The 70,425-nt window shown below is 45.4% G+C and overlaps 3 protein-coding genes and 4 long non-coding RNA genes across 9 annotated transcripts; 3 read left to right on the top strand and 4 right to left on the bottom strand.

Annotated features, from left to right (window-relative positions):
• The first annotated feature begins 3,949 nt into the window (after nt 1-3,949).
• Nucleotides 3,950-5,652, top strand: LOC148160991 (uncharacterized). 2 transcript variants are annotated; one of them, XR_015762412.1, is made up of 3 exons: nt 3,950-4,255; nt 4,602-4,714; nt 5,354-5,652. It is a non-coding gene; the product is annotated as an uncharacterized LOC148160991 (long non-coding RNA). The 2 variants fall into 2 exon arrangements; XR_015762411.1 differs by lacking the exon at nt 3,950-4,255 and having other exon boundaries at nt 4,266-4,714.
• Nucleotides 5,653-8,840: 3,188 nt separating this feature from the next.
• On the bottom strand, nt 8,841-23,095 carry LOC106910959 (actin-related protein 3-B). Its single transcript, XM_014977693.2, has 12 exons — nt 22,912-23,095; nt 20,036-20,091; nt 19,777-19,901; nt 19,243-19,353; nt 19,069-19,164; nt 18,886-18,993; nt 18,179-18,322; nt 17,742-17,915; nt 17,555-17,647; nt 17,352-17,477; nt 17,150-17,233; nt 8,841-9,421 (listed from the first exon to the last, which is right to left on the bottom strand). The coding sequence occupies exons 1-12, from the start codon at nt 22,953-22,955 to the stop codon at nt 9,326-9,328; spliced, it is 1,257 nt and encodes a 418-aa protein (XP_014833179.1). The 5' UTR covers nt 22,956-23,095; the 3' UTR covers nt 8,841-9,325.
• Nucleotides 23,096-29,930: 6,835 nt separating this feature from the next.
• On the bottom strand, nt 29,931-31,148 carry LOC106903682 (uncharacterized). Its single transcript, XR_001414718.2, has 2 exons — nt 30,721-31,148; nt 29,931-30,455 (listed from the first exon to the last, which is right to left on the bottom strand). It is a non-coding gene; the product is annotated as an uncharacterized LOC106903682 (long non-coding RNA).
• Nucleotides 31,149-31,927: 779 nt separating this feature from the next.
• Nucleotides 31,928-36,728, top strand: ddx18 (DEAD (Asp-Glu-Ala-Asp) box polypeptide 18). 2 transcript variants are annotated; one of them, XM_014967648.2, is made up of 14 exons: nt 31,928-32,097; nt 33,261-33,422; nt 33,491-33,592; nt 33,716-33,851; nt 33,943-34,043; nt 34,122-34,321; nt 34,438-34,552; nt 34,634-34,773; nt 34,841-35,002; nt 35,074-35,226; nt 35,304-35,417; nt 35,496-35,552; nt 35,624-35,801; nt 36,514-36,728. In XM_014967648.2, the coding sequence occupies exons 1-14, from the start codon at nt 31,992-31,994 to the stop codon at nt 36,657-36,659; spliced, it is 1,872 nt and encodes a 623-aa protein (XP_014823134.2). In that variant the 5' UTR covers nt 31,928-31,991; the 3' UTR covers nt 36,660-36,728. The 2 variants fall into 2 exon arrangements, with proteins under 2 accessions (XP_014823134.2, XP_087859796.1); XM_088003670.1 differs by having other exon boundaries at nt 33,497-33,592.
• LOC148160992 (uncharacterized) lies at nt 36,726-44,011 on the bottom strand. Its single transcript, XR_015762324.1, has 2 exons — nt 43,407-44,011; nt 36,726-37,258 (listed from the first exon to the last, which is right to left on the bottom strand). It is a non-coding gene; the product is annotated as an uncharacterized LOC148160992 (long non-coding RNA).
• LOC148160993 (uncharacterized) lies at nt 41,473-44,099 on the top strand. The gene is made up of 3 exons (XR_015762325.1): nt 41,473-41,873; nt 43,851-43,913; nt 44,007-44,099. It is a non-coding gene; the product is annotated as an uncharacterized LOC148160993 (long non-coding RNA).
• Nucleotides 44,100-47,506: 3,407 nt separating this feature from the next.
• Nucleotides 47,507-69,323, bottom strand: LOC106909487 (glycerol kinase-like). Its single transcript, XM_088003672.1, is given in 19 exon segments — nt 47,507-47,546; nt 47,548-47,578; nt 47,677-47,763; nt 49,604-49,747; nt 50,013-50,133; nt 50,208-50,292; nt 50,362-50,458; nt 50,549-50,627; nt 51,276-51,356; nt 51,442-51,552; nt 51,657-51,692; nt 54,199-54,265; nt 54,569-54,678; nt 54,754-54,891; nt 54,988-55,067; nt 56,172-56,249; nt 56,324-56,430; nt 56,921-56,994; nt 69,217-69,323. Coding segments are annotated over 19 exon segments (1,605 nt in total). The 5' UTR covers nt 69,271-69,323; the 3' UTR covers nt 47,507-47,521.
• Between the last annotated feature and the right edge of the window lie 1,102 nt (nt 69,324-70,425).

The raw sequence follows: 70,425 nt of genomic DNA on the forward strand, positions 1-70,425 counted from the left end.
TTCCTGTCTGACGTAAGCAAAAGAGCGTCCACTTCCTGCTAAAAACCGCTTCCTGTGAGAAGGCACCATCAATGAGTCAGCTGCTTTAAAAACTACAGACCAGTAAAACCAGTTCAACATTCTGGTGCTGAAGAAATATTTATTCCCATCACCTATGAGATGCTTCCCACAGCAAGATCGATCGATCAGTTTGAGCTTCACATCATGAAATCGTCTCAGATACAATCAGAATCACCACAGCATGATGCTGCCACCACCGGGACGGTGCGTCAGAGTTTGACAGAATGACGTCCAGAGGTCCGGTCCGGGTGGACCGAGCTTTGAATCGGAACCGGAAGGGACCGCTACACTCAGAGCATCAGCAGCTGAAATGTTGTGGTACCGGAACACTGAGCCGCTCCAGCCCGTCCAGAACCGAAAGTGATTCGGAACCGAACAGGTACCTGAAGTACACAGGTACGCAGGAACACACACACACACACACACACATGTCCGGAACCAGAACCCTCAGTGCCATCGGAACCTGCTCCAAGTTCTGCTCTGCGTACGGACTTTCTCTGATCGATCCGAGCGGGAGCCAAACCAACACAACCAGACCAGAGCCGAACCGAACCGAACCGGGACGTGACATGAACGAGAACTGTCCGCCTGCTGGTCCGTGGAACCCGCCGTGGCTCCACGCAGCGTGTTCCCCGGAGCCGCAACTTCAGGACGGACCCGGAGCTCCGGTTCCGCAGCGCGCCACGAGAACCGGACCAGAATGTGACCAGAAACTCAGCAGAACTTTCCTTCATGCCAGCACAGCCTGGTGGCGGGAAGCTTACCTTGATGCTCTTCGTGGACTGACATTTCACCTGGTGGGATACGGTGGCCGTTTGGTTCATGTTCCGGTCCAAAGCGTCCAGCGAACTGAGCCTGGAGGAGAACAGCCAGCCGGTCCGTTCAGCAGAACTGATATGATCCGAACAGCTCTCAGTCCGCTGCGCGGGGAAAGCTGCGTGCGCAACCAGCGGCCGTATCCAGGGGCGACCGCAGGAAATCCAGGGCATTGGGGGGCAGGTGGGGGGGCATTGGCACTGGGCATCCAGTGAAAACAGTAAAGTTTTCACTGGATGGTCTGTAATCTGCAGGGTTCTGGTTATGGTGACCATAGAACCAGAACAAGAACCAGAGGTCCCAGATAGCACATGATGTTAAATCAACGTTGAAAAATAGTTAGAATCGTTGATTTTTGGTTGAAGTCGACAAATGACGGTGGATCAACCATCAAACAACCATCCAATCAAACCGTTGAAACTGTGACATTGAATCAACGTTGTTTTGTGCTTGAAATCTGATCACTGAAATGCCAAAGTCTGATTAATGGTTGATTTTTGGTTGAAGACGACAAATGACGGTGGATCAACCATCAAACAACCATCCACCTCTAGCCAAGTAACCAATGTTGAAACTGTGTCATTGAATCAATGTTGTTTTGTGGTTGAAATCTAATGAATGAAATGCTGATGTCTGATCAACATCTGATCAATATTGAATCAATGTCAGCTGTATTGCCGCACCCCTTCCCCTCCTCTCCTCCTCATCAGCGCTCTGGGTCAGAGCATTTTATTACTGAGCGGGGGTTATCACATTTAAATTAACCACTGCAGAGGATAGTCGGTGCTGATTCCTTTCTGTACATTTTCTTACTTGTTCATAACAATTCTCACTGACTGTGTGTGTGATATATTGACACAAAAACATCTACAACTTACTACAAGGAGTGGAGCGGTCCACCCCCACCGTTTACATGAGTGGGATGTCCCAAACACACAGCCACTTCGCTGTTGGCTTGTTGGAAAATATGTTAATTCAATGTTGAATTATCATCACAAAGGTTGCATGTTTGGTTGAGGTCGACAACTGATGGTGGATCAACTATAAAACAACCATTCAATTCTAGCCAATTAACTAATGTTGAAACTGTGTCATTGAATCAATGTTGTTTTGTGGTTGACATCAAATAAATGAAATGCCAACGTCGAATCCAGTGTGTTTCAGCACTGGTCCTCCAGGCCCTACAAGTTTTAGGCATTTCCCTAATTCAACACACATGATATTAATTGACGTCTGATTAACGGGGTTTTGCTGAACTGAAAAAACGCAGGTCAGTTTGATTGACGTCAAGGTTTGGGGAAGAACTACCCAGATAGCACACGATGTTAATTTAATGTTGAATTATGATCACAAAGGCTGCATGTATGGTTCAGGTCAACGACAGAAGCTGGATCAACCATCAAACAACCATTCAATTCTAGCCAGTTAACATTCATTGATTGAAATGCCACATCGAATCCAGTGTTTTTCAGCACCGGCACCAGGCACACTGCCCTGCAAGTTTTAGCCATTTCCCTAATTCAGCACACATGATTTTAATTAACATTTGATTAACAAGGTTTTGCTGAACTGAAAGCATGCAGGTCAGTTTGCCTTGAGGATAAGGTTTGGGGAAAAACTAGTAATCAAAGTGTTCAGGTGTTTTTTGCACCCCTCACCACCGCCTGCCATTCAAACGCCCAACCCCCTTCCCTCCAAAAACACACACACACCTCTTTCCCCCCACCTGGGCCCATCTACCCCTCAATAGGGTGAAACAACTTTAATTTTAAGTGAGGGTTTTTCATTTTTCACATTTTATTTTTTAAAGGATTGTTTTGGCTAGTGGCCTTTATTTGATAGTTAATTGACAGGAAAGTGGGTAATGAGAGAAGGGGGGTAATGCAGCAAAGGTTGCCAAGGTCAGGAATTGAACCTGCGACAGCTGCATTGAGGACTGAGTCCTTGATTGTGGTTTGTGCTTAACCCCTGCGCCACCACAGCACAACCCCTTTTAGGTGAGGGTTAATCACGTTTTAACTTAAGCACTATGTGTTGACAACACTGAGTTGTGATTCCGTTCTGTACCCAGATTCACTAGCGGAACAAGTCAGCGTTGGGCCGGGGGGCGGGGCTAATTACCGGACCCCTAACGAATCACCAGGCCCCGTTTATCGCCTGCGCTACCAGAAACTGTTGAGCGAGGGGCGGGGAGGTTGGTCTGCGTTTTTTGGTTGATCTTTACCCAGGAAACACATCGGCTAAACCGTGAGTGAAACGGTCACTGGGACTGACTAGTATATATTCCATTGAGGGAAAGTAACTTTAACATTAAATAGACCTTTCTCAACAGGCGGCAGACTTTCTCAGTCTATAATCAGATATTTAAGCCCCCCCCCCCATAGCTCTGCGCCTGCCCAGATTGCACATGATGGCAATTCAACATTGAATTAACATCTTTTGCCAACAAGCCAAAAGCGAAGTGGCTGTGTGTTTGGGACATCCCACTCATGTAAATGGTGGGGGTGGACCGCTCCACTCCTTGTAGTAAGTTGTAGATGTTTTTGTGTCAATATATCACACTCAAATGGTCAGTAGGACTTTTTTATGAAAAAGAAAGAAAATGTACAGAAATGAATCTTCACCCACTATCCTTTACAGAGGTTAATTTAGAATGTAATACCCCCACTCACTAATAAAATGCTCTGATGAGGAGGAGAGGAGGGGAAGGGGTGTGGCAAAACAGCTGACATTGATTCAACATTGATCAGTCGTTGATCAGACATTAGCATTTCATTCATTAGATTTCAACCACAAAACAACATTGACTCAATGACACAGTTTCAACATCGGTTACTTGGCTGGAGGTGGATGGTTGTTTGATGGTTGATCAACCGTCAGTTGTTGACCTCAACCAAAAATCAACCATTCTGATTATAATTCAACGTTTATTTACCGTTGTGTGCAATCTGGGCAGTTTGTTGCAGCCCTCATCACCTCCTCATCTCCCCCTACTCCCTCCCAAACCTCCCCCACCCAGATGCTCCTCCCAACCTTCTCCTCTTTACCCCCACTCATCCCTTCTTCCCTCCCCCTCCTTGAGCTCTGGGTCAGAACATTTTATTACTAGGTGGGGGTTAATCATGTTTCAAATTAAGCACTACATGTTGAGAACAGTGGGTTGTGATTCCTTTCTGTACATTTTCTTACTTGTCTGTAAATATTATTACTGACTGTGCATAATGTGTTGACACAAAAACATCTACAAGTCTGTACTAGGAGTTGTACAGTCCACCTCCCCAATTTTACACTTGTGGTTTGTCCCAACCAAAAAGCCACTTTGCTGCTGGCTTGTTTGCTACCGGCTTCTGAATTGAATTCTCCGCTGAGCACTTTTATGGTAAGTTTTTCAATATTACTTTGATCTTAAATGTGTTTATTGAAAAATAAGGGCATTGTTTTGTGCCCATAGTAATCCTGGTTATCTTGGGGCAAAACGGATATTTTTAATAATTGAGGTCATGTCTCCTTTTGTATTATTTTCATCCTACCCACCACTCCAGGCCTAAGTATGAAATCCTGCGAGATTTTGTGGGATTTGAGTTTTTAAAATAGGGCGGGGCCTATTGTTTGGTCTGGGAGAGCATGTGGTGGACAAGGAAGTGTAAGGCTGGCTGGTCCAGGTGGGCTTTAAATTGTTGTGATAGTAATCACTTGTTTTTAACTTTTTATTATGATATGCTTAGGGACGTGCTTAAATGAGCCTCTGTACCAGAACAGCTGAGTTGGATGATTACATGACCGTCTGCAGCCATCAAGAAGTGCAGAAGGTTGTTAATCATCCACAGATTGAATCCAGGTGAGGCAGAAGGGAAACATTTAACATGTAAGGCAGGTGAAACACTGAACTAAACCTGCTAATGACTGATTCAGTCTGTTGATTCTTGGATTGGTAACTGGTTAAATTGAACTGGACTATTGTTACTTGTGTGGGATCTTTATTAGCATATAGACACTTTTTAAGGAATTTAATCAACTTATTTGGAAATATTTGTAGTTGATGGAAGATTAAACCAGCTATTTGATGGAAGTTTATTCTGTATAAATTATAATTTTTCCAACTACACTATAAATCACCTTTTGTTCGATTTATTTGTCTCTGGTGTGTTAAATAAACCTGATCCTCCCTGAGTTTTATTGTTAGGTTTTCTGATAAACAGCCCTTTATTTTAAATATTGATTTAATATCAATATCATAAATCCTACACTATACTACAGCTTGATGGGTAAATGCAGTTGTATATGTAAACATTAAGATAAATATTAATGAAAGATTAAGATATTAATTTAACAGTGAGTGTACATGGGGAACTATATGGTTTGTATTTGTTCTCAGACCTGTAACCAGTTCACTGTTTAATCTTTCATTGTGTTTCAGAACTTTTCAAATGTTTATCATATTTCTAACCGGCACCTTCCTCACTTTAATTTTTTTCAGCTGTTGCTCTGCAGTTTGACCGAAAGCTGACTCTTGAGGACTGCAGTGAAACTGTCAAGAAGTGGCTTCATTATGCGCCAGAATGAGAGGAAGACATCACAAGGAATCAAAGTGACACCAACCAGAGTCAAACTGGGGTTACCACAACTTGTACTGTTTCCCTACTTCATGCAGTACAAAGCTTAACTTCATGGACTCTGTTCTTCTGTGGACAACATACTGTTGTTTTGACAGTCAAAAAGGAATCAAATATGTTTAAAGATCTGTCCCTCTTTTCTTAAATAAAATGTTAAATCAAACCCATGTTGTCATTTTTAAACTTTTGTACACAGTTTACCCATCATCTGCCAATAATACAGTGTTTAACACCAGTGAAGAAACTTTTAGTGGCATGTTATGATGTAGACCTATCAGACGTAAAATGTACATAAATCCTTAGCTTTCATTCAATATAAAAACAACCCAAATCTGCATGTACATCCACAGTCAAATGAGTGTTGAATCAACATTGATTCAATGTAGAATCAACACAAATATGCATGCAGATCCACGTTCAGATGATGGTTGACTCAACATTGATATAATGTAGAATCAACATTGATTCATAACTGATTCAATGTACCATCAACACAAATATGCATACAAGTTGACATACAGATGATGGTTGAATCAACATTGATATAATGTCAGTTATGGTTGAAACCCTAACGTTGATTCAACATACAAGTCACCGACCACTTTCAATGTTGTTTCAATGTCAGCGTTCAACGTTGATTCAATGTTTCTGGCTGACATTGATTCAATGTTGTTTCAATCATTCTGTGCTATCTGGGGTGGTACCGGCCCTGAGAGGAGGGGAGAGGGGGAACTCTAGAGGAAATCCAGAACCAGGACCTACAAGGACCGGGTTCTGGCAGAACTTTCACACTTTATTTGAATAAACTTTCAAACTTTTTCTGCCTTTGTTGGTTTTATCAATCTTCATCATCATCGAGTCTTCATCTGTCATCTTCATAAATTTTGCAGATGAGGGAGAACAAACAAAATGGCTGATGTCAGTGAAGCTATTGAAGCCTATAATAGCATCTCAGTGCTAAACTTGTAGCAGTTAACACTAATGTTAGCATCCATAGTAGGAGCTAATGCTAATGTTCACATCCAGAGTAGCAGCTAATGCTAATGTTAACATCCACAGTAGCAGCTAATGCTAATGTTAACATCCACAGTAGCAGCTAACGCTAATGTTAACATCCACAGTAGCAGCTAATGCTAATGTTAACATCCACAGTAGCAGCTAACGCTAATGTTAACATCCACAGTAGCAGCTAATGCTAATGTTAACATCCACAGTAGCAGCTAACGCTAATGTTAACATCCACAGTAGCAGCTAACGCTAATGTTAACATCCACAGTAGCAGCTAATGCTAATGTTAACATCCACAGTAGCAGCTAACGCTAACGTTAGCATACACAGTTCAGATGCATAGAATGTCCATGAATGATTCCAAAAACTCTGGAAAGTTGACTGGATAGAAAAACTGTTTGCTCCAAACTGATGCAGAACCTGAAGATGAAACCTGTAAATATCTGATGTTCGGCTCTGATGGATGTTTATTCAGTAGCTTAGCAGTAAAATGGGTTTTAAATTGAAGATGCTGAAGATGTAAATAAATGTTAATAAATTACTGACCCTGAATGATCCATGTGGTGAAGTTTATAATTCACCAAATGCTCCAGTTGCAACGCTGCTGTTTTTTTAGATCCTCTATAGTTTTTGGGTTTTATCAGAGCTGTGATGAAGTAGAGCCAGTTTAGCGGATCCAGAGGACTTGTGATCCGACATGAAGCCGTCCAGCGATGAACTCTCCGGCTAATCCAAGTAATTAATCAGCAGCTTTTTTACCAACCGGTCAGAATCACCAGAGGCCGGCGGGATTTAATTACCTCCGTCTCCACCGGGACGGATCACAGCGGGACGTTCTCTCTGAAGCAGAAACTGCTTCATACGAGCCGATAGAGAGACTTTATTCTGGATCATCATCACTGATGATGCAGAAACGGGGAATAATAATAAAGCAGAAATATTATTATTCATACAGGCAGAGATTATTTAGGTACTAATGTTTCTCTGATTCTTGAAAAAAATCCACTAAGCATGAACTCCTTTTATCAACAGATTCATAAAACATGTAAAGTTTTACTTTCAGTGCAGATTTTCAGAACAGAAAAATCCTGTTTGAGTCAGGAGAGACTTTTAGGCATTCGGGTCAGAACCCAAAGAAACTAAAGTTCACCAAAAACCTGAGAAATTCAAAAGTCACGTCAAAATAAAAGTGACATCCTGTCAGTGTCACTTTGACCTTTGACCTGTCAGCAACCAGCCAAATGGTGAAGGAGTCAGCACATCGGACCGGCGCCGTTAGCATCTGTTAGCGGATCATCAGCAGGACAAGGGACTGGAAGAGGAACCATGAGCAACATGGAGCAACTCGGAGCAACATGGAGCAACTTGGAGCAACATGGAGCAACTTGGAGCAACATGGAGCAACTTGGAGCAACATGGGGCAACTCGGAGTCCAAACATTGCTGTGAGGCAGCAGCAGCTGCTGGTTGTTGGATCAATCTGCTTCTTGGCACTAACTGTTTGTGGAGGGAAACAGAGAGGCTTACTGCGGTCCACAGCTCTCTTCTTTCTCTCTTGGATGATAAACTGGTGCAGAAATAATTACTGCGGGACTCGAGGCGGCCATAAAAACCAGCAGAAGCAACACCAGCCCAGTTCATTTACTGGAGCCTGCAAACGGCGCAGCAGACGACCAGATTCACGTTTCAGCAGACAGGCAGGAAGCCGCTGCAGAACGGCTGGCAGGGACCCGGAGGACTCAGATCCGGGGCCATGAAATCTATAAACACGATTCTTCTGGCCTGGACGATTTTCCAGGGATTTATGATTTTAGCATAAATAATTTTAAATGTCACTTTTTGTCATTTGTTGCCTTTAAAGGTTTATTTTGTCCTGAAAGATGGCCGATTCCCTTCCTGTCAGAAACTGGAGAATCTGCTGGGGTGTGAATACTTTTGGTCTTTAATGAACATTATTATTAATGTTTTACAGTGTACTGAACATCTTTTAGAACCAGAACCTGAATTATTGATGTGTAACCGAGCCGCTCTTCATCGCCGTCATGCGGAGTAAAGCCGAGCCGTCAGCGGCGCTGCCCATCCTCTTCCTCCTGATGAAGAGTTTCAATAAGCGTAGCTTTCAGCGGATCCATCTAGAAACACACATCCATCGCTACGGCAACCATCCTGCCGCTGCCGCCTCTCATCAGCCGATTAATGGACCTGATCCCCGACTGGGTCTCTGGTGTCCTTTGGTCCAGTCAGAACCAGTCAGAGTTCTGGTTCCTCGCTCTGCACATCAGGCGGCTCATTAATAACAAACAACATCCAGAACACCTGAGATGAAGAATTTCCAGACAGAAGCTCTTAGAACGGGTCGGCTTTATTGGAACGTTGCATTCATACAAACTGATCAGAACTTTACGTCTGAATTTATTAAAAGCTGCTGCAGGTTCTGCTTGGTACTGATACTGGCATCAATTCATGGACTGAAACATAGAAAACTTTAAGAAGCAAAACCAGAGTCTAAGCGGGTCAACAGAACCGGTTAGAACTGAGCTGGAGCAGAAAGAAGAAGCTGGGCAAAAACTCAACAATCTGTTGTACCTGTAGGGGAACGGAGCCTGAAGTCCAGATTATTATAAATATTGTTCCCAAAGGTCCAAAGAACCAGGAATACTCTCGGCTTACAAACGCTTTTCCCATTTCAGAAGAAAATACAAAAGAAACAGAAGAAAAATTCTGGATAAATTTCCCGGCTGATCCGTTTGGTCTCGTCTGAAAATCATGGAACCGGGCCTGACGGCGCCGCTCAGACCCTCACTGTCAGAACGCAGCGGGTCCAGCAGGTTAGGACATGACCCCAAACACGGGATTATGGCGGCAGATGCTCGGCCCGATCTCCTCGTAGTCCTTCTTGGTGTGGCAGACCTGGTAGAACTCGGGCTGAAGAGCAGAAGAAGAAGAAGTCAGCTGACCAGAAACTGTTACAGCTAACCCTAATGTTAGCACCCACGGTAGCAGCTAATGTTAAGTTGTAAGTAGCACACTGTGAGGTAACGGGAGGCGGGATGAGAACCGTTCATTCTGTTGTGAGAGGAGCGCATGTTGTTAGCTATGCTAATGGCCACCATTAAAGTGTGGATGCTAACATCAGTAGTGTGATTATTCAGTCAACATTGGTAGCAGAGGATGGCCTCTGCTGGAAATGACCAAGTTCCCCCACCGTTCGATGAGAAGACGTCTTACAAAAGTTGGAAAAATGAGATTGAAACCTGGAGGCTTGGTTTAGGGTTTGGGTTAGACGAAAAGAAGCAGGTCTCGAGAGAAAGCGGCTGGAAATCGCTGCGGAACATCTCGACAATACAGGAATGACCGTTCAGTTGAACAAGCTGGATTCAGTATTTTTAAAAGAAGAAAAGGATCGACAGTACGAAGCTTACACCGAGTTTGATCGGATCAACAGACGGGGCTAGTGATGGTCCGGTAACATGCGTCAACCCACAGACCAAAACCCGTGTCGGTGGTTTCAGCAAGTCACGTGACCGAAATGACATTAACGCGCCAAACTGTGTTTATAAGGAAGCAAATCTCTCAAAAGCATTTGCCAAATTATTGATCTTTTACGGAACAGCGTCAATATGGAGCAGCTTCAGAGGAAAGGTTTCCTCAGTGTGGGAACATTTTGATCTTATATTGGAAAATAAATGAGTTTTCATTTTGTCGTTTCATCCGGTTCTTGTCAGTTTCTACTTGATCTGAATCCAAATTCAGCTGAAACTGACTCTTAGTTTACTTTCATATCATGTTCTGCAGGTTAAGTGTCGCATATGTTTGACTAAACTGTCTTATTTAAATAAATCCACCTTTTAATGCTGAGGCATCATGAGGCATGAAGTCCCAGATAAACCCAGATATGCAGCCATTGTAGAGATTTTTTGGTATTATCATTTTATTACTACTACAGGTTTTGTTATTTGGTTTCAATGTAGAGTATTTATTTATGCTGTAAATGTAATGTTTACTTCATTTTTCTCTACAGCAGAAGTTTTCTCAAAAAAAGCATAACAGGCTACATTTAAAAATGTTATAAAAACTTTTAAAAAAAAATAAAAATCTGTGGAATAAAAACAGTCCAAGCATCCTCATTCAAACACATTCACTTAAATTTTCACTTTATGGTTCATGTTCAAATTTTTTTATTGACTGTATATCAAATATATTTTAAATTTAACTGAGGATATGACATAATACAACATATATTATAAAATAAAATACAAAGACTTAATTCTAATTGTATGGACTAGGTCATAAATTACTACGTTGCCTGTAGGAATTTTTAATGCGAAACGATACGACGCCTCATCAACCCATCACTAGACAGGGAGACACGTCCGTGATAGATTACATGATCGAATTTGGATGATACAACAAATTATGTAAGTTCAAAACGGAACTAGCAGACGCAGTGTTAGCATTAGACACCGCAGGCTAAACGTTAAAGACAGACTGCTCTTACCGTAACCTTTGACAACATGAAAACAATCTTCGGCGATAACATCTATTCGCCACAAGAGGGCGACTCAGCCTTTTTTTTTTACCAAATACACAGGAGTTCAAACTCGGAGCAAAGCCCAAGAACAGCTGCAGGGACTAATCCACTCGACAAATACGGGACAAAAACCGAATGTGGAGTATGCCAGAGGACTTATCACTGGGCAAAAGCCTGCCCCAATAAAAGAGAACATGTGAAGCTAACAAATGTTGAGGGATCAAAAGATGATGATGAGGAAAGTAACATTACGAATCCCCTCCGACAAACAGATCTTCATGGCAGAAGCTTTGGGATCTGCTGTGATTGACACTGCCTGTACAAGAACTGTGTGGTGAAAAATGGCTTGCAGATTATGTAAGTGGGCTGCCTCAGAGAGAATTAATAAAGATTAAAGATGAAAAGAGAGCAAGACCTTTCCGGTTTGGGGACGGAAAACTGGTGCAATCCACAAGAAAGGTGACTATTCCTGCAACAACAGGAGAAACTAGATGCCAAATTGAGACCGAAGTAGTTCCAGCAGATACACAGATGCTTTTGAGCAAAACATCACTGAAGAGACCGAGTGCAGTTTTGGACTTCGCTCAAGACAAAGCAATGTTGTTTGACCAACCTATAAAACTTGAACCGACATCTTCTGGACATTATTGTGTAAACTTCAGAACGGAAAGGATCAATAATGAAAGCCAGTTTGAAAAAGGGAGACACCAAATGGTGAAGATGAAATTCTCATTGTGACAGAAAACATAAAAGAGAAAAACACAGTACTGCTGAAACAATTTGGACATGCCTCAGCTGACAGACTACAGGAAACACTGATGATGAAAGCATTACAATCCTGAAGGAAGTTGTAAAAAACTGTGAAATATGTATCCGGTACAGTAGAGCGAAACCTAAACCTGCCGTGGGTTTACCCAGGGCTTCAACATATAATGAAACTGTAGCTGTGGAGCTACATGAGCTGCAGCCAGAACTGTGGTATCTACATGCTATCAATCATTTTACAAGATTCAGTGCAGGAAGCGTCATCACCACAAAACGACCCAGAGCTACTGGAGTTCACTGCTGGATGAGCGTTCATGGCCCACCATGCAGATTATTCAGTGACGATGGAGGTGAAATGAACAATGAAGAAGTAAGAACATTTTAACATTGAGGTTAAAACCACTGCAGGATACGGTCCATGGAGCAACGGCCTGCTGGAAAGACACAATCAGATTCTCACTGAAATGCTGCTCAAGGTAGAGAGACGACAAACGTGACTGGAAAATGGCAAAAAAACAGCATGAACATCATACACGGCTTCAGTCCTCATCAACTGGGTTATGGACCAAACCCAACCCTGCCTTCAGTTCTAACTGACAGACCTCCAGCATTGGAAACGGATGGGTGATGGGTCACCACACTGCAACACTGCAAGGCAAGAGAAAAGCCTCTGCAGAGGCTGGAGGTTCTGAGAGGATCCAAAGAGCCTCGGAAAACACAGATAAGCAACAGGAGACAACGTCTGTTAGAAACTGTCAGAGTGGAAAGGGCCAGGTGTGGCTACTGGCCAAGACGGTGCAGCAATGTTCATCAGGCAAACATGAGTCAGAGTACAGCGTCTCAAACACGAGGAACTGGAAGAAACTGAAAAAGAAAATGCAGTTAAAACAGATTAACATTTTTTAAAGACACCAGCAGCGGGACCTGATGAAGAACACGATTTTGAAAGCAAACATGAGGAGGAGATGGCAAACCCTCCTGTGATCCAGCCCAACCTGAAGAGGGCGCTCTCCCACTGACACACAACAACTGGAAGTGAAGGAATGAAACTGAAAGCTGGACAAGGAGTTAAATACACAGACAAACAAACAGGTCAAAAATATTCTGGAAAAATAAGCAGTTGGGCCGGAAAAGCCAGAGAGAAACAGAAACTGGTACAACATGAATACACCGAGCCAGAGGAAACCGCTGGACCCACAGCTGACCTGGGACAGTAAGCAACCTGGAAGTGGTGGAACATGTCAAGACAAACACTGACAACACAGGTGAAATATTAGTGGTGAACGAGGGTATTTTCTCACTCGCTAAACCAGAGGTTCCCAAACTGTGGGGCGCGCCCCCTAGGGGGGGCGCCGTGCCATTGCAGGGGAGGAGGTGGGCGGGAAGCCGTCTGGATGGATGGAAAGAAAAAAACATGAAGCTGTCTGCGCTGGGTTTTTACCTTAGAATGGCCAACTCTCTGTTATTCCTCTGTCTTCCACACTTCCCATATCTGTGTCCTCTGTCACTTTTATCAGCAGTTAAAACTGTTTAATCCGTTGTTAACTTGTTGTAACCTGTTTTTCCGAGCCGCCTGGGTTTCCACCTGTGAAGGAGACCTGCTGCTGCTACAGGTGAGTTAGAATCATGGCAGCAAAACGCAAAGAACTTTTCACAGTTTTTCCCCCAAACTAACCGACTGTTGAGTGAAGCTGCTGGATGCAGGTAATGTTAGCTAACAGATGACTAGCTAATATCAATACAGCACCTTAAGCTAGTTAACTAGTAGCCTGTAGGCTACTGGTGGTGTTGTCTGTGTCCAGCTACGATTCATTTTGCCCCCAAAAAAGTTGATTCCCCCCCTTGTTAGTCTGCAGCCGGGGCTGAGAGTCTCTAAGAATCCGCCCCCCCACTTCGCTCACACACATCGTTCAACCAGACAGCCATTTGTAAGCCACAGGGGGGCCCAGGAGAAAAAGTTTGGGAACCACTGCGCTAAACAAACTGAACTTGACAACTGGAAAAGAAACAATGTATTTGAGGAGGAAAAAGATGAAGGTCAGAAATGCATAAGGAGGAGGTGGGTGTGGCACAGCGCCCAGACTGCAGTAGCTATTATTATATTAAAAATCTATATTCCTCTGAATCTCTAAACATGGTCACAGGAGGGTGAAAGAAACCATGCAGAAGTTGAGAGGAACTGCATCAAACGTTGATCCAGCAGTCTTCTACTGGCAAGACGATATCTGGGAGGTGACAGGAGTCCTTGCCTGCCATCTAGATGCAGGATTCCCACTGGTATTTAGAAAAAAAACATTCCATGGCTTTTCCATGACTCTCCATGACCTTCGGTATCATTTTCCATGACCCACAAACAACAGGTTCAGAATTGTATGACTGACAGACCTAAAGCCACCAAGTTGAACTACAGCAAACATGTGAAAAAGCAGGCAGATGGGGAGGAAGTACAAATGACAGAAATGTGGATATGAATCCCAACAGACTGGCGCGAACTGAAAAGTGTCAATATAATAACTGAGGAATCATATGATGATAGTGTCATAAACAAAAACATATTACAGTAATGCAAACACAAGACTGTACATATGCAGAACTAACTGCTTCTATAAAAGTTCAGAACAGAGTGCAACACCTTCCATCAGAAGCTAATTCAATGATAAATAAATATAGATTTTTAATATAATAATAGCTACTGCAGTGTGTGCAGAGCATTACAGAAACAAAAAACTGAGAACTGGCTCTTTACTATCGTTCACAGTAAAGAATCGTTCAGAGGAATCGGTTCGTTCCTGAATGTTGCATTACTATATTGCAGAATTTAGTCGCAGTATTGTCTGTGCAACACAGGGCCGGACTCAGGAGGGCGTGGGTCCCTGGGCCTGAGCCACTGTGGGGCCTCTACCGTAATCGGCCACCGTTTCCTTTTGCTCTGCCAAGATGGAGGGTTAACCAGGTCAACTCTCTATTTGCATGGTTTACAACAGTCACACCAACTTAGTTACTTTTTCACTATATTTTGCACAAACAAAACAAATCAGCAAGTCAGGTCTTTTAAAGATCGGCCAGAAAACTGCAATCAGTGCGCCGCTGCTTTCTTTTTGATCTGTCTGCAGAACGGTTGATTACTGTAATCAGTGTACATTTAGTGGTTATTAAAGAAATACTGGAACATCTTGAACATGTCTACATATTTGAGAGAACATGCCTAAGGAAGGAAAACTTGACAATGTTCTCTATTCATTCTCCATGTACTGTATTTATTTATCCTTCATCTTTTTTATCTGTCTCCCTTTCTCCTTTCAATTTTTATCAACTGAATCATTCTCTGTAATTATCAGGTTTATTTCCACCAAGCTCAGACAGTCAGGCTGAGTATTCCCCCTCTTACAGTCAAACCTGGTCAAAACTTTTACTTTAGGACTGGATTTTATCTGCAGGTCAGGGCAGGGCATGACACACTCGAGCTAATTTGTACGCTTTGATCTTCGGCAGCAGCAGTAGGACAGTTCCTCCCGCTGCTGCTAGCTGGAGGCTAATGGTGCGTTCACACCAAACGCGTTTTGAGCGTCAGGCGCATCTGGTTTACATTCAAAGTCTAACGCGCCGCACCAGCCCTCGACGCGCCTCCACGTAGACTTTGAATGTAAATCAGACGCGCCTGACGCTCAAAACGCAGAGAGGGACGGTGGTTCTGTTCCATGTCCAATATGACTTTATAAAACCCAGTTAGCTTAGATATGTTCGTTATCACCTCCCTGTCCCGCTCATGTCTTTCTTTCCTGCGTCCCGCTGTCATACTTTCTGTCGTCCGCCATGTGAGAAAGGACTCCCTGATGCTCATCGCTTATTACCGGCGATTAGCCAGACATCTTCTCCCGCTCTGAGACAAACTGCGCATGTCTCAGAGCGCCGCCTGCGAGGCTGACAGTAGAAACATGTAATTAGTAAATCACGTTATGGCTTGGATTTGAATCGGTATGTTTTACATCCAGTGAAAACAAAGTTGTTGTTCTGGACAATATGCTGGCAGTTTAGTGACATTTCCACAGTTGTGGTGTAGAAATAAAATCCAGAGTCCTCAATGGTTGAGACGAGAACCACAGAAACACGCACCACACAGAGAAAAACATCATTTTATGCCCTTATTTGCAAATTCTATGACTTTTGATGACTGGAAATGAAATTTCATGTCTTTCCAGGCTTTCCATGACTGGTTTGAACCCTGTAGATGATTTTGTATGGGGTGGCTCAGACGTGTTATCCCCAAACTGAAAGCTGCTTTTCAAGAACAGAACAGCTTCAGCTCCTTTGGGATGGAAGCTCTTTCTCTGCAGATTGAAACCAGAGTACAGCACTCATTAAAAACCTACAGCCTGTTCCTGTGGACCCCATCAGAGCACCACAGCAGGACGCTCCATTAACAGACACAGAGATGGATATGTTAAAATCCAAGATTGGACAGATTCTGTGGGTAGCAAGACAGAGCAGATGTGACAGAGTGGACATTAGAGATGATTGCACCCCTCTCCTTTTCCTTACTTTATTTAAAGATGTTGACTATAGTCTTAAAGCTGCACTTCTGCTCGAGCTGGGAGTTGCATTGGACTGCAGTTGCAGCAGTTCGCCACCAGTGGGCAAATGGAGCACAGGTTTTTCTGCATGTTCTCCCTCCGGTTCTCTGCTTCCTCCCACAGTCCAGAAACATGACTGTCAGGTTACCTGGTCTCTCTAAACTCTCCCTGGGTCTGTGTGTGTTCATGGTTGTTTGTCTCTGTGTTGCCCTGCGACCTGTCCAGGTGACCTGTGACCCCACCTCCTGCCCAAAGCATTTGCTGGAGACACCAGTACCTCCTAGGAACAAGGTGGAAGAAAACGGATGGATGGATGTGTAACGGACAACCATTCCCTCCTTGATGCTGTCAAATCTATAAAACGTGTAACTGAAAAGAGACTTCGTCTTGGATTCAAGAAGTTATATGGACATCTACCAAAGACCAACTTGCTAACTAATAAAAGTGGGGGCATCTGCCCTGGACTGCTGAGAGCCCTAAGTGAAGCGAAATGTCAACTTAAAGATTAAAACACAACAAAAACACTACTGTTCCAACGGAGCTAAAATAAGTAAAGTTAAAATGCTGCTACTGAATGTTGTTCTTTAAAGGCAGAGGGGAGATTGTTAAGTTGTAAGTAGCACTGTGAGGTAACGGGAGGCGGGGTGAGAACCGTTCATTCTGTTGTGAGAGGAGCGCATGTTGTTAGCTATGCTAATAGCCACCATTAAAGTGTGGATGCTAACATCAGTAGTGTGATTATTCAGTCAACAGCTAACGCTAATGTTAGCGTCTGCAGATGCTTACCGTCGATGCCAGCATGGATCCTCCGAACCACACGGCGTATCTCTGCATGTGATGAGTGACGACCTGAACATCGATTGGTTTGGGCTGCAGAGAGAACAGAACCAGGCTGATTAATGGAAACAGAACCGGGAAGCAAAGCCTGGAAAGCTGAACAGATCTACTGTAAAACGAGGCGTGGGAACTTTGTGGCGGCGTTTCCCACCTTGAGCTTTCCTCCGCTCAGCTCCTCGCTCAGCTTCAGCCGGGCGTCCACCGTCCTCTTCAGGTCTCTCTGCAGCCGCCGCCCAAAGTCCCTGAACATGGTGGAGCCTCCGGACAGAACCACATTCTGAGGACGGAGGAACATTTGGGTTATGTACCCGCAGAACCTGACCAGGGCGGGCCAGACAGGGACGTCGCGGTTACCTTGTAGAGCGGACGGCGAACATCAATGGGACAGTTCTGGATGACCTCGTCCACGACCTCTGAGATGGGCTGGGTGAAGTCCGGGTTGGCGAACTGGGACCAGAGACAGTGGGTCAGAAGGTTCTGACAGTCAGGTCGGATCATCCTAATGCAGTCAGCCGGACCCGCTGCGTCGCTGCAGACTGACCTCTGGGTGGAAGAAGATCTCCGGGCCCAGGAAGCGCTCGTAGCCCACGTCGATGGTGAACTCCTTCTTGCTGACGGCGTTGACCCCGGTGTACTGCTTGATCCATTTGGACCCGTCCGAGTCGTACTTACTGAACTCTTTGACCAGGTCCGGACACACGTAGCTGAACCGCTCCTGAGAGGGAACATCAGAGGGAACCGGAGCTCTGGTGGGTCTAAAGTCTTTGACCGACTTCAGTTGTGGATTTCTACCTGAAGCTGCTTCATCAGCTGATGTTCATGTCCAACTAAAACCAGTTACAGACCAACAGCACCACCTGGTGGCCACATGAGGAACAGCAGACGCTGCTCTAGCTTGATGTCAAACATCCAGATTGATCTAATCAACCTTCAGTGATGTTTAGGTTAACATTAATGTCCGTCCAGCTGAAGACTCACCTTGACCGCCTTGGCCGTCTCCAGGGACTGCTCCGGGGGGACGCCCACCTCCCTGTCCCTCAGCAGCTGCTGGGTGAAGTAGGTGATGTCTCTGCCTGCGATGGGGATGTGCTTGATGCAGCTGCCGATCACGTAGCCTTCAGCCTGGGACAGAGAAAAGAGGGGACAGCAGGGGACGGAAAGACAGATGGGTTGTGGGAGACAGATGAGGACAAATGATCAGGAAATTGGCTCTTAAATATCAGGTTCTTGTTCGTTCATTTTTGAAGTGATTTAGTTTGTAAAGTTTCCATCTGGACTGTTTTCATGTTTCCAATAAATTCAGTTTTAATATTTTAATTTGAATAAAAATGTGATTACAGCAGATTTAAAAACATCTCTGATGCTGAACTGGAGATCCCTCAGAGAAACTGATGAACCCAACTCAGCGGTTCTGCTGGTTCGATGTTTAGAAAACTGCTGAATCATCAGTAAAGCAGAGCTGGGCAATAAATGAGCCATCAGGTCGACCTGCAATGAGCCACAGCGACCACCAGGTGGCGGCAGCACGCCACCACACATGCAGGAGAACCAGAAGCTGCTTCCTGAGTCTGGAGCTGGTTTGGACCTCCAGGCCACCATACAGAAACACCTGCATGTCCAACAGGGTGTCCCCATGGAGGACAGGAGGGACGTCGGGGGACAGGGTGTCCCCATGGAGGACTCACCACAGGAATGACGTGAGTGACCCCGTCTCCGCTGTCGATGACGGTTCCGGTCAGGGTCCGCTCTCCAACCTGCCTGGAAGTCCAGGAGGCTGCCAGCGCCAAAACCGCCTGCAAGACACACGGAGGGGATCAGAACCATGAAACAGAACCAGGAGCAGCCGGATCAGAACCAGAACCTCTGACCTGCACGGCGATGTAGAGACCCGGGACGTTGAAGGACTCGAACATGATCTCGGCCGTGTATTCCCGGTTCTCCGGCGTGTTTAGAGGAGGTTCCGTCTGCAAACAGGAAACCGGGTCAGACCCGCCAGGCCGGCCGTGAACCGGGCCGGGTCGGGTAGACTGTCCAGAACTCACCAGCAGGAAGTAGTGGTCCTCCGGCTCGGCCCGTAGGTACTTGAAGATGACCTGCTCCATGAAGCGCTCCATCAGGTCCCAGTCCTCCACGATCCCGTGGCGGATCGGCCACTAGGGCAGGAGAGGTCAGAGGTCAGCAATAGGACAGCACAGTCCAGAACCCAGCAGAACCTCCTGGCCCAGAGACCAGATGGACCAGCCAGGAGGTCCAACAGAACCAATCTAGCTCACAGCATCAGCAGAATTCTGGATGGAGGATCAGACCCTGACCAAATTGATGACCCTCACTCTGTTTGGACCGCCAGAACCCGTCCTGTCTACCACAACCACCACTCACATGGGCCGCAGACAACTGAACCGGTCCAGTCGAGCAGCAGCTGAACCGGTCCAGTTGGGTAAAGTGTAAAGTAGTTTGCCGCTAAGCGCTGTATAAATCAATCAAATCGGACGGTCCTCTGCTGAGTCACTATGGCGTCCTGACTCTGACCCTCTGAGGTTCTGCTCAAACCTGACCTCTGACCTCTGATCTCCTACCTTGGTGGAGTACGTGGGTTTGTCCACAGCTTCATCACCGATGTAGAAGTCCAGGTCATCCACTCCCTTCATCATCCTCCGCTGGGCCTGATCGCCCACCTTCGCCGACTCCTTGATGGCGATGCCTGAAGATACAAGAAGTGTTAGGAGGAAGACTTCCTGTCCGTAGATTGAGGACTTCCTGTCCGCAGATGGAGGACTTCCTGTCCGCAGATGGAGGACTTCCTGTCCGCAGATGGAGGACTTCCTTTCTACTCACATGAGGGAACGATGAACTGCGGCTCGGTGTTTCCTGCGTAGCCCAGCTTGGTGTAACTGAGAGAAGAAAACAGTCCAGTTACTGTAAGGACCCGACCCAGAGGTTCTGATCGGCCCGGTTATTTTAATCTGCTGATGGTTCTGGTTGGGCTCCAACAGGAAGTCAATGTTATCCATGTTGTTTCAGGTTCTGGACAGCAGGAAGTTTTTATCAGAACCTGGCAGTAGTTCTGGAGAACCTTCACTCCAAGCACAGCATTTACGTCAAGCTGAGTTCTGGACTTTGACTAGGCCATTCTGTTGAAGATCTGCTGTGTTTAGCCCAAGCTCCACATCACCACACCTCCACCACCGTGCTTTCCTGTTGGGTCCAAATGTCCACTGGTCTGTCTGACCCAACAGAACCCGTCCAGGTCCAAACAGCAGCTCCAACAATACAGGATGTGATCCAATAAACTGATCAAAGCACTTCCTGTTTACAGACAAACATGTGGAACCCGAGGAAGGGCTCCTGAACCGGGCCAGAACAGAACCTAACATGATGCTGGTTTATTCTACTGGTGTCCTTCATCATCATCACCACCACAGCGCCGCCTCTAACCGTCAGAACATTTCCCTGGTTCTGCTGCGACCCGTCTGACCCGGCTCATTCCAAAGAACAGTTCCAGCATGTCGGCCGCAACCTGCCGCGACACGCCGCAAATATGCAGAGCACCAGCCGGGGAGCCCAATCCGCAGCGCGGTTCTGATCCGGGTCGGCACCGAACAGAGGTCCTCTCTGCTGCGGCGTCACCATGACGACCCGTCCCGCCGAACCCAGAAATTCTCACCTTGTGGACCATAGACATATGAGCAGACCCCGCACTGGCTGCTCACACGGCGGCCATCTTGGAGAGGTCGCCCTCCTACTTGGCTAAACCAAAACAGCAGCAGAAGCTTCAGTACCGCCGGATATTTTTGTTCAGATCGACGGACTATTGACGTGAGATCTCGGGGGATAAAGTTTCACAAGTAAGATGGACATATTACCATTTATATTTTGTGAATATAATATTACTAAACTCTATTTATATCCACCGGCAAAATGCCAGCTAATATTAGCTATACGATAGCTCGTAGTGCTCGGTGTAATACCAGGTTCAGCCCCCTATGAAGGCGAACCGAGACTTAGTAAATCTTAAAAAGTTTTAATTATTCCCTAACACTGATTTAGATTATGCAACACAAGGTGGCAAAGACTGTTATTTATGTGTTATTCTTTCACTCTGTCTAAAGTAAGATGGCTCCTGTTTTAGTTTTGAAGGTTTCATAGAGACACGATGTGAGGAAGAAGAGGGACGGATTCACTGCACGGATGAATCTCAGCTTCTGAATCTCTTAAGCTACAGCTCCTCGGCTGGAAAACATGAATGAAACCTACACAGATATTATGTATAGAACCATGTTCATCATTATTTAATCATCTTTGTTTCTCTATGATTGTATTATTTTGTGTTTATTTATATAAATATGTATTGATATTACTAAATAATATATTTTTAAAATGATGACTGTATGCTTTGTACACAATACATCAATATCAAAATATTCTATTCCAAATCTATTCTGTTTTCGCCATGAAGAATAAATATGCTCAACCATGCATCAGTCAGTTCAAAAATACTTAAAAAATAACTTTCTTGTAAATGTAGCTATGATAGCTGTTTTAATAAGGTTTACAGCAAAAAAATCTTGAAAATCTGTTTAGTATTTAACGAGTTATGATCGATTAAATGCCCTGATACGTCACTGCGCCTGTCAAACATAACGCTGAGTGGAGTGGTGGACCGCTCCAAGATGGCCGCCCTAAATCTCGTCAGCTACAATAGGCATGAGCGGCCATGAGGCGCCTATTCTTTATTTATGTCTATGTTGTGGACAGCAACAGCCGATGACATCATCAGAACCTCCTGGTTCCGAGCTCATCAGCAGAAACCGGGCCTGTGCTGGGTCTCACAGGAGGTCGGGCGTCGGTCAGTCCGTCCGCCAGTCCGTCTCCTAGGAGACGCGATCGCTCCTCCAGGTTCTGTCTCTCAGCGTTTTTTGGCCTCTGGCACTTTTCTCTGTTTGTTGCACAAACCGAAACATTTCAGAACCGACTGAACATCAGGTCCGTTGACCGAGTCCGGGCAAACACTTAGGAGGCCGTTGGCCCATGAGGTTCTGCTGGACCGGACCGCAAGTCATCGACAATGCAAAGTCCAGAAAAATAACTGAAAATCATCCAGAAACCCAACTGATCAGAACCAACTTAAAACCCAACAGATCTACTATCCAGGACCACCTTAAAGGAGAACAAGGATGGCCCAAGATTTTTGCACAGTACTGCATCAGCTCTAACCGAACCAGAACCTCTTTTTCTGGCTGCAGACTGGTTTGCAGCCAGAGGGAAGTATCTCCACAAGATTCGGATCCAAATGTCCAGAACCAGAACCATCCCGTCTGCAGAGCAGCAGGATGAACCCACTGTCAGAACCAGAATACCGGGTCCTGTACTGTCCCGGTGTAATAACGGGGTTCTGGTGCCGAGTTACAACCATATATGGACTAAAAAGGCTGAATGAGGAAGTGTAGGCTGTGTAGGAAGTTGCACCGCGCATGCGTAGCTGAACAGATTTACAATGTTTGGTTTAACTGAGAAATTAGAGCAGCAATCGCGTCAACCTGGAGGAAACCGACCCGTAATAACTAAAGCAGTTCTGGTTGGTTCCATTTGTTCACCAGGTTAGAACCAGCGTACAGAACCAGGGCTGTCAGTCAAAGTTCGGTAAACAGAACTCCCGGACCCCCGGACTTAGCCCCGCTCTGCCGCTCCGTTCCCCGGCTCCAAATGCTTACCCCGTCCCGCAGTCCACCACACACGCCGGTAGCCGTCCAGCCATCTCTGCCCGGGTCTCTGCTGAAGCGCTGCTTGCTGCTGGAGGCTGGAGGACAGGCGGAACCCTGCTGAGCCCGCACACAACCGTTTCCTCTTCCGCGCTCGGTTTCTGGCAGCCAGGGAGAGGCAAGATGGCGGAGGCCGGGCGGAGGCGGGGCGGCTGTCACTCAGCGGGGTCCGCTCCTCTGCAGCCAGCCGGCAGCTCGAACGGCCCGAGGGCAGGCGGCGTCACCCAAGCGATTCAGGTTCGCTGTTTGGTTCAAATCCCGGAGGTTCCTAAAAACGAAACTCTTAAGCTTTTAAACAAACCAACGCAAATAGTTTCTGAGTTTCCTTAAATGTTGAAGAATTATGGTTTGGATGTAAAGTCATGTTTGAGTTAATTGAATAAGTCTGGTGTGGATAGGCCCTTAAGCAGTTAGTTCCTGACATTTTACCTTTGCTGCATCTCTTCCCTGTCTCTCTGTCAGCTCAATTTCTGTTTGATTATTGTGAATAAAGCCACTCTAGTGTCACTAAATTTCATTCATTAACAGAACAAACTTACCATAGAAGATGCTAATTTGTAAATAAGTTGGAAGGGTTTTTTTGTTAACTTATCTGAAATCAGGTTAAATAAATCCAGTGAAACAAAGGAAGGTGTCTTGTGCCTTTTTTCAGGATGGATTTTGACAAAACTGGAGAAACTGAACATTTCTGATGCAGGAATGGAGCCGCGCCCAAACGTGGCTCACCAGCGTTTCCATGTTTTCATCCTGCTGGATCCCAGTGGGAGGAGTTAGTGCAGCTCCTCTAAAATCAGGACATTTTCTGTATTATGAAGCTCTTCTGTCTCCTCCTCTGCCCTGAGGGATACCCTAAGAATCCATCTGGGGTCACTTATATTTTATCTTGTAGAAACAAATTTTACTCACTGAGTAAAGCTGTTTGCAGTTCTTTGTTTTGTTTAGTGTCTTGTGAAGGAACAAGTTGATAACAGAACACTGTCCTCAATGCGGGTGATTTGAGAGGAAACAGAAAGTGGGAAGTGCAAATAAACCTACAACTCTTATGTTTTACATGTCATATTGAGCTGGACTTCAGGTTGGTTATTTGTTGTTTTCCGTGTCAGAACTTTAAGGACCGTTCCAGCTGTTTGCTTTTTGGTTTTTGGGGGTTTTTCATATTTTTCCCACCATGAAATCATTAACATAAATGAGCAATAGGGAGAAATAATCTGCTTATTACTGGAAATCATTAATATCATTTTCAGTTAGTTTTGTGACTTCATTGTATTATGAATTTTAACATTTATTTTAATTTTTAGCATTTATATTGCAACATGACTGTTATAACTTAGAACATTAAGGAACTCCACCCACCCGGCGCACCTACTGCTGCGCCAGCATGCCGATGGTGCAGACCTAGTGGGAAAAAAACAACAAAAAACATTACTGAATAGGAAATATGCGGCTCTATCTATCTATCTATCTATCTATCTATCTATCTATCTATCTAAACACTTTAAGTATGTATGGAATTAATATTAACTGAGTTTAACTTTTTGAATTGAATTATTGGTTCTCCCTGTGGATGTGAGGGTTCCCTCTGGGTACTCCAGTTTCCTCCCAGTTCAGGAACATGACCGCTTAGTGGTCTCTAGACTGACCTGAGCAAATCAAACTCTGCACCGTCAACATGTAATGGAGGTCAATCACATTAAAAATGAATGGAGGAAGTGAAGGGGAGGCAGCAGGAGGTGAAGAGGAGGAAGTGAAGCGGCTCTGCACTGGGAGCAGAGGACGGAAACATGGAGGACACCGATGGAGAAGAAAACATCATCATCCAGTTCTCCAGACGGCGCCTCTGGGACGCGTTTTGGAAAACGAAGAGTCGAAATTCTGTCAAGATGCTGGAGTTAAATTAGGATCTAAGGAAGGAGGATCTCACTGCCAGGCGGCCATGTGGCCTCACATCAGCCAATAGGAAGGCAGGAGACGGTCACGCGTCAGCCAATAGGAAAGCTCCTCCTCATGGTTACAGAAATGTCACCTCATCCAGATCTGAATCCTGTTTTGCAAGCAGACTTCAGATCTATGGGATCATTTTCAAAAGAGGAATAATTTATTAGCTTACAACCTAAGAAAACTTTTTCTCTCGTTCGTGATTTTTAATTTACTCTGTGGCCTGATAAGTTTCTGTTTCTCTGAGAAATAGGCCTTGGTGTCTAACAGAATCAAAAATGTAACTCTTTACTTTGGGCCCTTTGTCCAACAGCGTGTGACTCTTTCTCGGCCTGGTAAAGCATCTCAACAATATCAAGAAATAATCATTTAGTGGCACTGCATTTATTAACATTTGTTGACAGGAGTGTTAAGTTCAGAAATTTGTTGACAGCCCAAAGTGAACCTTCGAGCGCCGAGGAGGGAGCTGGAGAACAGCTGGCCGAAATTAGCGTTCATAAATTGGATGAACCTAGAGCTAAACGCTGCTTTCTCGGCAGACAGTGGCGCAAAAAGGGGGTATGCAGCACATGGAGCGCATAGGGGCGCTGCACCAGAGGGGGCGTCAAAACCCCGTGTGGAGGGGCGGCGCGCCGATGATGTTTTCCCATCCACTTCCGCGCCTTACGCTCCTTCACCTCGCGTATGTAACGAGGTAAATGTAGCGAGTTTTACCCTCCACGTAACGTCGTCTCGTGGGGGGGGACCGCATGTTTTCCACGCTCCTTCAACCTTCCTTCTGGGGAGAGGGGGATGGGAGGCTGATTTATGTTCTCGCATCCACCTGAATAATGTGTAGTTGCGCCACTGTCGGCAGACATTGGAATATCCAACTCACAACTAACGTCACTGCAGTTGGTAACACATTAAAACCACTGGGATAAAGTTTGTTTGTGGCCTGTAAAGATGGCACCGAGCGAGCTGAACGGCCAACAGCGTCTGATGCAGTGACGTTGGTTCAGCCAGCTGTTCTTTACTGGTCCATTTACTTATTTCAAAATGCACGTAACATGTCCACTTCAAAAATATATTTGAACAGTGTCACAACACTGTGGTATTAAATTTAAAGAAGTTGTAGAAAACTTCAAAGTATTTTACAAACTAACCCACAAGCATTATTTAAGCTGTAATACGGAAAATCATTCTTATTCTGAAAGAAGCAATAATATTTGGGAAAGATTTCACTGTTACAATATGAAGATTTGCATGTACAAAATGTCAATATCTGTATATTTTACCCATCTAATGTGAAACCTGTGCATGATTGGATGAAAACAGCTGATTTCCTGGCAGAAATTGAAGAAAGACAAAGCTCTTCCTCAACAGCTCTCAGTCTCTCTGGTTTCAGTTTTTATAGTAACCAGGCTTGAGAAGCTCACTTCACACAGACATGTTGAGGGAAATGGACCCATGTTCTTTCCAACTACTGCTGAGCTTCACCGTCTTTTCCATCACTGTCGTCACAGCTAGATACGATGCTCTCACCGCTACCTGGAACATTCATGCATCTCTTGTTTTAATGTAAAATGCTCTGTACCTACTGCCATCTAGTGGTTAAAAAATACATGATTTACGTCACTAGCCACTACTAACCATGGTTTCGTTCACGCCGAGCTGAAGTGCAGCGGCTCTATTTCCCTCCTGTAGTGGCAGATCGACAGCCCTCGACTTTAAAGCTGCATCATATGAGTTTGAAAACATTTCTCCGTCGTGCCTGCTGCTAGCATGTGGTTGTTCTAAATGAAAAGTAACGCGTTCTTCTTTGATTTACAATTTTGACTTCTAATGATTCACTTCCTGCTAGAGAGCCCCCTGGTGGTTGAAGAAAAATACACAGAAAAGCTGCACCGGGCTACAATCCGCATGGTTCAAAGTTTAGGAAAAAAGAAGCAGCTTATAGTCCGGAAAATACGGTACCAAAGGTGGAATTGGATCATTTCCACGGCACACCTGACGATCACTCACGGCACACTAGTGTGCCGCGGAACAGTGGTTGAAAAACACTGCCTTAGTGGGTCGGGAGGGTTGTGGTGCCTCTCCAGCTAACGTTCCGGGCGAGAGGCGAGGTCACCTGGACAGGTCGCCAAGTCTGTCGCAGGGCAAAATTTTAAGTCATATTCAATAATTTGATGGATGGATGAAATAAATTTAACATTAAATGTTTTCTTCAGTAGCTTCCAAATCGTGTGCCATTAACTCAGTCTGTGTCAAATTGTTCTACTAGACTGTATAGATGAGGCACACTCACCTCTGTTACATTTTAACACTTTTTATACATTTTTAGCTGTTTCTGTAGTCAAAATTTTGTATTTTTCTTAAATAGCTTCTAGGTCGTGACCTATTAACTCAAAATCTGTGTGAAATTATTCTACTAAACTATATAGATTAGGCATATTTTTATTCCATTTTGACCCCTTTTTTATTTTTAACCAAAATTATATTTTAAAAAATATTTTTAAAAAAATATTCTTAAAATGTATTATTGTTTAATTGCCATTAAATGTTTAAAGATGGGCTCTTTCATCTGGTTTGTGTCATGATGTAGCGGTGGACACAAACGCAGCAGGCAGTGGACGTACTTTATGAAGATGTTATTTTAGTGAACCAAATAAATGAACTAAATCCAAAATCAAGGGAAAACAAGGAAATCCAAAACACACTGAAATGGGAGACAAGGGATAACAAAGGTAACAACTGGCAACGTGGTGAGCAGGGTAACAAGATGGACGGGAGAGTTGTGACTGAAAAAGAGGAGCTCAAGTAGGATGTACAGTGAGGAGGACAAGTATTTGAAACACTGTTGATTTTTCAGGTTTTCCCACTTGCAAAGCTTGTAGAAGACTGTAATTTTTATCATAGGTCCTCTTCAACTGTGAGTGATGGAATCTAAAACAAAAATCCAGAAAAATACAATGTATGATTTTTAAATAATTAATGTCCATTTTATTGTGTGAAATAAGTATTTGATCATCTATCAACCAGTAAGAATTTTGGCTCTCACAGACATGTTAGTTCTTCTTTAAGAAGCCCTCCTGTTCTCCACTCATTACCTGTATTAACTGCACCTGTTTGAACTCCTTACCTGTATAAAAGACACCTGTCCACACTCAATCAATCAGACTCCAGCATCTCCACAATGCCAAAGACCAGAGAGCTGTGTAAGGACATCAGGGATAAAATTGTAGACCTGCACAAGGCTGGGATGGGCTACAGGACAAGCAGCTTGGTGAGAAGGCAACAACAGTTGGTACAAATATTAGAAAATGGAAGAAATACAAAATAACGGAAAATCTCCCTCAGTCTGGGGCGCCATGCAAGATCTCACCTCATGGAGCATCATTGATCTTGAGGAAGGTGAGGAATGAGCCCAGAACTACACGGCAGGACCTGGTCAATGACCTGAGTAGAGCTGGGACCACAGTCTCAAAGAAAACGATCAGTAACACTCTACGCCGTCAAGGATTAAAATCCTGCAGTGCTCGCAAGGTGCCCTTCCTCAAGCCAACGCATGTCAAAGCCCGTCTGATGTTTGCAAATGACCATCTGAATGATCCAGAGGAGGAATGGGAGAAGGTCATGTGGTCTGATGAGACAAAAATAGAACTTTTTGGTTTAAACTCCACTCGTCATGTTTGGAGGAAGAAGAATGATGAGTACAACCCCAAGAACACCATCCCAACCGTGAAGCATGGCGGTGGAAACATCATTCTTTGGGGATGCTTTTCTGCAAAGGGGACAGGACGACTGCACCATATTGTGGGAAGGATGGATGGGGCCATGTATCGTGAGATTTTGGCCAACAACCTCCTTCCCTCAGTAAGAGCACTGAAGATGGGTCGTGGCTGGGTCTTCCAGCATGATAACGACCCAAAACACACAGCCAGGGCAACTAAAGAGTGGCTCCGTAGGAAACATCTTAAGGTCCTGGAGTGGCCTAGCCAGTCTCCAGACCTGAATCCAATAGAAAATCTTTGGAGGGAGCTTAAAGTCCGTGTGGCCCAGCGACAGCCCCGAAACCTGAAGGCTCTGGAGGAGATCTGTATGGAGGAGTGGGCCAAAATCCCTGCTGCAGTGTGTGCAAACCTGGTCAAGAACTACAGGAAACGTCTCTGTAATTGCAAACAAAGGTTTCTGTACCAAATATTAAGTTTCATTTTTCTGGTGTATCAAATACTTATTTCACACAATAAAATGGAAATTATTTAAAAATCATACATTGTATTTTTCTGGATTTTTGTTTTAGATTCCATCACTCACAGTTGAAGAGTACCTATGATAAAAATTACAGTCTTCTACAAGCTCTGCAAGTGGGAAAACCTGAAAAATCAACAGTGTATCAAATACTTGTTCTCCTCACTGTAGTAATGGGAACAATGGCCTAAATGAGAAGAGTGATAGGTGTGAGTAATTTGGCACAGCAGCTGGCTGAGGGCTGGGGAGGAGGTGGCACAGGGAAACTAAGGAGATCTGCTGGGAACAAACGGGAGGAAACGGGGAACTGAAAAATACTTCAAATACAAAAGACACTAAGAGTAAAGAAAACCTGATGAACTAGGAGAGAAAGATATGAGGGAAACCATAACCGAACCTAAAAAGAAACAAGGCTGATCTAACAAGAACTAAGGGACACAGAGCAAGAGAAACTAGAAGATCTAAACAAATAACCCAACTAGAATTACTAAAGAAAGATACAGACTCAGACATGGGAGAATAACTGAACCTATGGTGATCAAATTAAGAAATAAACATTAGAAACCCTGCAGGGAGGCTGAAAAGAGAAATAACTAGAGGGATAAAATAGAATTAAACTATAGTCATTAAAGAAGGCTGGACATGGACTCAGTCAAACAAGGAAAAGCAATAATATAATTCTAACTACACTAAATACCTCTAATAATGTGAAAAGGACCATGAAGGGCTAAACTAGTGAATTAAAACATGAAGCTAAATAAAATGAAAAGCAAAACAAACCCCAAAACCCAGAGTCCTGACAGATGTCTGATTATATAATTGGTTAAAATATTTATTTAAAAATATAATCTTTCATTACGTGTACGTTTATTACCTGAAATATTTAAATATCATATTTTTACTTAAAATGCAATTAATTTCTTCACCTGTTTACATGTAACTTGAAGTGCTTGAATCAAACGTCTCATGAATGTTTACAACATGAAATTATTAAATGAGAGAAAACAGCCACTTCCAGCTGTATTTCAACACAAATGTTTCCTGTTCCTCTTCAGAGTCTGCAGCCTTGCTGAGCTCCTCTCCTGGCTTTTCCTCCTCAGCCTCTCCAACTTGCTCCTCTTCTGTTGCCTCCGCTGCTCAGTTTTCATTATTTACCTCTTCTGGGGTAAATAATGAAAACAGACTCAGTAACTTGTTGATGGTTTTTCTGTATCGCCTCTTTAATTGACGCCCATGTCGGTCCAATGTTGTGGCGTTTACCTCGCAGTGACCCATATTCAGGGCTGGAACCCAGTCAGGATTGAGCTCATCCATTTCATACGTCGGTTTGCCTTCAAGAGGACATATCAGAACACACATCAGTATTAATACTGTAAATCTGATAACACTAGTAAAATAGTTTACTTCACAATAATGTAATAACCTCGATGTCCACTGACGAAACTCGGACTATGGTACATAAAGAATATTAGCCCGACCTAAACAAGGTTGACCCACTTAAATGAACTCAACATTAACTGAACATGAGTACACCCGGACAAAATCATAGCAAATAAATTATGACACAACACCAACAAAGCGAATTTAGACACTCACCAGAATAGAAATGTCTGGAGGAAACTTGTAAGGTATCTGGGGATGTTGGAGAAGGTAATATCAGGACGTCTCACCGCTGATACCAGGACATTCGTCTTCTTCTCGTTAGCTCCGTTAGCTTAGCCTCCACGCGTTGTTTCCAAGCAGGAAAATAGTGAAAAGAAACTCCGTTTTCCATCTTTTAACCGTTTCAGTCGTATGATCGGACATTACATTAAATAACGCAGCAAGTTCGTAACATAGCTAAATTATTTTAAGTAACTTGGATTAAAAAAATCTGCCAGACTGTTGTTTTTGTCGGTTATGTTTAACAGAGAGGACCCCAAAGATGGCGCTGGTGTCCCTCCGTCTACAGCAGTGACGTCACGTTCCAAAGCTCTATTGGCCAATAGTAGAGGACCTGGACAGCTCTCCTCATTAACATGTTGATGCAGCAGAAATACAGCAAACGGAAGAGGGAGAAGAGAAAGAGACAAAGCAAAATACCCATTTTTCTTGACAAAACGCATGTTTAGGGGAAATGAAAAAGAAAATATATACATTACTTGACGGAAACTTATGTGTAAGGAAAAGGGAAAACTAAATATATATTTATGCTTTTATTTCTTCTTTTATTTATATATTTATTCTTTTATTTATATATTTATTATTTTATTTCTTATTATGTCGGTTCCGTAATGAATAAACACCTCTTTAAATGTGTATATATTTGACATTTTAAATTGACATTTGTGACTGTATACAAAATAGACCAGCAAATATTGGTAGCATATTGCGAGGGAACGCAAAAGAAAAAATGTTCCCCTGTCCCTAGGGCTCCGTAGGTTTCTTCAGCAGAGCAACAGGACACATCTTTTTATTCAGGCAGACTTACAGGTTTTATTTATTTTCATTGAATAACAGCGAACATTTTTAGATTAATGTGTATTGTACTTTGTATCTATTTTAAACGAATACATCGTAAACATTTACGAATACAACCACTTAATTATATCAGAAAATCTGTAGCCAACGTTAAGAAAATCCATCTCTTACGATGAATAAACGATAACTTAGTATAACGAGAAGTAAGAAAACCCCAAAAGTAATAAAAAAAAGAAAGAGGGGGAAAACCCTTAAACAATATTAAGGGATTAATCGCTGAAACTCTTCCGTTATCTGGTTCATTGCTTTTTACACGTCTACTTCTGCGCCTATTTTTACTCAGGCACAGCAACGGGTGCCCTTGAGGGGTCCTGGTCTTCACATTTTTACACACGTGTTGAGGAACCATGGCGGACCTTCAGATGAAGCTGCTCCGAAAGAAAATCCAGAAAAGGACCGAAAAGAACCGGGAGAGGAAACAGAAGAGAAGACAGCCGGAAGAAGAGGAGGCAGGTGAGTGATCCGGAACCGACTGACGGCTCCGAACCGAACCGGGACCGGGATAGCACCACAGGTTCAGGTCTGACCCGAAAACTGGCTGAGAATCATAAGAACTTACGTTAAACTGACTGGTTACAGAATAAAACTAAAAGCGAGCTGTTTTAATCAGTTTATTAGTCTTATTGTGTTTTATTCAGAAATATTCTGGCTGCGGGCGGGTTCCGGTGGCCCATTAGGTCCAGGTTGGAGGTTCTTCCTGGACTCTTCAGGATGCTGTTTTTATTGGTTCACTCAGAGACGGAATAAGGTGTTGTGGAGTAAACTGTGTCCCAACAGAACGGAGCCGTCTTGCCACAGGCCCATCAGAACCCATCAGAACCCGTCGGAACCTCACGGACTTGTTTTCTTGGGATCAGGATTATCCTCCGCATCTCAGATTAACTTGATCCTGAATCTAAATCTGATGGGGTTATTTATGACGGAAACCACTGACCGTTAGTTTATCTGAACCTTTTACAGTTTAAATCAGGAGTCTAAAATGTTTATTCAGTCTGGGAACCAAAACTGATGTAAATAAATATTGATCATATACGTCATGAGATCGGCTTAGGCACATTTTTATTTCAAACATAACTGTGAACTCTAATCTGATTGCCTTGAACAAACTGATATGAAAACATTTATCTTTCATTAAGAGAATAAAGTGTTAATAACACCACAAGTTATAAGAATAAAATCTTACTAGAGTTGTAATAGTTGGAGAGTAAAGTTGTAATATTGGTAGAATTATGTAGTAATTTTATCATAATTCCATAAAAAAATAACAACGTAATGTTGAGAATCTTGTGAATTTAAATTTTGGTTTTATAAACTGTTTTACACTTGTGCATATGTATTAGTCTTATTTTGTAACCAGGTCCCTGTTCAACATTAGATCTGGATCTCAATGGGTTCACCTGGTTAAATAAAGGAAATGATAAAAAAAAGGAAATAATCTTTCAGCATCAAATTATCATCAGCAGCAGGATTTTGTTGTAATTTTATGCCTCATTTTATTAATTTACATGTTGATGTTTTAAAGATAAAACTAGAAAATATGAATTAGTTTCATTAATGATGGATTTTACCCAGATGGATGAACCCATCCTAACCTGTCGGTTCTGGTTCTGGTGCAGGGAGATCCAGCGGACCGGAGGAGGAAGGCTGGGAGGAACCGGCTGCTGCTGGTCCAACAGAACCAGAGCAGAACCAGCAGAACCCGGCCGAGGAAGAGGAGGCAGAGGAAACGTCTCTGAAGAAACAGAAGAAGAAGAGGAAGCTAGCAGGCGGAGCTGCAGGTGGAGTCAGCACCAGAAAGCAGACTGGTGTCACTGGTTTCACTGGTTTCACTGGGTTGATGTTTCAGTTTCAGCTGAGAAGAAGATCAGGACTGAGGAAGAGGATGGAGGAGAGATTAATGATGAAGCAGTAGAGGAAGAGGAGCCTGAACTACCCACAGGACTGACAGGTAAGCTGAAGGCACCACCAGGTGGCGCTGCCTTCCAGCGGTGACGTTGACTCGCAGCAGCAGAAGAAGAAGAAGAGCTGTAGTCTTCGTCAGGATGAAGCTGACCTGCTGCTTTCTGTTCAGGCGCATTCGAGGACACCTCGTTTGCCTCTCTCACCGGCCTGGTTGGCGACCACATCCTGAGGGCAATCAAGGAGATGGGCTTCGAGCACATGACCGAGATCCAGCACAAAACCATCCGCCCCCTGCTGGAGGGAAGGTGAACTGCACTGCTGTGGCAGGCTTCCTCCTGGTGACATCATCAGGTCCTAATGATGACATCATCAGCTCATCCCATCATTTCTCCTCAGAGACATCCTGGCTGCTGCTAAAACTGGCAGCGGGAAAACGTTGGCCTTCCTCATCCCGTCCATAGAACTCATCAACAAGCTCAAGTTCATGCCCAGGAACGGTGAGTCCTCCTCCTGAGGCTCCGCCTCCTTGCTCTGCGTCCCTACGCTGAGGCTCCGCCCACTCAACCCTCCCTCAGGTACCGGCGTGGTGATCCTGTCTCCGACGCGGGAGCTGGCCATGCAGACGTACGGCGTGATGAAGGAGCTGATGGCGCACGACGTCCACACCTTCGGCCTCATCATGGGTGGCAGCAACCGCTCCGCCGAGGCCCAGCGGCTCGCCAACGGTGTCAACATCCTGGTGGCCACGCCCGGCCGCCTGCTGGACCACCTGCAGGTGAGACGGTGAAACTGCAGGCTAGTTTCTGCACCAGAGGCTCCGTTTGGATGTACTGGTTCTGCTTTTGGTTGCCTCCCAGTTTACCTCCCAGTTTACCTTCTGTCTCCTCCCAGAACACGCCGGGCTTCATGTTTAAGAACCTGCAGTGTCTGATCATCGATGAGGCCGATCGGATCTTGGAGGTCGGCTTCGAGGAGGAGCTGAAGCAGATCATCAAGCTGCTGCCCAGTACGTCCCACCGCACCGCCGCGTTCTGACCCCCAGATATCCCGGTTGCCCCGTTTTACCCCGTTTGCCCCGTCTCTGCAGAGAAGAGGCAGACGATGCTGTTCTCAGCCACCCAGACGCGCAGGGTGGAAGACCTGGCCCGGATCTCCCTGAAGAAGGAGCCGCTGTACGTTGGCGTGGACGACCACAAGGACAGCGCCACCGTGGACGGCCTGGAGCAGGTAGGCCTCTGACCGACGGAGCCCCTCTGACCCCTCTGGCCCCTGGCTGACCTCCTGACCCCTGCAGGGCTACGTTGTGTGTCCGTCGGAGAAGCGCTTCCTGCTGCTGTTCACCTTCCTGAAGAAGAACCGCAGGAAGAAGCTGATGGTGTTCTTCTCCTCCTGCATGTCGGTCAAGTTCCACTACGAGCTTCTCAACTACATCGACCTCCCAGTCATGGCCATCCACGTGAGCTCCTGACCCAAACCGACCCAGCTGATTGTTCCGCTGGGTTCTGACTGGCCCGTTTCTCCCTATAGGGCAAGCAGAAGCAGACCAAGCGGACCACCACCTTCTTCCAGTTCTGCAACGCCGACTCCGGCATCCTGCTGTGCACCGACGTGGCAGCCCGCGGCCTCGACATCCCTGAGGTCGACTGGATCGTCCAGTACGACCCGCCGGACGACCCCAAGGTCAGCGCCGGGAGGGGTGGGCGGCACCGAGTGGCTAGAACTCTGACCTCTGACCTCTGTCTTTTCCCCATCTGTAGGAGTACATCCACCGGGTCGGCAGAACCGCCAGAGGCATCGACGGCCGCGGCCACGCGCTGCTCATCCTGCGACCTCAGGAGCTGGGCTTCCTGCGCTTTCTGAAGCAGGCCAAGGTGATCTCTGACCCCAGCATGACCTCTGACTAACCTCTGACCCCTGGCTGACCCCTGGCTCTGCTCTCTCTGCTTCAGGTCCCCCTGAGCGAGTTTGAGTTCTCCTGGAGTAAGATCTCTGACATCCAGTCTCAGGTAAGAACCCAAACCTGTTTTGTTCTCGGTTCTGACCCGGTTTGAACCGGTTGTGCCTCTGTCCCGTCCAGCTGGAGAAGCTGATAGAAAAGAACTACTACCTGCACAAGTCGGCCCAGGAGGCCTACAAGTCGTACGTCCGGGCCTACGACTCTCACTCTTTGAAGCAGATCTACAGCGTCAGTACCCTGAACCTCCCCATGGTGGCGCTGTCCTTTGGATTCACCGTGCCGCCCTACGTTGACCTCAGTATCCTTTTCTTAGCTGCTCAGGACTAATCAAAACCTCAATAAAGCTGATCATCTCCGGTCCGCCTTCCTGGGAAAGTCCGGTTCATTTGTGGAGGTGTGAATGGACTTCCCCTCCTGGCCTGTGGGGGCGCTGCACCAAGAACCGCTGAAGACACTGAGAGCAACTTCCTTCTTCACCAGATGAAAACAAAATGGAAGCATCAATTTTAGCAGTTGGAGGATTTCTCTTTATTTCTGCTGCTAGCGCTAGGCTAGCATGTTAGCTTTGGGCATTACCGTGCAGGGCATTACCCAGAATGCCCTGCACTGTAGTCCACTTCCTGCTTTTGGAGCGGTCTCCATTCCACTTGGCGTTCACACTCAAACTGAATCCAGACCAAAGTTTGGAGGACCAGAGGTCAGAGGTCAACTAGTGTCCACACCTCACCAACTGAACTGGACTTTATAGCAAGCGGACTGGAGTTGGGTTGAACCGGACCAGACTGGTGGGCCGTAGTAATAAGCAGAAACTCTAACTGGGATCTTTATTTTTTTTTAAAGATTTTAATCATATTTTGTTCTGATTGGAGAGAAAAACCTGTTGCTCCAAATTCACCCAAATGTTAAATCCTGAACCAATTCAGTCTGAACAGAAAATCTGATTTTAATTCAATGTTTATGATTAAAGCTTCATGGTTTCCATGGTTCCTCCTTGACTCTGCCTCCTCCAGACGTTCACAGCAGCAAAGGCCTGAAGCTGCAGAAGCGCGGCGGTGGCGGCGGCTTTGGCTACCAGAAGGCCAAGAACGTCAGGAAGTCCCGGATCTTCAAACACGTCAGCAGAGGGTCGAGCGACCGCCGGCAGTTCTCCCGCTGAGCGGAGCGGAGCCCTCCTCCTGTAAATGTCCTGTAAAACTAAACTTTTCTAATAAAGGAAACAAGGTTCTTTGTGTTTCTAAACTTTATTTCACCTCAGACTTTGACTAGGACACATGATATTAAAATAAAGTTTTTATTTTGAAGACATTTATTCTGGTCTAAAATCTTCTGCTCAGTTAATCAAGTATCTCAGGATGACAATTTATCACAAAGTTAAAAACGTTTCCACATTTGAATCTGGATCCGTTTCTCCAGGTTTAAACTTCTGTTGATTGTTTCTAGATTTTATTTCCCTTTGAATATAAAAATGTTCACAGTGGGTCAGAACCGGGTCGGAACTGGGTTTCTGGCTGAGGTTCTGCCAGAAACCCAAGTGAAGTTGGACCGAACCTTCATCTGGAACAAATGAGGTCCAAGACAAAAGGTTCTGGTTGGGTTGGAAACGGTTCTGGTGGTCCCGCTCTAACATCACTGGTTTAAATGAGCAAAACTTAAACTAGGCCGGTTCTTTCAGAAGCTCCAGGGTCGGTTTCATCTCCAGAACCAGCACTGTACCCGGTACCACCATGTGGACTCAGTTGGATCCCTGCTGCCGACCTGTGAGGAGAAACGGAGCGGGTTCAGAACCTGTAAACCCGGTTCTGTTGGAGGAACAACAGTTGTCTGAACCGGGTCGCTACGGCGATTCACAACATGTCGACTGTACAGGAATCGATCCCATCGATTGGTTCCAACTGAAAACAAAACAACGGAGCCGAAGTTTGTTTTTCAGCCAGAACTCCTGATTTCTGTAATTCTTCAGCTTTTCTAGTAAAGGCTGCAACACAGAAATCTGTTTGATCCTAAAATGTTCAAATGTGTGTTGCACATTACTACCAAGAATAAATATAAGCAAATTATTCATTTTCAAATATAATACTCTCCAAATCTCGGATAAGCCATTACAGTTAAATAAAACTATTATGTTTGAAGGCTTAACTTGAATCAATCAAACCGATTTGCTCAGGAACAAAGGAAATACTTTAGTAAACCAAACATTTTACAACTAAATATTACCTGTCTGAATAATGTCGGTGTTTAACTCCCACCCAGTGGGGAAAGCCAGCGGGAGTTTTTATAGCAATGTGCCGGGAGTCAGGCGTTCTCCTCCGGTGAACCGGACCTGCAGCGCCCGGCCGGCTGACGGCCGGAGGGCAGCTGGAGCAGACGGGTCCGGAAAGGTCAGAGCAGATTATGTTTTGGTGAACCGAGCAGATATTTGAGACTTACATAAGATTACATTCTCGCCTAAAAACGTTGTACAAAATCCTGTCATTTAAAGTGTAATATAGCAAAATAATTGGTCGCTCTGCCTGAACGCCCAGTTGGGACCCGCAATGAATCATGGGATATGGTGGGCCGTAAAGGATTCACCGGACCCATCCTTCAAATCTGGGGAAAGGAGCTCTGTAAAAGGCAGATCCATCCGTACCAACATCCGCCTGGTTCTGGACCTGATTGGTTATAGTCACTTAATAAGAGATGATGGTTTTATGTTGTTTTTAGATTTCCACAAAGCATTTGATTCTGTGGAACATCAATTTATTAACACTTTGAGACATTTTGGTTTTCTTAGTATGATCACCATGTTAAACACCAACATTAACAGCTGTGTGTCTCAGGCCACAGATTCAAAGTGGAAAGAGGAATCAGACAAGGTTGCAGTATTTCGCCTCTATTATTTATTATAGTCATGGAATTACTAGCAATAACAATTAATAACTCTAATATAGAAGGTTTGGAAATAACCAGAAAATAATCATAAGCCAATTCACAGATGATACACCCAATTCCTTACAGATAAACAACAAATTCCTCGAGCTCTAAGGGAAACAGAGTTGTTCTCTGAATAAAGCTAAATATTAATAAATGTGAAATTATGAGCATCCATAACTGTTCTGATTCTTCCATTTTCAATATTCCAGTTAAAAATGAAATTAAGTATTTAGGAACGTGGATTCCTAAATGTCAAGCTACTAGCGTAAGAAAAAATGTACAAGACAACATTGATAAATGTGGCAGAACCTTAAATAATTGTCTGCAGAGAGACTTGTCACTGTTAACATTATTAACAAAAACTGAATCTTTATCCAGGCTGACGTTTCCTGCATATTCCTTCGCCGTCCCTCCTAATCTCATAAAACAGATTAACAGAATAAATGTTAACTTCATTTGGAAAAACAAACACCATTACATCAGAGAGAGATTTGCTAAAACATGAGGAAGGTGGAATGAAGGCATGAATGGCACTTTAAAAATTAGACGGCTTCAGCCCCTTTTAAAACACGGTGATCTAATTTGGTTTGTTGTTCCATCGTATTTCAGAAGGTTGGAGGTTTTGATTCTGAATTATCTAAACTCCCTGCAGCTCTCTGCTTTCCATCAACAGGTTTTGTTACAGTGGAGGTTCATGTTAAACAACTTCAGCCCCATAAAGTCCCACTGTGGAACAGCAGAGCCACTTTATGTGCTAGAAAATCTGTATTCATGAATGACTGGTGGAATGATAATTACTCATCTACTGGATGGAAACGGTGAAATTCTCAGTTTGGAGGAATTTAACAGGAAATATGGAACCGACTGTTTACTAACAAATTAAAAGAAAGTATTAGGAAGCATCCCTGATGTCCTCGTTCTGTCAGAACAGTTTAACTCATTTCTCTATTCCAAGACTCCACAAGGTTCAAACTGACTATGTGGACATTAGAGGTCATTAATGCTGCAACAGGTCTTTGAACCAGTATTCAATAAATAACTTAAACACAGCTCTATCATAGATTTTAACAAATCTAGGTTAGTCAAAATTAGGACAAATTATTTGAAATTCCCAATTCCTCCCAAACATAAAGAATTACATTTTAAAATAATAACACATATCCTTCAAATGAGTGCTTAAGAGAGAGATTTAATTTTCATGTTGAGAATTGTGGTTTTTGCACAACTCAGTTGGAAACAACTAAACATTTGTTTTAAGAATGTAAAGAAGTATTAAACTTATGGGATCAACTTCGTAACTTTCTGTCTTCTAAGAAAATAAATTTGGATTTTGTTTCCTTACAAAACATTTAATTTGGCTTATCCATTAAAGAAAAAAATCTGGAATTTTTAGTCAATGTTCTAATTATTGTAACAAAATATTATATCCATAAATGCTGTTATGCAAAACGCTCCCTCTCAATCAATGCTCTCAAAAACAAACTGTTTAAAAGATGTCTGAAAAAAATGCAGATTCTAAATGCAATAAAATTGTATCAGTTAATGGAAGATTTTTAGTTTGTAGCCCCCTAGCATGTCTCTTATTAATTTAAGTTATTTTTCCCCCACTTATTTTAGTATCTTATCAGAGCCTCTGTTACCAACTGCGATTTGTAACAGGAGTTGTGATAATTAGTTTCTGTAATGTTTGTTATTGACGTGTTGCGAGTTTGTCAGTTATTTTTGTATATTCAATAGTAAAAAAAAGTTAACTGTAAAACTAAAGCTGCCTTTGTTGCATCTGACAGAAATTATAATTTTTTTTAGTTTTTATTGTTAGAAGAAAAGAAAAAAAAAACAGGGGCACCGGATCCTGATCACCGATCTCTGCCGATCATTGGCTGTTAATTTTTCGCTTAGGTATAAATGCTACTATGTGACCTGGCAATAAATTCACCTAATTTAGACATGAAACATGCAAAATACTTGCAGTTTTCAAAACAGCAGCTATCAGTCATTTTGACTGAATAGCTGAATATAGGAAATATTACCACCAGTAGCGGCGGTCCGACAGCAGAACCAGAACCAGAACCAGAACCGGAGTCTCACTCCGCAGCTCCAAGACTTGAATTACTGTTGGGGATATTTGTTTAGCTCTCTGACCGCCATGCTAATCCGGTGAGTGTTGGTAGCTGCGCTGCTCTACCTGCTGATGGACCCGGATGTCTGTTGTTCCTGCACTGATGCAGCCAAACTGCGTCATGGTATTTAGTAGAGGTGTACCGATCGATAGGGCGGAAAATTGAAGCAGGTCAAAATGCATCAACACAACGAATCTAATACGGAATAAAAACGATGAGATACTTGACGGAGTTTGGCTACATCGAGGCTCACTGCAGTAAAAAGACATACGGAGGATCAGACAGCAGGTAAAGCAGCGCACAGCTACAAACACTCACCTGGATTAGCATGACGGTCAGAAAACTAAACAAATAACCTGGAAAATGATTTAAGTCTTCGAGCTGCGATGTCAGACGCTGGTTCTGCTACAGGTAGTTAATATCTGACAGACGGAGCTTCGCTTCTGCTCCACCTGGTGGTGACTCTCACACCAACCTGCTTAAAGCTGCAGCATCTAACCTAAAAATACATTTTACATACATATTAAAACATGAGACAGATAATCTCTGAGAAAATAATCCATCTCCTCCCTGTCAAATGGGCATTAGGCAATGAAATGCGGACCCTGTGGTAAGGTCCATTCTGATTATTTTTTCTTCAAAATCGCTGGATTTTCGCATTTTCCAATTCAAATGCTCAGAAGCAAAGCCGGTGAGGCAGCAGGAAGCTGAGCTTCACCTGGGATTGATCAACCTCTGCTAACTACACTGGCTGCCGTTCTATGAGAGCATGTTCCTCCTGTCTGTACGCCGGTAATAAAATGGCTAAAAAACATTTAATATATGGACTGATTTTCCATAATTTAGCTTATGTATATAATGTACAGTGTTTTTTTGTCACCAACTGTGTGTATCGTGTTTTGTGTGAGGAGGAGCGATCAGAAACGGCACAAAACAGACTCCAGGGGAGGCAGGCAGTTCTCTGGCCTCATCGCTAGGGGCGCTCATGATCCCAGATATTGTGACTCCACAACTGCAGAGTAAGACACAGTGAGCTAGCCATGGAGCTAGCCACACAGTAAATAAGTAAAGTACAGCGATATATTTGTTTTCTCCTCTCTTCCGACGTCAACATGAAAGACTACATTTCTACAGTTAAACAGTTTTCTAAAGTGGGTTTTCAGTTGAAGCAGGAGATAATAACTAAAGGAAGACCAACACCGGAGCTGAAGGTTTTGCTTCGAGACAGTTTGATGATTCTCAAACGGAGTAGAAAAGACATGAGGATAGACTTGGCTTTGGATGAACGGAGATTTTATGCAGAATTAGCGGCGCATGGATTTCATTGATACATAAAGGTAAGACAGCAATAAGATATTTTTTAGCTTTTTTTTATGAAATGTGCGTTTTGTGGGCTACAGTTTGTGTGTCTAAGTAATTCAGTAAAGTAGAGGCGGTAGCTAATCTGCCTAAAACGTACTACAACAACAGACTGAATGTTCTGTTCTGTGTGCAAATTTCTTGAATGTTTTTTGGTGTTAAATCCTAAAACATGAAGGGCATTGTTGTCAGTTGCTATGGCAACGAGTCTGCATGCAGCGTGGAGAATACCTCTTTCCCTTTGCTGTGGATCATGGCACGAAATTAATACCTACATTTCTAAGTTTCACTGAGTTAACGCGGCTATAGATGACATGCTAATGATTAGTCTTTTTACCTCCCAGCGTTGTATGCCTGCGCCAAATTTCCGTACGTCCAATAACATGCATGGTGTCTATACAAGTCATAAGTCAGTGGCTCACCAGCAATGAACCTCACCGCACGTCACTGATTAAAGTATTAATAATAATAAATTATGTGTGGTTCTTTAGGTTCTGGCAGGTCTGCAGTTCTTGATCCATTCTGTCTGATATACAGCTCACCATGCGCCACTGAATATGGCCGACGCTTTTTTTCTTTTTAAATCACCCGCATTCAACTTCACTGAAACTGTTCAGCCTGGGATGTGCGTCTTCCCACTCAGGCCTGTATTTTTGCCAGAGGATTTGCTTCTAAGGACGGTGGAGAATCGGTGGACATTTTAAAATACGTGGGTTGACAGCAGCTCACCGCGGCTGCGAAGTGTCCGTTTCTAGGCAACCATGACAACAGCGTCCAGGGTCCTATTTAGCTCCTGCCATGACAATTTAGCTGATCTTAATATTTCCTGTGTTATGTTTTTGTCATTATTGTTGAGATCTGTGTGACAGCCTGTCATGACAGGTGTGTCTACCAGACATGTACAGAAATACCGGACAAATTGCCCGGTATCGGTTCAGAACGGTGTTCTGTCAGATCAGCATACATTGTCAGATAGTCATACGCTTTGCTCAGACATGTATATGCTGTCATTACCATATGATTTTATTTAATCAGCAACATAAAATCATGACGTAGATCATCATACACTTTGTTATGAACAGCTGTATGACATCCTGATTTAGCGGTTAAATAGATTAATGAGTTTTACACGGGCGTGTTGTAGTTGACTGCAGCTGCAACCAGACCTGCTTTAAATACACTTTGAAACCACGACAACGCATCTATATCTATGTAGTTATCATATTATATCATATTATAGACAATTTAATGACTTATTTTCGTCATAACTTGTTGCGTATGCTGAACTGACAACTCCACTGACGGTCGGACTTCTTAATGCGCATGCGCGGGCATGCGTACTGACTGCATGTATGCTATCCTGACAGCGTAGGGCTATCTGATAGAACAACGGCACACAATTAACAGCTAACCCTAACAAGACAGCAGCCACCTGCCATTTTAGGCTAGCTTAAGCCTTAAGCTAACCTGAATATTTACAGCCCTCCTGTTGATACGCTGACATTACTTACCTTCTGTCTTTCAACCACTTTGAAAAGCGTTTCTTCGTCTCTCCAACATCTTTATCTCTCCCTCTCTTCCGTTTTCTGTTTTATGCCCCGGAGTTTTTTCTGTCAGATAGCCATACGCTGTCAGGATAACATACATGCAGTCAGTACGCATGCCCGCGCATGCGCATTAAGAAGTCCGACCGTCAGTGGAGTTGTCAGTTTAGCATACGCAACAAGTTATTGTAACGGGTGGAACCACCAGGGGTCGCTTCCTCCACAATTTGAGCTCCCATAAAAGGGAAGCTGTCAGGCTGGTGGGCAATTGTCAATCTCCTCTGTGTTTGACCAGGTGTGTTGGCCCGCAAGTCCCACTGTTGCGATCAGGTTTGTGTCAGTTTTTTGTTGTAAAGAAAAACTCTTAATCTGATCATATTCAGTCAGTGTTTGTGTGATGTTTTTATATAGGGCCACACTTCATGTTTTGAGCCGACGATTCCTACCTGGGCGTGTGGTTGGTCAACGCTGCAGGTAGGCTTTGTATATTTTTTAACTGGATTGAATTGAATGGTTTTATTGCAAAGATTTAATAGGCGTTTAATTTGTGTTTTTTGTTTTTTGCAGTTGTCGCTGCACCCTGCTGTTCTTTTAGTTTGATTTTCTTTTTCCATTGTTTTTCATTTATTTTTGTTTACCTATTGTTTTTTGCAAATACACATCCTCTTATTTTGTAATAATAAATATTGTCTCTTTTATATTGGTTGTTTTTATTGCACTATAAGTGGTCGTAACATTATGACGAAAATAAGTCATTACATTTTTAATATTATCATATAATATAATAACTAGATAGTTATACATGCGTTGTCGTGGTTTTAAAGTGTATTTAAAGCAGGTCTGGCTGCAGCTGCAGTCAGTTACAACACACGCCCGTAAAACTCATTAACCGCTAAGTCAGGATGCCATACAGCTGTTAATAATAAAGTGTATGATGATCTACGTCACGATTCTATGTTGTTGATTAAATAAAATCATATGGTAATGACTGCATATACATGTCTGAGCTAAGGTATGACTATCTGACAAGGTATGCTGATCTGACAGAACAGCGCCCATCTTTCGCTCCCTGTTGTCGAGAGCACTACAATTCAAATTTAAAATAAAATAAATAAAAAAACAGGGCTCAGCGCGTTCCCAAGCTACCTGTGTGTGTGTGTGTGTGTGTGTGTGTGTGTGCCGTTCCTCTATTACTGATCATTTCATGCATGCTCAAACAGCTGTTCAGTACAAAAAGTGCCGATTAGAAAAATTTCACCCGCATCGTTTTTTGCGCCCCCTGCAGTTCAGCGCCCCTATGTGTTGCATACAGCGCATACCCACATTTTGCGCCACTGCATCCCCGTTCACTCAGAGCGTTCTGCTGCGCCTGCGCAGCGTGAAGGAAAGATGAGATCAGCTGAGATACAGGTGATCGATTTGTGGTCGGCAACAAGAGACAGTGATCGAGCACCAATCATACACTTTCTCATGGAAATCAGCCGATTATGATCGGTGGCCGATCGATCGGCACACCTCTATCAGAACCAGAACCGTTCTCAGTACCAGCAGACATCTGCTAGAGGTTAGAGAAGATAGAGCAGCAGAGCTGAACCAGGAGAACGCTCTACTTTGGAGAAAAGCAAGAAGTTGGCTTCATCTGGGAGACGCTTTTAAAGATAAAAGAGCAGATGGAGACATTCAGTCTGCTGCAGCAACAACGCCAACGAGACGGTCTGCTGCAGCAACAACGCCAACGAGACGGTCTGCTGCAGCAACAACGCCAACGAGACGGTCTGCTGCAGCAACAACGCCAACGAGACGGTCTGCTGCAGCAACAACGCCAACGAGACGGTCTGCTGCAGCAACAACGCCAACGAGACTGTCTGCTGCAGCAACAACGCCAACGAGACTGTCTGCTGCAGCAACAACGCCAACGAGACGGTCTGCTGCAGCAACAACGCCAACGAGACGGTCTGCTGCAGCAACAACGCCAACGAGACGGTCTGCTGCAGCAACAACGCCAACGAGACGGTCTGCTGCAGCAACAACGCCAACGAGACGGTCTGCTGCAGCAACAACGCCAACGAGACGGTCTGCTGCAGCAACAACGCCAACGAGACGGTCTGCTGCAGCAACAACGCCAACGAGACGGTCTGCTGCAGCAACAACGCCAACGAGACGGTCTGCTGCAGCAACAACGCCAACGAGACGGTCTGCTGCAGCAACAACGCCAACGAGACGGTCTGCTGCAGCAACAACGCCAACGAGACGGTCTGCTGCAGCAACAACGCCAACGAGACTGTCTGCTGCAGCAACAACGCCAACGAGACTGTCTGCTGCAGCAACAACGCCAACGAGACGGTCTGCTGCAGCAACAACGCCAACGAGACGGTCTGCTGCAGCAACAACGCCAACGAGACGGTCTGCTGCAGCAACAACGCCAACGAGACGGTCTGCTGCAGCAACAACGCCAACGAGACGGTCTGCTGCAGCAACAACGCCAACGAGACGGTCTGCTGCAGCAACAACGCCAACGAGACGGTCTGCTGCAGCAACAACGCCAACGAGACGGTCTGCTGCAGCAACAACGCCAACGAGACGGTCTGCTGCAGCAACAACGCCAACGAGACGGTCTGCTGCAGCAACAACGCCAACGAGACTGTCTGCTGCAGCAACAACGCCAACGAGACGGTCTGCTGCAGCAACAACGCCAACGAGACGGTCTGCTGCAGCAACAACGCCAACGAGACGGTCTGCTGCAGCAACAATGCCAACGAGACGGTCTGCTGCAGCAACAATGCCAACGAGACGGTCTGCTGCAGCAACAATGCCAACGAGACGGTCTGCTGCAGCAACAATGCCAACGAGACGGTCTGCTGCAGCAACAACGCCAACGAGACTGTCTGCTGCAGCAACAATGCCAACGAGACGGTCTGCTGCAGCAACAATGCCAACGAGACGGTCTGCTGCAGCAACAACGCCAACGAGACGGTCTGCTGCAGCAACAACGCCAACGAGACGGTCTGCTGCAGCAACAACGCCAACGAGACGGTCTGCTGCAGCAACAACGCCAACGAGACTGTCTGCTGCAGCAACAACGCCAACGAGACGGTCTGCTGCAGCAACAACGCCAACGAGACGGTCTGCTGCAGCAACAACGCCAACGAGACGGTCTGCTGCAGCAACAACGCCAACGAGACGGTCTGCTGCAGCAACAACGCCAACGAGACGGTCTGCTGCAGCAACAACGCCAACGAGACGGTCTGCTGCAGCAACAACGCCAACGAGACGGTCTGCTGCAGCAACAACGCCAACGAGACGGTCTGCTGCAGCAACAACGCCAACGAGACGGTCTGCTGCAGCAACAACGCCAACGAGACGGTCTGCTGCAGCAACAACGCCAACGAGACGGTCTGCTGCAGCAACAATGCCAACGAGACGGTCTGCTGCAGCAACAACGCCAACGAGACGGTCTGCTGCAGCAACAACGCCAACGAGACGGTCTGCTGCAGCAACAATGCCAACGAGACTGTCTGCTGCAGCAACAATGCCAACGAGACGGTCTGCTGCAGCAACAACGCCAACGAGACGGTCTGCTGCAGCAACAACGCCAACGAGACGGTCTGCTGCAGCAACAACGCCAACGAGACGGTCTGCTGCAGCAACAATGCCAACGAGACTGTCTGCTGCAGCAACAATGCCAACGAGACGGTCTGCTGCAGCAACAATGCCAACGAGATGGTCTGCTGCAGCAACAACGCCAACGAGACGGTCTGCTGCAGCAACAACGCCAACGAGAGGACTTCAGGCTCAAGGCGCCTTTCTGGAGACGTTTGCAGCGACGATGGAACATCAACATGTCCGCAAGTGGAAATGAAAATGAACAAAAAGGAAAATATTCAGGCAGAATCATGCAACCCAAACCAGACGGAGGATCCAGAACATGGCAGGTTCCCATGAAGTTCAGGTGGGTCAGTCCACCTTAAAACACCGACAGGCAGAACCGAGCTGGTTCTGAACCCATTAGAACCCTGTGTTAGAGGCGCGTCCTGCATCGGCCCGTCAGAACCAGCAACATGCCTCACGGTTACGGCCGGACCCTAGGGGTCCACTCTGATGGGGGCGAGGGACCCAGCAGGGGGCGCCGTTCCCTACACCTGTGTTCAGCCAATGAGAGAGCATCCAGTATGGGGCCCAGTGAGACTCCGGTTCTGGTTTCAGGTAGTCCATCAGCGCTGCGGTGGCGGCGGCTTACCGTTACTGGTGCAACTGGTCTCTGATGTCTCCCAGTTCATGGATTTCTGGACGGCCTTCTTCCAGCGAGCGAAGCGCAACTCGCTCTCTGGTGGAGGACAGACACTGGTTCAGTTGGAGCAGAAACAGCCACTAGATGGCAGCAGCAGGATTCTGGCATCTGACCAAAGTCTTCATTCAGAAGCTTCTTCAGATTCACTGTAATGCAGACTGCTACAGGAGACCTTTCCTGCCATCACCATCTACACTAACTCTGAAAAATCTGAGTTAACCTGAGCTACAACCAGAGTCGTGTTAATGGAATATTTTCCATATCCTTTGACAGGTTCTAATTAACACCCTTGGACTTTACACAAAGATTTAATCGCAGAAGCAACTGAAATCAATGAATAAAAGATCCTTTCTGAATATCATCTCATGGACTCTGAACTTTCTGACCGGGAGCTGACGGCGTGTTGAAGCGTTATGGACCGGACGCTTTGGAGCGTCTGGTTAGGAAGAGCGTTCAAAACCTTTGGTAGAAACGGCGCGTTAAATTTCAGTCTCCATTATATATAGAACAGAGAAAACTAAAGAGTTTTTAATGTTGTGATAATCCATTACAGTCTAACTCAGAGTTTCTCCACCCTGGTCCTCAGGCCCCCTGTCCTCCATGTTTCAGGTGTTTCCCTTCTGCCACCTGGATGTATCTCTGGGTGATTAGCAGGTTTCTTCAGCTCCTGATGGTCCTGCAGTCATTTGGATCAGCTGTTCTGGAACAGAGGCTCATCTAGAACATGCAGAGCAGGGGGGCTGAGGACCAGGTGGAGAAACGCTGATCTAAACACAGGAGCCGGTGTTCTGTAGTTTATCTTGAGGACATAAATAAATGTGCAGAAGTTATTAGACAGTAACATGCGCAGTGCGCTGCGGCTGCACAACCAATGCAGACGCGGCTCCGCCGCTGCAAAGGATTAAACTGAACTCATCCTGCAGTTTTAACAAATGGAGCTGAAGACGTTACCCTCCAGAAGGAGAGCGGCAGACGTAACATCTGTCCGTTTTGTAGAAGCGAAACCACAAAAAGATCCTGGTAAAAACTCAGAACGGTTTGGATCAGAACCAGCTGACTGATGAACCAGCACAGATTTCCCTTCAGATGCCACCAGGAGGAATTAGTGAAGCTGCGTTCAGACAGCAGCAGGTGCTTGTAATTTAAGTGGAGTCGTTTAATTTCAGTTATTATAAGTTATTGGGGCCTCAGTCGGTGGTTAGATGCATTTATCTGCTTTACGTGTGATGGGATCTGGATTCACGGTTCAACTGGGTGAATATTTACTAAACCGCATAAAAATGCATCTAAATAGCTGTTAACATAATTATAATTTGACCAATTTTTTTAATGCTGTTGGTCAAAATGGTGGAGAACACAAAAGTCTAGATCAGCGGTGGGTAATCCTGGGCCTGGAGGCCTGCAGCTCTTAACGTCTCCCAGCTCCAACAGCTGAATCTCCTCCTCAGTGCATCAGGTTCTCCTGAGTCCTGCTAACGACCTGAGGATTCGACTCAGGTGTGTTGAAGTGGAGACGCACCTAAAGGCTGCAGGAGGCCGACCGCCCAGGCCTGGAGCCGCCCAGGCCTGGAGCCGCCCAGGCCTGGGCGGCTCCAGGCCTGGAGCCGCCCAGGCCTGGAGCCGCCCAGGCCTGGAGCCGCCCAGGCCTGGAGCCGCCCAGGCCTGGAGCCGCCCAGGCCTGGAGCCGCCCAGGCCTGGAGCCGCCCAGGCCTGGAGCCGCCCAGGCCTGGAGCCGCCCAGGCCTGCTCCAACACGACCTCTGGCTACAACATTACATTTCCTTTGGGATCAATAAAAACTTTTGAATTTGAATTACTACAGTACAGCTAAATGACCAGTAGGCGGTGTGTTGTGTGGTTCTGGTTCTGGTTCTGACCCTGGGTGTTGATCTGAGGCTGGTATCGCTCAGCCGTGACCTCAGGCAGCTGATCCGGGTTCAGGCTCCAGACCTCCACACCCTCAGCGGCGCCGGCCGCCATGGCTGCACCCAGAGCCGTGGTCTCGGACATGCTGGGCCGCACTGAAAGCAGGGACAGACAGAATCAGAACCAGAACCAGAACCAGACCAGGACATATTACACTGTAAAAACTAAGATGAATTCACTCATTTTAATTACAGTCATGAAAAATAATTTACTTTTATCCCAACTCTGTTATGTTTGGACTCAGAAGGTGATTCTGTTAGCTACCTGTGAGGGTGGACAGGTCAAAGGTCAGAGGTGACTGTCTCTGACAGAACCAGAGGCGGTTCTAAAACCCAGAGTAACTGAGGAGGCCGTTCTTACCGACGGGGATGCAGAGGATGTCGGCCTGCAGCTGCATCAGCAGCCGGTTCCCCGTCATGCCTCCGTCCACGCCCAGCACCGGCAGCGGGATGCAGCAGTCCTGGTTCATGGAGTCCAGGATCTGGCACGCAGCAGGACAACCATCAGACTTTAACTGGACCTCAGCAGAACCAAAGGTTCTTTATGCCTGCTCACCTCTCTGGTCTGGAAGCAGACGGCCTCCAGGGCGGCGAAAGCCAAGTGGCTCCTGTTGGTGAACTGGGTGAGGCCGCAGATGATGCTGGGAACAAGCAGAGGTTAGGGGCGGACAGCTTTGGACCCACAGACCAGACGGGTTCGAGAGTCTCACCCTCTGGCGCTCGGCTCCCAGTACGGAGCGTAGAGGCCGGAGAACGCTGGAACGAAGTAGCAGCCATAGGACGTTCCTGCTTCAGCTGCTAGCTGCTCTGAAACCACAGGGTGGCGGTAAAACACTCACACCTCCTCCCAACACAAGGTTCCTGGTTCTGGTACCAGAACCGGGCTTCAAGAATTACCGATCTCAGAGGACGACTGCACAATGCACATGTTGTCCCTCAGCCAGCGAATCACTGCTCCTGCTATAGCCACCGAACCCTGCAGAGAAACAGCAGAGCGTTTCAGTCATTACATTATGACCAGCCTCATCCAGGCCTCTTCGGCTGCTCAGCTGTTTGGGGGCTTGTGGGTAAATTAGATCATAATAATAATAATTAATGAAACATTAACCAACATTCTGATGTGAAATAGCAGCACGTGGAAAAATGTAATATTGGGTTAGCTGGTTTGTTGGTTGGTCAACTCTGTAGGTTTAGTTTGGTTGGTTGGGGGCCAGCCCCGGCCCTCCAGCTCACTGCCCTGCATGTTTAGGTGTTTCCCTTCTGCTACACACCTGGATTGAATCTGTGGGTGATTAACAGGTTTCTGCAGTACTTGATGGGCATGCAATCGTCTGAGTCAGCTGTTCTGGAATAGAGGCACATCTGAAACATGCAGAGCAGGGGGGCTGAGGACCAGGTGGAGAAGCACTGGATCAGGTTGAAACACTTCCTACAGACAAACTGCATCAACAGGTTCCTAGAGGTCATACAACTGGGGTCAGCCATGAGTGATCAAATAGTCCGACTGCCCTCCAGTTTACTGAGCAGGATCTGGACCTGGCAGTCCTCACCCTGCAGGGACAGGATGTCCCCTGGCCCCGACCCGTTGGTCAGACAAACCTAGTGAAGAACCAACATGTCCCACCTCCAGCGCATAGCAGGCTGGCTTGTCCCTCCCCAGCTTGTAGGCGATTGTGGTGATCAGGCCGTGTTCGGACATCACCGGCTGCCAGAATCACCAGAAGACAACGAACTCAGTTTGGATCGTAGGAAATGGTTCTGACGGTTCTGAAGGTTCTGAAGCGTCTTACCTTGGTTCCTGTGTTCCTGAGCAGGAAGCATCCCGTCCCGTACGTGTTTTTGGCCTGACCCTCCTCAAAGCACATCTGACCGACCAGGGCTGCTGACTGGTCCCCGAGACACTGACAGAGATAACGACACCGTCAGGTTCTGGAGGAACCGGTCCAAGATGGAGGACCGGCAGAACCTTGACTGGACTCCTGACGGTACACCAGGAGCCACTTACCCCCGAGATGGGAACCCCTGCCAGCGAGCCAGACCTCTGGAGAAACAGGAAGAAGGTTCAGTTGGACGCCATCATCGACATCGACTGTCTGTTTGAAACGCATCGCTGTGCAAAAGTCTTAGGTCGTCTTTAAACAATTCTTTGGACTTTGGCTGCAGTCCAGTTCTGGGCATTTCAAAAGGAACTGGTTTTGGTTTTTAGAGATTAAAACGAAATCTCACCGAAGTGGATCATAAACTAGGACGGGTTGTTCTGTAGAACCTGGACAAAGGTCCAATAAAGCAAAGCAGTCATGCATTCCTCTGATCTTTGGTTAATATCTTTACCCAACGATCGTTACACTTTGGTCTCACTGCAGAGACCAAAGTGTAACGATCTGACGCTGTTATCAGATCAGATTTACAGAGAAGTTCAATAAAACGTCCCACAGCAGAATGAGAACCTCTGAGCAGAACCGGGTCATCTGGTACCAAGCCCACATGTTGCTCAGTTCTGGAAGATAAAACCTGCGACTGTTAAGAGGATCAAAACGTCAAAAAGAAGCTAAAACCAGTAAAAATGTTCTGGACCAAAGCAGTGGGGCGTGCAGCTGACCTCTGGACTGCAGATCGGGTCGGGTTTGGTCCGGAAGATAAGACATGAGACAAACACCGACAGGACATTCAGTTGGACCTGAACAAACAGCGTGCAGCAACCGGGTTCTGTTCAGAACGGGACCAGTTCTGATCTGGAGCGACATGCAGCTTCTAACAGAACCTGTCAGGCTGGTAAACGCTCCGGTTGCAACAGGTCGTCATGGCAACTCAAACCCGACTGAATAAATGTGACGGTTTCGTACTCATGACTGTTGGATTGCTCAACGGTAGCAACGCGTTGCCGCTGCGGGTCAGAGTGAAGACGGTCCATCGGGGCGGAAACGCCGCCATCAGTCCTGATGAGCGCAAACAGGAAATGCCTCGTATTCACTGAGCGGCCATGTTTTAACGGCACAGACGTTTCCTGTTCGCTGACATGACATGATGGAGTTTGGATGTTCACTGAATCAAACTGGAAACCAGAGGCCTGGACTGGTGAAGCACCAGTAACACCACTGGACTTCCTGGAGTTGCTGGAAGGAGGCGGAGCCTCAGTGCAACGCTTTAGATGTGATTCCATGTTTTATTGACTAAAATACAGAAAAGAATCATTTCTGCTGCACTTCATTCAGTTTAATATTTTCAAACCTGGAAAAATCCGAGTTTCAGTTCCGACCCAACAGAACCTCCAGTTATTCTGACTGACGCTTTCTGAAAGGTTTCAGTTCTAAGCAGTTCTGACCCGATTCCATTAGAACCTCTTCATTCATAAAGAACTTATTTTAAGCAGAACGTTGTGATTATTAGTCAGTGGGCACATAGTACCAAGGTTCTAGAGTGGCCTAGTTAAAGTCCAGTCTTCAGGAAAAAAGCACAAGCACCAAAAATGTGTAACGGTGTAAATACTTTCAATAAGTCAGAGGTTCCCAAACTGTGGGGCGCGCCCCCTAGGGGGGGCGCCGTGTCATTGCAGGGGGGGCGCAGGAAGCCGTCTGGATGAAAAAAAAAAGAAAACATGAACACTGTATGCGCTGGGTTTTTACCTTAGAATGACCAACTCTCTGTTATTCCTGTCAATTTGATACAGTAGAGGCTTCCACACTTCCCATATTTGTGTCCTCTGTCACTTTTATCAGCAGTTAAAACTGTTTAATCCGTTGTTAACTTGTTGTAACCTGTTTTTCCGAGCCGCCTTTAAACGCAACATGAGCGCTACGCCGCTCGCGCTGGGTTTCCACCTGTGAAGGAGACCTGCTGCTGCTGGGCGGAGCTACGTAGGTTTGTGTTAGAATCACGGCAGAAAACCAGCAAAACGCAAAGAACTTTTCACAGTTTTTCCCTCCAAACTAACCGACTGAGTTGAGTAAAGCTGTTGGATGCAGGTAATGTTAGCTAAAAGATGACTAGCTAATGTTAGCTAAAAGATGACTAGCAGGTAATGTTAGCTAAAAGATGACTAGCAGGTAATGTTAGCTAAAAGATGACTATCTAATGTTAGCTAAAAGATGACTAGCTAATGTTAGCTAAAAGATGACTAGCAGGTAATGTTAGCTAAAAGATGACTAGCTAATGTTAGCTAAAAGATGACTAGCAGGTAATGTTAGCTAAAAGATGACTAGCTAATATCAATACAGAACCTTTAGCTTAGCAAGTACCTTGTAGGCTACCGATGTTGGTGTCTATTTTCAGCTACGTACATTCATTTTGCCCCCCAAAAAGTCGATACCCCCCACCCCCCGTCACACGCGTCGTTTCAACCAGACAGCCATTTGTAATCCATGGGGGGGCGCAGAAGAAAAAGTTTGGGAACCACTGCAATAAGTAATGGGTCAGAACCAGAATATAGATGTTAGAACAGAAAATCATGAAAATCTGAGACGCACTTTTAGTTTCAGATTGTTTCTTATTATTATGATTAATTATCATTGTTGTGATTAATGATGGTTGTCGTGGCGTTCAGGGCTCACCATGCGGCCATAGATCTCAGAGGAACTTCTGACGGTGGGCAGGATTTCCATCGGGATGTCAAAGAAACTGGAAACACAACCGAGTCCATCAAACTGGAGCTTTAAATGACTGGACAACTGGTCAGAACCGGCCAGAACCGGTCGGAAATTAATGGTAGCCTGGATGAGAAGTGATCCAAGCTTCAACTTAAGAAGAATAAATTCAGTTTCCAAAGACTTGTGGGGAAATATTCCCAGCACCTGAAGCACCAAAACATTCCTGGGAAATCGATAAGCTCTCGATCTGAGTCCAGACCCAGACAGAACAGCTTGAGATCCGGTTCCCGAGAGCCAGTTTCTCCGGCCAGTGAGACGGGCTGGTCCACGTTACCTGCAGAGCTCGGGGTCCCAGTCCAGGCTGTGAATGTTGAACAGCAAGGTGCGGCTGGCGTTGGACACGTCAGTGACGTGGACTCCTCCATCTCGGCCGCCCGTCAGACTCTGGAGGAGAGAGAAAGCTCTTTAACTGGCGGGAACAAAAACCTGGAGCTGGAACCGGCGGCCTGCTGCTCCTACCCAGATGATCCAGGAGTCCACGGTCCCAAACATGGCCCGCTTACTCAGAACCGCCTTCTGCACCGCCTCCACATTGTCCAGCAACCAACGGAGTTTCACAGCACTGAAGTAAGTGCTGATGGGCAGACCGGTCTTATGCTGTCGGGCGAGTCCAGTAGAACCCACAGGAGAACCAACAACAGGTTGACCTCAGTGGCTACCTGACCTCTCGAGATTTAGGGTTATTAGTCCTACCTTCAGGTGGTTCTTGCTCCTGCTGGGAGTTTTGGTGATGAGTCTCTCCACAGTGGACTGCGTCCTCAGGTCCAGCCAGACTGCAGAACAGCGCAGAGCACAGAGATTAGCACGTCCACATGGTCAGAGTCCAGCTGCTTCGGAGAGGAGGTCAGCTAACCGTCTGCCACTTGGAAAAGTCTGGAGGCCTTTGTAGGAGAAGAGTCCAATTTGGTACAGTATAACGAGTCCAGTTCGATCTATTGAAGAGTTCAGTTATGGTAAAAACTGATGGACTCTATCAGTCAACTGAACCAAACCTACTGGAACCTCCATGTTTTCCTTGCAGTTCTTGTTCTTTTGTTCTTGTGAAGGCTTTGAAATAAACCTATGTTCATCTTAATCCAGGGTCAGGTCGAGGGAGGCCCAGATTTCCCTCCAGCCTCCTGGTCCAGCTACACCAGGAGAATCCCACGGCGTTCCCAGAGGAAGATTGACTCTCGATGCAGAGAAAACTCATTCCGTTTGCTTGAATCCATGACCTCGTTCTTTCAGCCTCTACCCAAAGCTCATGACCATAGGTCCGACTCAGCTCTCTCTTCACCATGACAAATATGTACAGCGCCCGTTTCACTGCAGACTCCACCAATCCGCCTTCATGAGTTCAGAGATACTTAAACTCCTCCATCCTCAGGCCACCAAAACAGATCCCCTCAACACATTGGCTGGTCTACAAACACCATGAACAGAATCGGGGACAAAGGGCAACCTGGACAGAGTCCAGCTCTCACCGGAGCCCGACTTACTGCCGGTAATGAGGACCAAGCTCTGGTAGCGGTCACACAGGGACCAGCAGCCCATATCAAAAGATCTGGTACCCCTGCAAGACTTCCTGAGGAACATAGTCCAACGCCTTCCCCAGGTCTACAAAATGGACATGTAGACTGGTTGGGTGAACTCCCAGAACTCTCCAGGACCCTGCTGAGGGTGTAGAGTTGGTCCAGTGTTCCATGACCAGGATGAAAACCTGGTTTAGTAACCTAATGAACCTAAGAAATAAACCTAACCTAGATGAACCCAACCTAAACTGGCTGCAGAGCTGCTGACTACCTCCATTGCTGATCGGGTCCAGGAGAAGCTTCCTTCCAAGCCTCTGCAGGTTTTACTGGAACCAATCCTTACTGGTTTCATGTGGCTGGACTCACCGATGGCATTGTAGAGCGGCTCTCCGGTCTCCTTGTCCCAGACCAGGGTGGTTTCTCTCTGGTTGGTCACCCCCACCGCTGCAGAGCAACAACAACAATGTGAAGGTGGATGAAGCTGCAGAAACAGAACCGCAGCAGCGGCAGCGTCCAACCTTTGATGCGGGACACGTCCACACTGAGCTGCGCCAGCTTCTGGCAGGTCTTCTCCAGACACTCGTGGACGGTGTCCATGATCTCCCTAGGGTCCGCCTCCACCCACCTGAGGAGATGATTGGTCCACACATGTTCAACATGTCTTTGCACTAAGTCCAGGTTCTGCCTCCTAACAGATGACTGAATGGAACTGGCTGAGGCCTAGTCCAAACATAGCTGATATCTGGGAAAACCGACACATTTTTATGTGCTTTGGCCTTTCATCTACACAAAAACATCTAATATCACTAAAAACGATTATTTATAAAAAACTATGACCAAAGGGGAGATGTGAGAAACCTCTGTATTTATTGAGTGAAATAATGCACCAATATTTCCAGTTACATCGTGTTGAGCCTATTTTCTAATACGTTGAAAGTAGTTCAACCTACAGATGAAGGATTCTGATTGGCTGACAGGTTTTACCTTAGCTCTATACTGCCCCCTCTGGGTTAGAATGCTTAAACAACGCTCAGCCTCAGACGCAGATTTATTTGGGTTCATGTGGATGAAAACTTGTGAAAGCGATCCCATGTGTACGATGTCCAAAGTCTCACCCTTCTTTGGGGAAATGCTGCTTGAGCTCCACCTGGTGGTGGCTGATCAGCTGGGCTGTTTTAGTGTTGAACACCTGCAGAGAAAAGCAGCCAATCAGAGAGCAGGACTGAAGGGACATCTATCATTATCGTAACAGGTTCAGCTCGGCCTCTGACATGATGAGGGGAGACACCCAGCAGGGGGTCTTAAAGGGCATTCTGGGCTGTTGTGGAGGCAGAATGGTTCCTCTGCTCAGTGATGTAAACCAGAGAAGGAGAGGAGCCTCCATCTTGTTAACAGTCAGCATTTCCTTTGGCTAAGAGGACAAACGTGCAGGCAGAGAGACAGGCAGCTCAGCTGCAGAAGGACCTCACACCAGCGAAACCTGAACCTTTAGGTGATCATCTGTCCAGCAGGAACCAAGCGTCTTTGTAAGCGAGGCAGAAACCCATCTGACTCCAACAGGAAGTGAGCCGCTTGTCGAGAAAAGTCGAGCTCATCCCACTTCCCCATGCTGGAGATTTTAGTTTAATAATAACAATGAATAAAGTTATCTTTAAAACTAATTACACAGGTGACATCAAGACCCAACAGTAGAGTCAGACAATAATAAAATTAATCTGGTTGTGTGTGTTGTTATTGTGTCCTGCAAACTTTGCTTTAATTCTACTTTTTTCTATTTAATCATAAAAAATCATAATCAGGCAGAAAGAGAATCATGTAACAGGAAAAGCAGGTTTCCTGGAAAAAGAGGAAGTTTCCAGCCTGCAGTGGATAAAAATAGTTCAGACTGCTCATTTTGAGCATTAAAGGTTTAAAGAATAAAATCTAAACAATTTGAGTAATTGGATAAAACCCAGAGTAAAATACTTAAATTAATAATGATAACTTATGATTAAACCAATAATTAATATTGGTTTAAGCAGTGGTTGATGTTGGTTTGATTATAAGAATATTTGCACTTACTCTTATACTTATGGAAGTACTTACAGGTGAAACAAGTAACTGTAACTAAAGTTCACTGATGTTGTGTTGGAGGTAGATGGTAGGTGAAGGGTCAAGGAGAGCAGAGGTAACCAAGACATAAGGTCATTAGAACAAACATCATGTCTCCAAGATGGTGATGGATATGAGATCATCTGTCCAAGCAGTCAGTATGGGAAGTAACAGGAAGTGAAACTGTGTAAGATGCACATAGGAAACAGGTGCAGATGGAAGAAGAAGAACTGAGAGTGCAACTCGGAAAGAAAGAGGGTTAACTAAAGGTTTTGTTAACCAAGGAAAATGTTGACGTGAGGAAAGTTGTGTGGGCCTGGGGTCAGTGACACGTAGGAGATGGAAAAAGTAAAGATAAGGGAAATGAACAGATGCAGAAGGAATAAAAAGATACAACACAGGAGGATCGAGGTTCTTTGTTCCGCAGCGTTCGAGTTGAGCAGAAGGAGAAGCAGAGTCAGATGAGGCCTGAGTGATGACACCCCGGGATGACTGCTCGCTGCCAGTGAAAGGGACAAGATCCGTTTACCCAAAACCCGGGACTCTGATTCGACTGTGGCCTCACGCTCAACCCAAAGGATTACATCGATGCTGCAGTGGACATGGGGAATATACCAAGATCTTTCGTGGATAAAGAACTGAGTTCAGAGAGGATTCTCACCAGTTCAACTTGGATTTATTCTGAAAGGATTCTGCCAAGACAAAGATAGGACTCCATCCATGGACGTTAAAGTTCTGCTGCCAAGATCGTCTCTGCATCTGGGTTCGAGTATTACTGCCTCCCCCCAAAGCCTCTATTTAGATTAAGACACAGCGTAGGGTTAGAAGTAGGAGTAATTTTTGATGATTCTTAAAAGTTTCAATTTCTTATAATTTTTTATTAAAATGCTGTATGTCCTTTTCCCTTGCTAAAGCTTGCTAATAAAATACTAAAGTCTAATTTGAAGCTGTGGACAGTTAAATTAATTGAGTCATCTAAATTTAATTTCTCTGATCGTTGTACAATCAATGTTTATGGTCCTAGTAACTTATGGTGGCTTCGTACGTTCTTTAGTTCAGATAAATAATGTCCCTGGGACTTATTCCTAGTCGCTAAAATTATCCAAGTCGGTTACCAAGTGCACGTTAATAATTAGGAGATGAGCTACCGTGAACAGGTGTGGTTCATGAGTTCGGACATCGGCGGGGCTACTCCGATGTCTGGGTTATGAACTGAAGCGGGGCATAACGTCTGGATGAAGGTAGTTAGAACTTGGACGAATCATCTCCGCTGCCAGCTTAAATAAAAGTTCTCTAAATTCTTATCTGCGGTAATACCCGGGAATTGGAGTCTTTTCGGACCCGTGAGACGGAGAGCTGGTCAGTAGTCAGTCTACTAGAGTTGGGAGGAGTTAAGGGCGTGACTGATTATTGAGATTTAACAAATTGGCGTCCCTGGGTGGGCGGCGACCTTTAGAAGAGGCGTAGTCCTAAGGAGGTAGGTGGGCTGTAGGAGAAGTGATCCAAGGCAACCTACTTAGAGTAGCAGCTCTACAGAAGTGGAGTTGTGGGTGACTGAAAGGCCTCAGTCACCACCCTCACAGTAACTGCACGGCGTGTGGGTGAGGAGAGCTCACTGTGGACAGTGACCACGTCCAAACAGTGCAGCTAGTAGCCAAAATAGCTTGAACCCATCCCTGCTCTAAGGATCCTAGAGAGGCTTTGGGGTCGGGCAACTCGAGGACAAAGACAACATGGAGAATGAGGACGACGACGCGCACTCGTACGTCCAGCAGATGGAAGCCATCCCACGAGGAAGTGATGATCAAGGCCCAGGAGGGCAAAGCCAGAGAAAAGAAGGAGAACAATCCCTGTCTAAATCCCTGCTCCAGTCAGCCCCAGTGAGAGTGATGCTGTGTAGAGAGGGATTCGAGACATGGACTCAAGTGAACCAAAGGATGTTTCATCAGTACTATTATGGCACCAATCAAGAACAACTGAAAGAACACCTGAAGACAATGCTGCAGATGAAAGACCACTACAACTGCACCCGCTACAACTATGGGACCTGTCTTGTGGTGGTTCGGCATCCAGTGGAAGTAAGCAAGAAAAGAAGATCAAGAAAGGTTGTGTTTGTCGGAATCGAGAAGTGGGACAGAACTCCCAGAGGACGGGAGGTCCCAAAAGAACACGTGGAGGAGGTCGTGCGGGGCGTGCATGAGGCCTTAGGACATGCAGGCGTACGATCTACACGTGTGGAGCTGGTGGAAAAAGACCTATGGATCCCAGTGAGAGAGGTCCAACGCGTGCTGAGGGGCTGCGAGGTGTGTGGTCAATACAACGCAGGCCGCCGAGGGCAGCGTATGGAGGGGTTGACCATCAAGAGCACCGTCCCCTGGGGCTCAATCTGCATGGATGTGGCTGGCCCCATGGGGGTGAAGGGGAGGAAAGGTGAGAGATACCTCCTAGTGATTGTGGATTCTATGTCGGGATTCGTCATCGTGAAAGCGGCCAGGAGAGCGAACGGCAGCAGTGTTGTCGGCATGCTGGAGCAAGTGTGCAGCGCTCTGGGGATCCAAGGAGTTGAGCAATTGAAGCCAGTTCCTAACTAAAGTAACCAGAAGCCGGTGATGGCCAGCGGACCATGTAACACCCCACCCTACGTCGAACTGGCCACGATAAAAGGGGTGGTTGTGATCAGAAGAACACCCTCGGGGTTGTGGACAGGAAGAGCCCTGAGGAAATTGAACAGCGCTAAAGAAGAACTCCTGTCACAAACGGATGGATTAAACTGGAAAAGGGACTGAAGTCGTGAGGAAGGAGTGGCATCATAGACAACCACCAAGATCAATCCTGCAACAAAGCATTGAACACCTGGAAGGGGAAGGATCAACAGTTTCCTCCCAGGACCTGGACAACTTCTGATGCCTCCGACAACTCCAGTACCCCTTAATGACCCCCAGCGACGGAAAAGGATTACGATTGTGGATAAAGCGTCATGCTGCTTATGCTTTTTGCTTTGTTATGCTGAACTTCCAGATTTTTTTTTTTGGAGGTTTCTGCCTCAGCCCATTGGCTCATCAACATGTTCCTAAGGAATTTCCACATCCTGAAGTACCGACAGTTCATCCAGCTGAGGATCAGAGTGACCTGGGTTCTCTTCGACATTCGTCACTTCCTGGAAGACATCAAAACTCCAAGGAGGGGGTGTCAAAGAGCAGTGGAGTTTTGAGAATCTTCACATCACAAGCTGCTGAGTCCTTTGTGGCGACTGAGGATCTGCATCTTCACATCCCAAGCTGCTGTGGCCTTTGTGACGACTGAGGATCTGCATCTTCACATCACAAGCTGCTGTGGCCTTGGTGAGGACTGAGGATCTGCATCTTCACATCCCAGAGGACCATCTTCTCTTTCCAGAGAATGAGGACGCAGACCTGCAGGAGGGTGTTGGGTTCCCAGCATGTGAAAGGTCTGACCTCGAGGAGGGGGTGTCGAGAAAAGTCGAGCTCATCCCACTTCCCCATGCTGGAGATTTTAGTTTAATAATAACAATGAATAAAGTTATCTTTAAAACTAATTACACAGGTGACATCAAGACCCAACAGTAGAGTCAGACAATAATAAAATTAATCTGGTTGTGTGTGTTGTTATTGTGTCCTGCAAACTTTGCTTTAATTCTACTTTTTTCTATTTAATCATAAAAAATCATAATCAGGCAGAAAGAGAATCATGTAACAGGAAAAGCAGGTTTCCTGGAAAAAGAGGAAGTTTCCAGCCTGCAGTGGATAAAAATAGTTCAGACTGCTCATTTTGAGCATTAAAGGTTTAAAGAATAAAATCTAAACAATTTGAGTAATTGGATAAAACCCAGAGTAAAATACTTAAATTAATAATGATAACTTATGATTAAACCAATAATTAATATTGGTTTAAGCAGTGGTTGATGTTGGTTTGATTATAAGAATATTTGCACTTACTCTTATACTTATGGAAGTACTTACAGGTGAAACAAGTAACTGTAACTAAAGTTCACTGATGTTGTGTTGGAGGTAGATGGTAGGTGAAGGGTCAAGGAGAGCAGAGGTAACCAAGACATAAGGTCATTAGAACAGACATCATGTCTCCAAGATGGTGATGGATATGAGATCATCTGTCCAAGCAGTCAGTATGGGAAGTAACAGGAAGTGAAACTGTGTAAGATGCACATAGGAAACAGGTGCAGATGGAAGAAGAAGAACTGAGAGTGCAACTCGGAAAGAAAGAGGGTTAACTAAAGGTTTTGTTAACCAAGGAAAATGTTGACGTGAGGAAAGTTGTGTGGGCCTGGGGTCAGTGACACGTAGGAGATGGAAAAAGTAAAGATAAGGGAAATGAACAGATGCAGAAGGAATAAAAAGATACAACACAGGAGGATCGAGGTTCTTTGTTCCGCAGCGTTCGAGTTGAGCAGAAGGAGAAGCAGAGTCAGATGAGGCCTGAGTGATGACACCCCGGGATGACTGCTCGCTGCCAGTGAAAGGGACAAGATCCGTTTACCCAAAACCCGGGACTCTGATTCGACTGTGGCCTCACGCTCAACCCAAAGGATTACATCGATGCTGCAGTGGACATGGGGAATATACCAAGATCTTTCGTGGATAAAGAACTGAGTTCAGAGAGGATTCTCACCAGTTCAACTTGGATTTATTCTGAAAGGATTCTGCCAAGACAAAGATAGGACTCCATCCATGGACGTTAAAGTTCTGCTGCCAAGATCGTCTCTGCATCTGGGTTCGAGTATTACTGCCTCCCCCCAAAGCCTCTATTTAGATTAAGACACAGCGTAGGGTTAGAAGTAGGAGTAATTTTTGATGATTCTTAAAAGTTTCAATTTCTTATAATTTTTTATTAAAATGCTGTATGTCCTTTTCCCTTGCTAAAGCTTGCTAATAAAATACTAAAGTCTAATTTGAAGCTGTGGACAGTTAAATTAATTGAGTCATCTAAATTTAATTTCTCTGATCGTTGTACAATCAATGTTTATGGTCCTAGTAACTTATGGTGGCTTCGTACGTTCTTTAGTTCAGATAAATAATGTCCCTGGGACTTATTCCTAGTCGCTAAAATTATCCAAGTCGGTTACCAAGTGCACGTTAATAATTAGGAGATGAGCTACCGTGAACAGGTGTGGTTCATGAGTTCGGACATCGGCGGGGCTACTCCGATGTCTGGGTTATGAACTGAAGCGGGGCATAACGTCTGGATGAAGGTAGTTAGAACTTGGACGAATCATCTCCGCTGCCAGCTTAAATAAAAGTTCTCTAAATTCTTATCTGCGGTAATACCCGGGAATTGGAGTCTTTTCGGACCCGTGAGACGGAGAGCTGGTCAGTAGTCAGTCTACTAGAGTTGGGAGGAGTTAAGGGCGTGACTGATTATTGAGATTTAACACGCTTCAGGCTGGAGGAAGCTGAAGCGGTGAGATCACAGAGCTAACACCGAAACCCTCCGCTTCACCAGCCGGACCTCGGCTGCAGACACATTGGTCCATGATGTCACCCGCACACCTCGCCGCTGTCTCACTGTGCAAATGAGGAGGGTGGGGCCTTCTAGTGGCATTTATTTGAAAGTAGTTTGACAGGAAAGAGGGTAATGAGAGAGGGGGAAGACATGCAGCAAATGTCACCAGGCCGGGAATCGAACCTGTGACCACCGGCATGAGGACCAAGGCCTCAATACATAGGTTGGTTGTGCGTTGCCCCTGTGCCACCATAGCACCCAGGAAGGTGGGGCCTTAAGCTGTCTGCCTCATTACACAGCTTTTGTAGCAGAGAGAAAAGCCTATGTATCTTTATGTGAATTTTAACCAAAATTATTATAATAATTGTATGTATTTATGATATTTTTAATCAACACATATGTTTGGAGCCACCTAGTGGTGTGATGAGGTCCTTCAGGCTCCCCCACCAGATTGCTGGTGCTGGTGGAGGTGGGTGTGAGAGAGGCCGCTCTTCACTTCTTTTCTTACTTAGGGTCATATTTTTCTAGTTCAACAATTAACGAGGTACTGTAAGAATATTTAACATCTACAAATATAATTTGTAAAGTTTTTCTCGTGGTTGGGCTGGAAAGATGTGACCCTATGAGTGGGAGCTGGTGTTCGTGGCTGACCACTCGGTCACGGCGCTAACCGTGTCTTTTATTTTTCAGCCTGTCGGACCGCTTGGCTGCGGTCAGTCACATTGTGAGGAGTTTTTATTCTGTATTGTACTAGGTGACCGACAACTAGACAAGAGCAAGTAATAGGCCTCAGGGATTAGCTTTCTATCCAGCTGAGACGCCTATAGGGCCGATGTCGTTTGGGGGCCCGAGCCACTCTACATCTACTGGCCATGACTTACACCTATTAAGTGACATGATTTATCAGTTAGGTTCACAGATTGGAGAGTCCATTGCAAAGAAGCTGCGTTCTTCTGGTGTTGCTGGGGAAAAAGAAACCCAAAATGGCTCCTGTTTGAAACAAGATGGTGCCCATATTGAAGACACTTCTGTCTTTGATAGTCTAAAATTCAACATCATTGTAACATCAGAAACAGCACCTCCAATTTTTAGAGGTGAAAACACTGACAAGTAGAGGTGTGCCGATCGATCGGTCACCGATCATAATCGGGCCGATTTCCGTGAAAAAGTGCATGATCGGTGATCGCCGATCACCTGCTTCTCATTTCCAACCTGCCTGTGCAGCTGGTCTCCTCTTTCCTTCACTCTGCGCAAACACGCAGCAACAAATCTTAAGCGATGTGGAACTATAACCACTGAGTGAATGGGGAAGTTTGGGTGTTGCTGCGGAAAATTGAAGCAGGTCAAAATGCATCAACACAACGAATCTAATACGGAATAAAAACGATGAGATACTTGAGGAGTTTGGCTACATCGAGGCTCACTGCAGTAAAAAGACATACGGAGGATCAGACAGCAGGTAAAGCAGCGCACAGCTACAAACACTCACCTGGATTAGCATGACGGTCAGAAAGCTAAACAAATAACCTGGAAAATAATTTAAGTCTTCGAGCTGCGATGTCAGACGCTGGTTCTGCTACAGGTAGTTAATATCTGACAGACGGAGCTTCGCTTCTGCTCCACCTGGTGGTGACTCTCACACCAACCTGCTTAAAGCTGCAGCATCTAACCTAAAAATACATTTTACATACATATTAAAACATGAGACAGATAATCTCTGAAAAAATAATCCATCTCCTCCCTGATCTGCATAATTACTCCGCTCAGTCAGAAACAGCCAATCAGAGCTAGCAGTAATCAGCTAGCCGCCATGCTAACAGGAAGTTTTCATTCAGTAAATCTGGATTGTTTATTGTAATGGATCCTGTTTTTGCCTTTGAATGTTAAGTTTTATACTTGAATATTTTTGGCAATGTTGAGAGGTTTTATTTTGGCTCTTTGTATTATTTAGCCTGTTTTGTTTAGTTTTCTTCTTGAAAAAAGTTATTAAAAACAAGTTTTTGTCTAAATTAAGGTGAATTCATGGTTCCTTTTTCCACATAATGTAACCGGTAGTGTTTATGATTAAAAAAATAAATAATAATAATAATAATAATTATGTGATCGGTATCGGTGTATCGGCCCTCATGGGTGATCGGTATCGGTATCGGCAGGAAAAAACCTGATCGGCACATCCCTACTGACAAGTATACTGTTACTGAGTGGGTTGAAATGATGAGGTTACCTTAGAAGGCAGAACTAAGATAGTTCCACTCAACAGAGGAGATGATGGGGAGGCTAATGGGCAGAGCCAGAGATGGGGTTAAGGTTGGTCTTAAAAGTGACCCTGGTTTAAATGCTCCATGCTCCCCAGATGTGATTTATAACATGCTGATGCTTCAGTCACAACCCTCCTCCACACTGCCATTCAAAAAGAGGACGCTTTGACTATTGGATTCGGCTCAACAAAGCTGCAGATGTGGCTGAAGAAGGTTTAAAGCGTCACGATATTAGCAGTGAAATTGCTAAAATGTTTGTAAAACACTGCCCTGATGCAGAACTGGCTTCAGGATTTAAGTACAAGCAAATACATGAATGGAGCTCAAAAGACATCCAGGTGAGGCTAGATGAGCAGCAGAGAGAGAGTCCAGGATCAAACCACCTGCAGTTCTGCTGTGACACACACACTGAATCCCTGGTGCTGCAAAGATCAAATAATGTTTTGTGCTCTTACAATGTACAACCTGCCTCTGAGGCTCCACCAAATTCACGTTCCCCTGTGATGGTACAGAACCAGCAGCTGGCCGCTACATTAGATCCCCCTTCTCTTACCTCCCTGTCCTGCAACCTGCAAAGCAGCACTGCCAGTTCTCACAAGTGCAGTGGCAACCTTTTGTTCCAGTCCCACAAAGTCAGCAGCTCAGTCTCCCACAAGAAGGAGCCATGCTTGGACAGATGATGTCTATGCTCAGGCAGGTCCTTGATAATGTTCAGGTTGGTGGCCAGGTATCATCTGCTCACCACAAGCGCACATGGGGTCGACCCAGACCTGTTATAAACTGTCCCATATGCAATGATGACAAGCACACGACAGAAGCCCACTGGGGTTCAGACCGCCTTTGTTTCATATGTTTCAGTCACGACACGAACCGTGTCTTTTATTTTTCAGCCTGTCGGACCACTTGCCTACAGTCAAAGCCAGATGGTGAGGAGTTTTTCATTCTGTATCGTACTAGGTGACTAACAATCAAGTAGGAAGAGTTACACTTACAGATGGATGATGGGAATCGACCCGTCATCCATCCATCCATCCATCCATCCATCCATCTGGTTCTGGTCCGTTTCCAAGGAAACTGGGAGTTAACCAGGTCCATGTTTGTTCCCAGTTTAGGATTCCAGCTGAGCTCCAGGATAATGATATTGCATTTCATTTTTCTCTCTTTTGCTGGCTTTCAGATGACGTAGCACGTCACCCAATGCAGATGGAGGGCAGGAAGTAAATTCAGCCCATTTATTTCTGTTGGTCCAACATCAAAATGTCTAAAGTCTGAGTCCTTTACGGTTGCTCCAACCGTTCCAATAGAGAAAGAAAAACATTATTTTAGTGTTTCAAAGGTAGTTGGTCACAAGGGAGTTAATTTTAGAAAACTTACTGAAAAGAGGAGAAAAGTGGATCAACAATCTAAAAGCAGGAGGTGCAGAAACTAACAATGCCAGAGTTTGAAGACACTTCCTAACAGGAAACCGTCGCTTCGTTTAAACTGTATTTTCAGATGTTTAATTGGACAGTTACTTAGAAAGCCAAGTGTTCATATGTAAGGTGAGATATATTATTTTTATGTCCTAGCTTGGTTGTCCTCAGAGTGCTAATGTTGTTAGCAGCTAGCTCAGTGTCGAGTCACAGACAGAAAATATAATGTTTATTCAGTGGGATTTTCATGCTTAAATGTAAAGCTAAATAAATTAAATATAACCTACCAGCAGTGGCTCAACTACACATTATTCAGGTGGATGCAAGAACATAAATCAGCCTCCCATCCCCCTCTCCCCAGAAGGAAGGTTGAAGGAGCGTGGAAAACATGCGGTCCCCCCCCACAAGACGACGTTACGTGGAGGGTAAAACTCGCTACATTTACCTCGTTTCATGCGAGGTGAAGGAGTGGATGGGAAAACATCATCGGCGCGCCGCCCCTCCACACGGGGTTTTGACGCCCCCTCTGGTGCAGCGCCCCTATGCGCTACATGCCCCCTTTTTGCGCCACTGCCTACCAGCCATACAGACAGTGAGCTGTTACTGTTCCCCCACATGCTTCGTGTCCAGACACGAACAGACACGAACTCGGGGTTTCTGTAGATCGGAGCGAATCGTTGACCTACATTGGACCCGAATCCAGCAGCGACTCAACATTAACGTACAACTCCAGCATGAATTTGGGTTTACAGAAGCTAAATAAAAGATTTACCAGGAGATTCAAGCTCATAGAAATAACATGGTTAGTTCGTTGTTAGCATAGCATCGCTATCATAAAATTACTTGTAGCACAACTCGCTACTCACCGGCAGAAACGTCGACAGCCATCTAAAGCTGCTTTTGATCCTAAATGAGACCCAACCTGTCCAGGCTTTTGAAAGCTTTCTTCTGGCTCGTAGTATAACATGAGGTCTGCAGCTCCAGGTAGTTAGTTACGTGGATCGCCTCGATGCGGGTAAATCCTCAAGATTATAAACCAGTGGTTCTTAACCCTTTTTAGGTACCGAGCCCACCAGTTTCATATGCGCACTCACTGAACCCTTCTGTAGTGATAAATAAAATATGATTTTTTTCCCCCAAATTCAAGACAAAGCAAGATCACTAAGTCTTCTTAAAACGTAGAGTCTCTGATATCAGTTCTTCAAAATATAATCAGTGTTTTCAGCAAAGATGAGCTGAGTGTCCAGGAACGAGCCAATCAGAGCTCCTCTGCAGCTCTGATTGGCTCAGCAATGTAACGTGATCCTCTGCAGCGAAGCGGGGCGTCATCACGACTCCGCCGAACCCCTGGGGTTAAGAACCACTGCTATAACAGAAGTCTGTTTTACCGAGATCATATGGATGCGTATTTGTTCAGATGCCTCGGCTGTTCCAGCCTGTTTAGCGCATTAGCTACTCGCTGTGGTCCATTTTGCTTTGTTTTGAACTGGAGAAATCCACTTCCTGACCTACATCTGAATTTCGCACGTCATCCGGGTCACGTGACTGAAACCCAGCAATAGGAGCTCCACCTGGTCTGCATTCTGATTGGCTGGTTCCTTCCTGGAGGCGGGGCATCAGCTGACATGTTGCTGCCATCACCTGATCTTTCTCCTCTCCTGGTGCCAAAAGTTTTACATAGAAAGTTGTCCTGGTTCAGTTCTGCTGTAACCTCCAGACCTGCTGGTAAAGATCTGGTTCTGGTTCTTCTTCTGGTTTCTTCCTGTGACGGGGAGTTTTCCTCTCCACTGTCGCCCCCTGCTGGTAAGGAGGAGTGATGCTCTGCTGGGTTTCATTCGATAGAAACTTTTTAAACTAGTTTAAATAAAGATGATATTGGATGTGAATCAGCGCTGCAAAAATAAATATGCTGCCTTTGTATTGCTGATATCTAACAATGGATTTTTATTTCAAACGTGGTTTTATAATTACTATAAGTTTTCTGACCCGGTTCTGGTTCTGCTGGTCCAGAGGAGCGGAGTGGACCAGGAATGATTAACCAGTAGCAGCGATCACTACTGACGTCATGAACAGTAAATGAATGAAACAGAAACTTTAAAAGCAGCAGAATCTGCTGTAAAACCTTTCCAGAATGAAACCACAGTTCGGTCCGGGTCGGTTCGGTCCACTCACCAGAAACCTGGTGGAGCTGGTTCCCTGGTCAATGGCAGCCGCCAGCGGGTCCATGTCTGCAGCTCGCCTCCCGGGACTCGAGCCTCTTTCTGGGCTTCCTCTGCGCAGGGGGCGGGGCCGCCGGAACCGGCCGGAGTTTACCGAACCACAACCAATCACAGTGCAGGACGGAAACACGCCCCTTCCCCTGCAGGTGGACCTCCGGTCACCTGATCTGGCTGATTCATTAACATGGAAACGACGAAACAAATATAAAAATGACGTCATAGTCTGTAATTTAGTCTGAATTACTTTATTTCCACATTTATGTTTCTGTAATTTTCAGTCAGAGCAAATAAAACGTTTCAGTAAAAATGAATGTGTGAAGATCTGCAGCAGAACCCAGAAGTATTCACACCCTTAGATAACACGGCTTCAGCTGAAACACGCTGAAAAGTGTGGCTGGCTTTTAGCCTCTCCCTCACTTCAATTCCTTTCCTTTTTTATTTTATTTTGTAAGAAACTGTGGAGTATTCAGTATTTAGATGCAGAGAGACTAATATTATTGCAACCCCAAAAAAAATTAGAACGAACTTAGAATCCAGAGCCTCTGTCCACCTCCTCCTCTTACATCGGTGGCCTTTGGGGTCATTAAAGGTCACTGAGTGAGGCGCTGTAAGAGGAACAAACGCAGCTGTTGCAGTCAGTGGCGCCCCCTAGGGGTTTGCAGGGGGCGTGGGCTCCCTATTGGATATTTCCCAGCATGCATCAGGAGAGTTGCAGTCTGGGATTAAACCTCAGCAGAATCAAAACTCCTGATTTCAGTAGAAATTAACGGATTTTATTCTATTTTCTGAGCAGAAATATTGTGAGACAGCAGCAGAAAAGTTACTGCAGGTTCATCACGGCTGCTGAAGCTGCAACATCTGACCCACAGCATGATGACTCCACTGCCAGCTTGGCACCGTTTAACTTTAACAAGATGGAAAACTCAAAACTTTACTCCAGTGTTTTTAATAATCATAGCGCCCCCTGCTGTCCAGGAGCCCGACCAGCATCTGAATGTCAGCGGATCTTTTCGCGTTAAAAACGAGGATTTCTGTCAATTATTTTCTGACACCCCCCCAAAGCTCTTTTTAATATTTATTGTGGAAAAATTGCAGCAATATTGCTTTATATTCCAGCTTGTCAGATGAGAAGAGATGAAAAGTGCATAATATTTTGCTTTAA

Source organism: Poecilia mexicana, unplaced genomic scaffold (genome assembly GCF_051168715.1).
Source record: "Poecilia mexicana isolate PSO_F unplaced genomic scaffold, ASM5116871v1 scaffold_2, whole genome shotgun sequence".
Taxonomy (NCBI): domain Eukaryota; kingdom Metazoa; phylum Chordata; class Actinopteri; order Cyprinodontiformes; family Poeciliidae; genus Poecilia; species Poecilia mexicana.

Coding starts and splice junctions, on each gene's coding strand:
- LOC106910959 (XM_014977693.2), bottom strand. CDS start 22,955: ATGGCTGGACGGCTACCGGCGTGTGTGGTGGACTGCGGGACGGG. Junction 20,092..22,911: donor GTGGTGGACTGCGGGACGGG/GTAAGCATTTGG, acceptor TTCTTCTCTCAG/TTACACCAAGCTGGGCTACG. Junction 18,994..19,068: donor GTCTCTACATCGCCGTGCAG/GTCAGAGGTTCT, acceptor TGTGTCTTGCAG/GCGGTTTTGGCGCTGGCAGC.
- ddx18 (XM_014967648.2), top strand. CDS start 31,992: ATGGCGGACCTTCAGATGAAGCTGCTCCGAAAGAAAATCCAGAAAAGG. Junction 35,227..35,303: donor ACCCGCCGGACGACCCCAAG/GTCAGCGCCGGG, acceptor CCCCATCTGTAG/GAGTACATCCACCGGGTCGG. Junction 35,802..36,513: donor GCCGCCCTACGTTGACCTCA/GTATCCTTTTCT, acceptor TGCCTCCTCCAG/ACGTTCACAGCAGCAAAGGC.